The sequence below is a fragment of the Gopherus flavomarginatus genome, chromosome 1 (genome assembly GCF_025201925.1).
Source record: "Gopherus flavomarginatus isolate rGopFla2 chromosome 1, rGopFla2.mat.asm, whole genome shotgun sequence".
Taxonomy (NCBI): Eukaryota; Metazoa; Chordata; order Testudines; family Testudinidae; genus Gopherus; species Gopherus flavomarginatus.
Window position 1 is genome coordinate 202,024,692 of NC_066617.1, and position 59,821 is coordinate 202,084,512.

General features: G+C 43.7%; 1 protein-coding gene across 4 annotated transcripts; it reads left to right on the top strand.

The window, feature by feature from the left end:
- The first annotated feature begins 678 nt into the window (after positions 1 to 678).
- On the top strand, positions 679 to 39,371 carry IFNAR1 (interferon alpha and beta receptor subunit 1). Of its 4 annotated transcripts, none has more exons than XM_050929306.1 (11): positions 679 to 798; positions 9,404 to 9,527; positions 16,235 to 16,437; positions 17,601 to 17,758; positions 24,227 to 24,374; positions 26,644 to 26,761; positions 27,639 to 27,838; positions 31,676 to 31,830; positions 32,887 to 33,034; positions 34,131 to 34,285; positions 38,289 to 39,371. In XM_050929306.1, the coding sequence occupies exons 1-11, from the start codon at positions 744 to 746 to the stop codon at positions 38,514 to 38,516; spliced, it is 1,692 nt and encodes a 563-aa protein (XP_050785263.1). In that variant the 5' UTR covers positions 679 to 743; the 3' UTR covers positions 38,517 to 39,371. The 4 variants fall into 4 exon arrangements, with proteins under 4 accessions (XP_050785263.1, XP_050785271.1, XP_050785281.1 ...); XM_050929314.1 differs by having other exon boundaries at positions 16,238 to 16,437; XM_050929324.1 differs by lacking the exon at positions 9,404 to 9,527 and having other exon boundaries at positions 699 to 798.
- The last annotated feature ends 20,450 nt before the right edge of the window (positions 39,372 to 59,821 follow it).

Sequence of the window (59,821 nt, forward strand, 5' to 3'; positions counted from 1 at the left end):
GGTCTTCACCCACGAAAGCTCATGCTCCAATACGTCTGTTAGTCTATAAGGTGCCACAGGACTCTTTGCTGCTTTTACAGATCCAGACTAGCAGGCTACCCCTCTGATTTTTGTTTGGAGTTTGTCACAGACTGTGACTCACAGTAGGGCCATGAACCTCAGCTGGGGCCCCAAGGCGCTAGCAACAGAAACAACGATTGGTGCAAGGAAATGGGGGGCAGCTTCTCCTTCTTCCCCCGAGAAATTATACTCTTACAGATTAATTACTGTGATGGGTTTGCAATAAAACACCTAGCTGCCGCGGCTGGGCCATCTGCCCCACGTTATTTGCATTGCAGCTGCCCTCCGAGGCCCTGACCAGGCTGGGGTGGGGGCAGTCTGCTGGAAACTGCGCAGACCTAGAAATGAGCCCTGCCAGGCCTGTTTTCACGCTGTCCGTGGGCAGGAACCACACATACAAACCCAGCTGCTGGCTGGGAGGGTGACGTCACTCCCCACACCACCCTCGCGCGAGCGCTGGCCGGGTTTCTGGGAAGAGTCGCTGTTTCGCTGAAGCCTGGGAGGGGGAGGGGAGTGTCCGCGCAGCGCGAGACCGGCGCGTTCGGGCGCTGGCGCGAAGCAGCGGCTGGCGCCCGGGGTGGTTTCCGTTGCTGTCTGTTCTCGCGGGAGCGAGCGGGCGGGGGGTGCGTGAGGCGCGCAGCCGGCGGCAGCACAAGCCCGGTGGCTGGAGCCCCCGCGGGAGGATGGCGCCGCCGGAGCTGCTGCTGCTCTCGCTGCTGCTGGCGCCCCTCGCTGCAGGTGAGCGCGGCGGCTTCTCCGGGGGGCAGGTGGGGTCTGCGGCGCCCCCGCCCGGCCGATCTGTGCCTGCCGGGGGGAGGGGGCGTAGCCGCGCGTGCAGCCTGCGGCTCAGAGCGCCCCCGAGTCCAGCCCTCGGCGCCGGCGGCTCTGCCTGGCCGGGCTGGGTCTGCCGCGCCGCGGGCCGCCAGCGAGAGCAGCCCCGATAGAAACGGAGAGACAGGGCGGCCCTGCCCCCGGCCTCGCTTGTGCCGCTGTCAGCCGGCCCGGCGGCGGGGCTCGGCCGCGCCGCGAGCGATGGGCCGAACGGGCTGCTAAAGTGGGTTAGTTAAACTGCCCCGCAGCGCCTTTCATTTCGCGTGACAGGGGCCGTGCCGTTCGCTGGGGAGTGAATTAAACGGAACCGAATCGGGCTGTGTCTACACTACAGGGTTGGCCACCTCGCTTCTGTTGGTGTACAGCCAGCACAGTTATTAAATCGCGTCTGCGTGTGTGTATGCAGCCGTGGCACTTTGTGTGGGCGGTGAGGGTCTTCGCAGGGAGCCCGTGTATCGATTGTATTGTCAGCGGGGGGGGACTGCGGGGTAGCTCCTGAAAGCCTGTAAACATAGACGTGAGCAACCCTATGTCTACACTGATGATGCTCTGACAGTCAGCAGTGACCCCCTAACAGCTGGTAGCCTTATAATGGCTGGCAACCATTAAAAAAAAATTAACCCTCTCACAAACACAGTAGCCTAAACTTTTAAACTGTCTTCCTTTATCAGTCTTAAGGCAGTTAAAGCTGGTCCTAAGCCAGTTTTTGCTAAGCAAATTGCAAAGGTGCAGGGTTTGCTAACCGCCAATCAAATGCTAACACAACCAAAGCCCGTGTGTAAGTGTGTATAAAAACTTCTTGTTTTTTGTATGAAGTAGAGTTTTTTGTACCAAGGTACAAAACTCTCTGTTCTTATGCAAAATAAAGCAACCTTTCCTTATCCCCTGTCTGGCTGTCATTGGCTCTCAGCTAGGCAAACCCAACATTTCGGTAACGGTGCCTTGACCCTAATTACATCCTGAGGTGATGTGTTGGGGGAGGCGGCTCAAACAACCCCCAGATTTTTGCCAGGATAGGCGTTGGGCTGAGTGTGGCTGAAGTGAAGAGACTTGCTTAGGAGAGGCACCAGCACCTAGTGCTCCTGCTGAGCCCTGCTAGGAGGTGCGTGGTGTAGGGAGGAGAGTCTGGGCAGTAGGGGCAGCTCAAGGCCCCAGCACGCCAAGCATGTGCTTGGGGCGGCAAGTTGCGGGGGGCGCTCTGCCGGCACCGCGAGAGCGGCAGGCAGGCTGCCTTCAGCAGCTTGCCTGTGAAGAGTCCGCTGATCCTGCCTGCAGGAGGTCCGCTGAAGCCGCAGGACCAGTGGACCCTCCGCAGGCAAGCCGCCGAAGGCAGCCTTCCTGCCGTACTTGGGGCAGCAAAATGCCTAGAGCCGCCCCTGCTGGGCGGGCATCAAAGCTCTGCCAGAGGGAGTGCAGGGAAGCCCACTGCATCCCATCCCTTTCTCACCCACAGCTGCAATTACCGATGGTTGGCAGTAGGTGGTTGGAGCCTCTGACCACAGCAGGGAGGCAATGGGAGAAGTGAGGAAGGAGCTGTGATGGGAGTGGAGTCAAGTTGGTGCCAGCTTGGAGCAGTTGTGGGAGGCACAGGAGGAATGGGAAAGGGCCCAGAGGCGAGGCGTGAGGCGGACATGTGTCCCCACCAACCTTTAAATTATGCCCAGCCCATTATCAAGAGTTAAGTGTCGCCTCTGATTACATCGGCCGTGATGCCACATGCTCAGGGAGGTAGTGTTACTATATTGATGTAAAGAGGAACTTGCTTTGGCAGGAGCCAAATTTAAGTGAAAACACTTTCACAGCTAGGTCAACATAAAACAGCTTATGTTGACCTAGTCCTGTTGCGTAGGCGACGCTCTGCGACACAAGGTGAGTGGGGTAATATGTTTTATTGGACCAATTAATTTTGGTGAGATCTACCAGCTTTCAAGCTTACACAAAGCTCTTCTGGTCTGGGACAGGTACTCAGTGTCACACTTAATTACAAGATGGAGCAGTCGTGGTAGGGAAGGAAGGGAGGAAAGATGCTGGAGTGGTAAGGTTAGCAGGTTACTGATTGCAGTTAGCAGGTTAGCAGTTAGCAGGCTACTGTAATAAGCCATAAATCCAGAGGCCCTATACAGTCGATGATTTTTAATGTTTAGCGAAGTTGTAAATTTAAGCTCCCAGGCTTGTCTTTTGAAGGTGTTGTGTAGGTTTCCTTTGAGAATGAGGACGAAGAGGTCAGATATGGAGTGACCACTTTGTGAAAAGTGTGCACCCACAGGGTAATGTGGTATTTTTGTCTTATTTTCTGTGTGAGTTCATTCGAGAGCATACTGATTGTCTGGTTTCACCCACATAGTTGTTGTTTGGGTATTTAGTGCACTGGATGAGGTACATCACATGTGATAGGCATGTATGGGACCCATGGATCTTGAAAGGAGCGTGGTCGAGGTTGCTGGTCGTTGTACCAGTAGAGAGATGTCTGCAGGTTTTGCATCTGTTGTTCTGGCAGGGATTGATGCTGCTTTGAGTTGGTGTGTCCTGGTCTGCTGAGAACTTGCTTCTGATGAGGTGTGTGTGTGTGTGTTGGTGGGGAGAAAGTGTTTGAAGGTCAGAAGAGGAGGTTCAGGGAAGATTAAAGTATGAGTTGTAATTGTTTGATACCCTGTATAGGTTCCATTGTGGGATGATAGGTGACAACTTAGTTCCTTTTTCCCCTTAGGACTGGAGAGTTGTTAACAGGCCACTTCACGGTGAATGATCCCTTGAGATGTGTGGTGACTATCTATGCTGAACAATCTGTTTCCTCTTGTATTTTGCTGTGCCACTCTGAGGGCTTATCTACACCATGCAGCTTTTAGCAACAGGGCTGTGTCGACACAGCCTTGTCACTAAAATTTGGCTTGTATAAACACCCTTTTTTGGCACTTTGTCATCACCTTTGCCGTCAAAATACTTTCACCCTTGCAAGTGGCATTCAGTTTGTCTGCAGGAGAGCGCTCCTGCTGACAAAGCCGCGTTCACACTGCCACTTGCTGCGGCAAAACTTTTATCTTTTGGGAGGAGCTTTTTTTAAGCACCCGTGAAAGACAAAAGTTTTGTGGACATCTTGTCAGTGTAGTACCTTTCCCAGACCTGAATTAGAGCTCTGTGTAAGCTCAAAAGCTTGTGTCTCTCACCAACAGAAGTTGATCCAGTAAAAGATATTACCTCACCCATCTTGTAGACATGTTGGTGTCAGGATATTAGAGAGACAATACCAGTGCATAAACTGAATTAAGGCCACTTCAATTCTCGTTGAGGGCAACCACACTGGGGTTTAATGTGGTTTAACTTATGCACTTCAAATTCACACTTGAATTCAGATTGATTTTTCTTGAGTGTCCTTGTGTAGACAAGCCCTATGATTCTCTCTGTCCACTCTAAACCAGTAACACAAGCCCCATTGGAGACATCCTTGACTCCTCCATCCCCCTGTTCACTTTAGCCAGCTACATCAAGGCAAAGCTACAGATTGCTTGGTCTGCACTCATGTTTTATGACGTGTCAGCTATCGTGCTAGGTATCACCTTGTAAAAACAACTCCATTTTTGCTGGGGTAGATGTACTCTAGGAGGGCGTTTGAATTGTGTTCAGGCAAAGGCTTGTGTGCATGGCAGGGTAATGCACACTATAGTGTGCAATTTCTGAACCACACGAACATATTGCACACCAGCATCTTGGTCCGTGTCGACCCTGCTGGGGCTCTTTAAAGGTTTCCTAGTGCACTTTAACATAGGGCTGGCTATATTATTTTATCACAAGGGAATATTTGAATATAGATTGAGCAGATGAAGGGATTTAAAAAAAATCCATGCAACCGTGGATGGTTATGTAATGCAGAGTGATAATCATGTGATTGATCAATCTGTTTGAATTAGGACTGAGACTGACAGCTTTCCCCCTCCCCCCCTTTTAATGATTTGGCACTCCTATCTGTATACTTTGTTGGCTCTGGTGTGGAGAGCCTTCTTATTGTAAAATAACTCTCAGCTAGTGTTCATATAGGGACACTGAGCACTTTCATGTTCTTCCACTTGTTCACAATATTAATGTAAATGATATTAATAAAGACAGATACAACTCAGAGTTTGAAATAAAAAACAAAAAGCGGCTTGATCACACAAAATACTATTATTTTTTCTTACATTTATTTTAGTGTACAACTTTTGTTGGCATTTGTGAATGTATCTCTGTTGCAGTGGAGAAAAGAAATGGGAATTCTCAGGTCTTTACTGAAAGAGTTGGAGTTTATGAGAAAGGATGTGTGTTTCATTGGGTAAGAGGGGGAAAGAGGCATATGGAAAGGGATGTACAAGGGTGGTCTGCCTATCTAGGAAGCTGGCCACCAGTGACATCCCTTAGAGATTACTGCTACACTTGTGTTTGGTGACACAATCTTGTGTGTGTCATCTTTTACAAAGATAAACTCTTTAGTTGTCATATGAATAGATGAAATAACCTTAAAAACTAGGGCTGAGACTGAATAAAAACACAAGATAACTTTAGATGTGAAAATCGTTTCTTGTGGTTGTCTGAAGTTTCTTTTCCATGATGTGTTAATATCTGACTAATATTTTCTAGTGAAATAAACTATTTGTGTGGGAGAACAAAAGGGAACCCTCAAATAAATGTTTGTTATGAAAGTGCTTTGAGGATTTCTCTGAAGTGAACTTAAGGGCGCATGATTTGGGCAGGGCTGCCCGGGGGGGTGGGCAAGTGGAGCAATTTGCCCCATGCCCCGCGGGGGCCCCCACGAGAGTATTTCGGGGGCTCTGGAGCAGGGTTCTTCACTCCGGGGGCCCAGAAAACTCTTGCAGGGCCTGTGCCCCCAAGCTTCTTCCACTCCGGGTCTTCAGCGGCAATTTGGCGGCGAGGGGGTACTTCTGCTCCGGGATCCGCCGCCGAAGTGCCTGGTCTTTGGCAATTCGGCAGCGGTGGCCCTCTGCTGCCGAAGACCCCAGGCCCCCTGAATTCTCTGAGTGGCCTTGGGTTTGGGGACATTTTATGTGTACATATGTACAAATGGAGTGAGATAAGTGGCACTTACTTTGAAGTCAAAAGGACATGGCCAACTTTAAAATCACACTTCTCTCTGGAGTTTTGTACCACCTACCGTTATAGTAATCTTAGGGAGTAACTTGTAAGTAAAAAGTCGAAACATTTTTTCTGTTTAGTTTTGCATTTGACAGCACTGTGTATAGTTAGTTTTACTGATTCCCTTGGATAGCCAGCTAGCTTCTACTCCTGCAAACATTCACATTTATGCTTAACTTCACACCATGAGTATCCAGTTGAGTTACTTGTGAATTCAGTGGAACTGCTCATGTTTATGAGGCTAAATGTGTATAAGTGTTTACATAATTTGGGGGTTTGGTCATTTTCACCTTAGCTGAAAAAAACATAAACGTTAAGAGGAGAATAATTTTGAAAAATAAAATCAGGACACGCTCTTTAAAGAGTGCTCTATCAGAAACTGGATTTTTTTTGAAGTAATCATTTAAAAACATTGAAGTTGACAATGTCCCTTTAAAGATCACATGAGCCGCTTTAATCTGCTTGTGTTAAAATAGACAATGCTTTTATTTTTTTTTAAAGTAAAACCTTTTATAGTGTTAGAACGTGAATGTTTTGTTGAAGAAAACAATATGCTAAATTTCATGTTGTTCATTTCACCCAAATCATAAATAGCTCTCCCTTTTTACAGCTCTGCTCTCTGGCCCTGGAAATATCAGTCACTCTTTAGCTACCGTTTTTCCTCTTCCACTTTTACTAGTCTTTGCCATAACATGGTGTCTAGCTAAAGTAAGAGCATATATTTGTGGCTGGAGCTGCTCTGCTAGACAGATGTTTGATTAGTAAGAACGTTATTTCCTCCTTTCTTTCCTTCCTGATCATCATAACCATCTACAGTATGCTAAGAAGCTTATGTTGTAACTGAAAAGAGTGGTGAGTTTGAATGTGTTGCAGAATTTCTTAGATATAGTCCAGGGATTCTCAGACTCGGGGTCACGAGGGTATTACATGGGCGGTTGTGAGCTGTCAGCCTCCACCCCAAACCCTGCTTTGCCTCCAGCATTTATAATGGTGTTAAATATATAAAAAAAGTGTTTTTAATCTAAAAGGGGGGTCGCTCTCAGAGGCTTGCTGTGTGAAAGGGATCACCAGTACAAAACTTTGAGAACCACTGATACAGTCCATGAAGGTTCACTGAACTTCTTTCTCTCCAGTTCCTGTGATCTCATGAATTATGGCCCCAGGAGCTAATACTTTTCTGCTGATAGCACTTGACACCTTTAGCAGCCTCCCCCCTTTAAAAAAAAAAAAAGAATTTGGCAGATTTTTCTTGTGGGATACTTGGTTGAACTTATGACTGTTACATTGGACAAGCATGTTTTCTAAAATAGAGTTTAAAAATTGTTATAACAAAGTAAAAGGGATACAATCAATATTTGTATATTAAACTAAGCTTTATTTCTGATATCCCATTAGAAACTTAAAGTGTATTTCTGTTCTGAAAAGTGTCTGAGAATTTTTTTGAGATTCCTGATTTACTGCTTCAGTGAATTCCAGCTCAGAATTGCTCAGTTTGTGTCTCCCCCTACCTATTCCCTGCGCTTTCTGTCAACCCCTGCAGTCTAAGCTTGGAAGCCAAGCCAAAAGTCAAGACTACCTTCTTTTTGGCTCACATTACCAGTAATAAATATTCAGTTCAACTGCTGCCCTCTATTACACCTGTTACTCCATTGTCTTCAATTAATGCCCATAGTTAAACCTCTGCTACCCTATTCCTTTCACTGAGGATTGCATAATTCAAAGACAATGATGTTGCAAATGTGGTCTTGCAAATGGAATTTATTTAATCACTGTAATGTTACATGAGTAAGAAAATAATCTTTCATTCTCTGTTATGTTACTTTTTCAGAGCAGACAGTAGTAAAAAATGTGATCTTTTTTCACAAAATTGTGCTCATATGATCTTGCATACATACAGACTACAGATCTGCTGAGGAAGAAGGAGCCATTTTTACACACTCACCATCAAAGTAGAAATACTTATGTTTTGATCTGAAAACAGATTATATTTTTATCTCATCAACTATGCAACTTCTTTTTTCTGACATCTGAAAATGGAGGCAGCTTTCTGGAAATCCTCTACTTCCTGTGTACTGGCAGGGTGGTATGGTCTTGTGCCATGCATGCTCTGCACCAGAGATCGGCAACCTGTGGCACGCCAGGGTAAGCTCCCTGGTGGGCCGGGCCGTTTTGTTTACCTCCTGCGTCTGCAGGTTTGGCTGATTGCTGATCCCACTGGCTGCGGTTCGTCACTCCAGGCCAATGGGGGCTGTGGGAAGAGGCGAGGGCCGAGGGATGTGCTGGCCGCCACTTCCCGCAGGCCCCATTGGCCTGGAGCGGCGAACCGCGGCCAGTGGGAGCTGCGATTGGCTGAACCTAAGGATGCGGCAGATAAACAAACCGGCCCAGCCAGCCAGCCAGGGGTTTTACCCTGGCGGGCTGCGTACCAAAGGTTGCCGATCCCTGCATTGCACTATAGAATTAGGTAACATTCCTTTAAGAAATGGAAGGAAAACTATTTTATTAAAAAGTGGGACAGTTGCTGTCTGAAGAGTTACCATGTATTATGTATAAAACAAATAAAATAGAAAGCCTGCAAGTTTCATTTTGTTTATCTCCACTCTTACGCATACACAATAACTGTGTCTTCCCTTTGCCTGCCACTATTTTCATGTCTTCAAAATAACAAAAAATCAGTTAAAGACTGATTCCCATTTCCTCACCATCTCCAACCTCCTGAAATAAAAAGATGCAGAGTATTGGTCTCTCTTCAGTCTCTGCTCATTCTTGTTTGTGTCTTGATGCATTTTTACCCTTTACCCTCCAAGCTTATTATGGAGGAAACTAACCTGCACTACTCTTGCTCAAGAGGAAATGTTGCATTGCTGCAAAGGAATCCCAGGGTCATACTATGTGGAGAAGTCTTTGTGGTGATTGCATCTCAAAGTATATTGTAGCAGGGAGAAAGGTCATAGATCTTCTGGGTCCATTTTACAACTGTGGAATGGTAGAAAGCAGCAGAGGCACATCTAGTAGAGCTTCTGCCCAGAGATCCAAGTGTTGAAAGCTGGCACTGCTTGCTTTTTAAATGCTTTGGCTGACATGCATTCAGAACCAATGAATTCTTCCATGCACTAAGTCTTGAAACTCTGTATAAACAGAGAAAAAAATGAATCCCAATTAATAGAGATTTCTCCTCTGTAACAGGCTAAGAAGCCATGAATTATCTTGCTATTTCAATAGGCTTGAGTACTTTTTAACTATACTAAACTTGGTATTCTATTTTAATTTTTAATATGTAAAGATTTCTGTTGTGGAACTGATGTCACACATCCTTAAACTTTGTGTACAATAACATTTTCCCCAACCTCTTCCTGTCTCTCCCTCTCTCCCTGCCCCAACATTTTTGTAGGCCAAATGAATCTGACGAGCCCTCAGAATGTTCAAGTCAATGTTGTAAACACAAATTTCACTCTAAGATGGAGCTGGGGTAGTGAGAGTGACTTCAATGTGACATTTTCAGCTCAATACCAACGGTAAGCTTACTGTTTTACTGTGAGCCAAAATTATTTGAAATCCATGTCTACAGAAGGTAAAAAGAGGAAAAAACAAAACAAAAACCCACCACTGCGGTTTGTTTGTTTATTGATATAAAAATTGTTAAAAATAAGCTGAAGAGCACACTGGTGATCCAAGAAAAGTGATGCTTTTATAGTGGTTTGTGCGCTTCTTTTCATCACTGTGTATAGTTTGAACATGTAGCCACATTTTTAACATTGTAACTGTTTTTGGTTACAAGAGTTTCAAAACATTGATGTTAGTGTTTGAAGTGGTACTAATCTTCTTTAATTCACAGAGCTTTGGGAATCCTGGCCTTCTAGCAGTGCATCCTTACACCCAGGCTGTCCCAAAGTGTGAACTGCTAAATCTGGGAATCTACAAGCATTTCAGGGGCATATCAAGGGTTGTCCCTTAGACACAGTGGGCTTTAGATTGGTTAAAAGTTGCAGTCCAGTCTACTGATTAAAACCTAGTTCCAGCTAGGTTAGGGGATAATTCTGAAACTCTCCCACCGACATAGCGCTGTGCACACTGCCATTTATATTTTTCACATCTCTGAGCAACATAAGAGCAAAATTTTCATTTGTATCATTGGATGCTGGATCAGGCCCAGAATGATTTCTTAAATCAACGTGAATGCCAAAATATGTACTTGCCGAATCGTCCAAATGGAATAGAGGCATATCTGAATCTTACAAAATTGGAATTTGTTTCTTTCAGATCTTTGGATAAGATCAGATCAGATGTGTGCAGAGGGAACATCTTTAGGGGAATTATCAAACTAGGAGAAGCTGCACTGGTGGTCTTGCTTGTACCAATCTAGGATTAATTTTCCTCACTGCTGTGCATTTAAATTATCAGTCTTTGTATAAAAACAACGAGGAGTCCGCTGGCACCTTAAAGACTAACAGATTTACTTGGACATAAGTTTTTTATGCACAAAAGCTTATGGCCAAATAAATCTGTTAGTCTTTAGGATGCCAACGGACTCCTCGTTGTTTTTGTGGATACAGACTAACACGGCTACCCCTCTGATACTCGAGTCTTTGTATAGAAATTCTGTAACTTTCTTTGTAAGAAACCATCACGAAGAAACTTCTAAAATGCAGCGCAAAGGGAGAACACAATCCTGTGCTCAGTGTGAGAGCCTGGAGACATAACACAGATTTATCTAAAGTAAGGCTATCCCTGAGTATATCAAATTGAACAGTAGACAGACTAATATTAAAAATTCAGTACCAGATGCACACACAGTTTATTTAAATATGTATATCCTGTATTTGTGAAGCTGTGTTCAATGTGTTTTGGTCATGCCACCAGTATGGACAAGAACACCCCAGCACACCATGTGCTCTCACTGTCATGCACTGCTAACTGGTGCCCCAGACTGCCCCCGAGATTTGTCGATATGCAGAATTGAGTTAGTTCTGGGAATTTCACTACACAGTGCCTAGTCAACATCATCAACTGTTGTGATTCTGGCTCGTGCAGTAGTCCTCAGTAGACTATGCCTGTTTGTTGCAACACTTCTTTGGGGTATCCAGAACCATAAGCCACTGTTACCTGCAAGGCAAGGTTAAGACTAGCAGAGTCTCAAGGTGTGTGCTGGTGAAGCTGATAGACTGAGGTGGCAGGGAGCTGACACACAGTTTAAGCTCCAGCAAAACTCTCACTTGCTGAGGGGTAAAATGCAGAGAATCCCAGTTCCTGAACCCCCTAGAAAACCATTCCCTTGCAGCATCCAGACCCTGTCACTTGGTGCCCACAGAAATACCAAGTGTGCTGTCTCAAAAAAGACAGACAGCTGAACCAACAGACTGGTGCGTAGAGATTGCACACCTCACTTGAATATAACAGCACTGATGTGATTACGTAAAACGAAAATTGAATTTATTAATGAACAGAGATTTAAGTGACGCTAAACAGATAATATAAACAGAAAAGGATACAAGTAAAACAAATAAAACACGCTTCCTAGTGTCTATAATTTAACAAATTGCAATCCTGGTCTCAGGCAATTACTCACCTACAGTCCATTTTCAGCATCCTCAACCCATGTTGTTGGGGGACCTACCTTTCACAGATTCCAAATGTGTATGGCCCCTTTTTGTCTCTTAAGTGATGAATGCACAAGGAGTCCCCTTTCTTTCCTTTTATAATCTAGAAAACCTTTGAAACGTATTTGAAAAATAAACCTAGGAAAAGTTCCTCTCTCCTGTTTCTTGTTCTTCACGGTGAAGGTGCAAGCCCCTTCATTCTCTGGCGAACCTGCTTATTCAATTGACTTGATCATTTTGTTTACCTTAGATGCAAATGTACTTTTACTGTCCTTTTCTTGTAATCAAGCCATACTGTTTTTCTCATCTGCCCGTTAGCTTGATCCATGGAGACAGGCAAATCCACATTCCTTTATCTAGGGCAGGGATCGGCAACCTTTGGCATGCGGCTTGCCAATCCCTGATCTAGGGCAAGCTTGTTTATCAACTGCCTCCACTACATTTTTAACATAAGAATGGCCATACTGGGTCAGACCAGTGGTCCATCTGGCACAGGATCCTATCTTCTGACAGTAGCTGGTGCCAGATGCTTGGGAGGGAATGAACAGAACAGGAAAGATATCAAGTGATCCAGGCCCTGTCCTCCATTCCCAACTTTTGGCATTTTGATGATTAGGGACACTGTGATTGGGTGTAAAGGCTGCAGACGGATGAGGAAGGGGCCAGAGAGGACCTGGCAGCAGGGCTAACCCCACCCCTCTGGCCCTGTCAATCATGCATGATAGGGAGGAGGTCTTTAAAAAGGAGGAAGCTGCAATTAGCAATGGGGGAAAGAGCAGGATCACACTAAGCAGCAAACTGCAGGAGTGACTCCTGAAGCTGTGGAGGGAGCTTCTGGGCAGGAAACTTTCAAACCAACCCTGAGGAGAGTGCAGTGGACTCCCAGGGCAAGACAGACAAGCTGAGGCCATCCCAGAAACCAAGCCAGAGCGATTTCCCCAAACCCATTGCACAGGGGCTGGATTGTTGGCAGCGCTATAGACTTGCCGCTTCCCCCACCTCCATTTTCTGGGATCACAAGGAAAGAGTATTCCTGAATGTGGGGGAGTTCTTGACTTTCATTTTGATCTTCCAGTCAGAGAGAATTAAGGAGCTCTACAAAGGGATAGAACCCCCTTGGTAATAGTGGGGAAGTGGGGCATGGGTTGTGACCACCTAGTGTAGGTCACTGGATGTGGTCAGGTTCCCCCACTGCCTGAGCGAGGAACCATCAAGGGTTGCATTATAGACACTCGGAGCATGGGGTTGTGTCCCTGACCACCTTGGCTAATAGCCACTGACAGACCTGTCCTCTGCAAGAGCATATTAAGAACATATTTCCAGCATATATTTATAACTCCTTATACACAACTCATACGTACATCACACAATGATATTCATGGCAAGTGTCACCAGTTTTCATATGATACATTACAAGATATTGTTGGGCTAATTATTCTGACTCTGTGTTGGTTGTAGTGAGTTGACCAGACCTGTTGGGATTTATTGTTACATAATCATGCGCCCTTTGCCAGTTGCCATAAAGGAGCTCTTAGGGTCACAGTTGGATGATGTGATGACTTATGTGTGGGGTCCTCACAGCCATGAAGTCTGCTCTCCTCTGTGAAATCTGCTAGGGAGAGGCAGGGCTTGGGGCACACCAGCCTGGGCTCCTATCATGCACCAGACTCTGGCTGCTAATCCTGGTGGGGCTGAGGGCTTGCTTGCTTTTCTCTTTCAGGGTGCTCCTGGGGCCGGTGAGACCCATCTCTGGGAACCTCCCCCAGCTGCAGGAAGCCCCACACCTCCACTGTGTCCTTCCCCCATTGCTCCCCAGCGGTGGGCAGAGGAGTCATTGTACGTGGAGCAGCAGCAGAGCTTCTTGCAGATTGCGGGGGGAGGGTGAGTCCTGGAGGTGGATCTGACCCGGCCCTGGGGGCAGCCCCTGCAGGAGAATAAGAAGTTCTATCCCTCTCCAGCCTGGCCAAGACTAGTAGTTGGAGCCTAATGGATAGTAGGACCCCCCACAGCTGAGGTGTCCCCAGCCAACAGCATCAGAACTGGGATGGATAGGGGGTCATGCCCCTCCACTATTTAATGTGGGCGTAGCTTGGGGGGCAGAGGGCAGCATTGCCCCCACAGACTGCAAGACTTACATAGTTATCAGCTCCCCTGCTGCTTGCAGTGTGCAGTTGCTGTCCCCTGCTCCCAGACTATGCCCTTGTTAAAAAGTGGGGGGACAAGGCTCCCACTCCTGCAGTTCCAGCGCTGGTGCCCCCCCTACTTCTAAAAAGGTTCTGGCACTTCTGTCCCCAGCCCTGCCCCTTCCCATCTCCAGGCCCAGTGCTCATGAGTTAAAGGCCCACAGGGCTCTGGGCAGTTACCCACCCATAATGCTGGCCCTGCCACCACCCCCCCCAAAGTGATGGCCCCCACCATACCATACAACCTTCACATCAGCGCTGCCCCCTGTTCTCCAGCTTCCCAGCTCTGAGGGCAGCATCTCCATCAGCAACAACTCAGATGTAAGGGTGGCAATGCTGCGATCCCCCTACAATAGCTTTGTGACACCCCTCCCCCACAATCATCTTATTGGTTGGAACCTCCATGCTTATAACACCCTGAAATTTCAGATGCAAGTATCTGAAATCATGAAATTGACTACTTTTAAAATCCTAGGACTGTGAAATTGACCAAAATGGACACTGAATTTGGTAGGGCCCTAATTATGTATCCCTATGTATATCTTTAGGTCTGTACCTGTGATAATTTGAATGTTCTCAACATATTGAAAAAGTGCAAAATAGCGAATGCTAGAAATTTGAGAATTTCATTATGAAAACACAAAATTATAGTTCCCATTGCAGCCAGGACACTGGCTCGTGGTACTTTGTGTTTGGAAAACACAGTAGAATTAAAATTCATTCCTAAACTGATGCATGCCTATGAAGCAACCATGGCATAGTTCCTGCAAATCATATATTTCCTGTGTAGATGTTCCTCAGTATTGGTATGCATATCATTTGTAAAAACACATTCAGTAGTAACAGTACATACAGAAAGAGAAACATTGGCTGGTTGATCTTAATTTACAAACTTTGGTCATCAGATTAAACTGTTTGTATATCCTTATTTTCAGTTAGCGCCTCTTTTTTTTTAGTTTGTGCTTCTTGCTTCTTTCTAATGTGACTACTATTTCTCATTACCCTTTCCCAACAAATAAATACACAAACTTGTCTGGCTTAATAGCAACTCCGTAATTAAGATGTCAGGGAAAGAATCATATTATATATTTGAACATGAAGATTTGGTGTGCTTCTCTTTATTTTTTGGATGGGAGAAAGGTGGCTTCAAAAATACAGGTTTACCTCAGAAACATGCAACTGTTGAAGACAAAATATAGTGGTTATACAAGTTTACTCTCAGTTTTCCAGTTTTTTCCTCTTTTAATTATGAGTCTCATCTTTACCCTATTGTTTCTGCCACTTCCTGATGTCTGAATTGTCTTTTGGAGACAGGTGGTTTTTGATGAGAAGCCCAGTTCTGATAGGATAGAATAGTTCACTCTCCTGTGTTTTTCATTTTATTCGGTTTTCTTTTTCCCAGTTGTTGATTCTGATTTCCTATTCTGTCTCCTTTCCTTCATTTCTCTCCTTCACTCCTCCAGTCTACTCGCTCTCAGCTGTACTCTTTACTATTCAGAACTCTCACTCGTTGTTCCCCCATCCCTTTCCTTGGCCACTTAGGTCTCCTCCAAGCACTTTTTGCACCCCCTATTCTGTGAGTGTACCTGAGGGGTAATAAAATACACCCCAGTTTGGTAGTGCACTCAGGGTTTAATCCCAGAAATGATAATCCTGAAATGATCTTTTTTTTTTTTCTCAAAAAGAACAGGAGTACTTGTGGCACCTTAAAGATTAACACATTTATTTGAGCATAAGTGTTTGTGAGCTACAGCCCACTTCATCGGATGCATAGAGTGGAACATATAGTGAGGATATATATATATATGTATATATGTGTGTGTATATATATACACATACAGAGAACATGAAAAGGTGGGAGTTGCCCTACCAACTCTAAGAGGCTAATTAATTAAAATGAGCAAACAGTCCTGTGGCACCTTATAGACTAACAGACGTATTGGAGCATGAGCTTTCATGCGTGAAAACCCATACATGCATCTGATGAAGTGGGTATTCACCCACGAAAGCTCATGCTCCAATATGTCTGTTAGTCTATAAGGTGCCACAGGACTCTTTGCTGCTTTTACAGATCCAGACTAACATGGCTACCCCTCTGATACTTAATTAAAATGAGCTGTTGTGTTTAAGTGTTGGACTAGAAAAGCAAATTGCCAGCATGTCTTGGGGATTCCTTATTCAATAGTTAACCCAGACTAGCATTCATAAAGTAACCTAAATTAGACAGGTTTCAGAGTGGTAGCCATGTTAGTCTGTATCAGCAAAAACAACTAGGAGTCCTGGTGGCACCTTAGAGACTAACAAATAAATTAGGTATTCTAGAATTCTGAGACCAGTTGAATATCTTTTTGACCACCAGATGGTTCTGATCAAAATACAAAATGAATGTTTACATTTTCTTTTATCACCAATAGAAACCTAATTTTATTTTTTTACTTGAAGAAGATTTGAGAATTATGAGGAAGAAGAAGAAGAAACAGATTGGAAAGAGATATCTGGCTGTCAGAATGTCACTGTCCTAGAATGCGACTTCTCCTCAGCAATGACAGCTTATTTAGATTCCTATAATGTGCGTATAAGAGCTGAAAAAGGGGAAGAAAAATCTCTGTGGTCTACTACTTTATCATTCGTACCATATTCAATTGGTATGTACTACATATGTACTTCGTTATTAAACAGGTTAATTTTTCAACTTAATGGTGTTACAGCACAATATAAAATACAGTGTAGATATTTGTATTCCCTATTATTATTATCAGCTCTGCTGTTTTATAGATCAACTTCCTTTTTATGCTTTTAATAGTAGTATTTATATACTAACTTTCCTGAGATCCTGTCCAAACACAAGTTGTGCTGTTTTAAATAACTTGACTAAAGCAGTACAAACCCCTTCCATAAGGATGGCTAAATCTCATTTGTGCCTTTGAAAATCACACCCATAATTGCTAATTGCCCAACCTTTACTAAATTATAGCACTGTATGAAATATGCAGTGAATAGCCTTTTAAATTGCTTGGACCATGTAAGTTAAGATTATTTTGAGACCCTTAGCTCTGACTATTCTGACTTGCATGCTTAAAGTTATAAGTTTAACATTGCTAGAACGTATCTAATGTTATAAGCAGCTTTAAGTGATTGTCATGGAAAATTTATGACCGATGAGTCCACCATACATAATGTATGTCAGTTATTCTTCCCAACTTTTGAGCTATGCAGCACTCCCATGGTAAAGTGTAATGTAGGGCCCTTTATTTTTGCAGGTCATGGTTTTCTATGGTGGCCATCTCTATGCTGTACCCATTTCATTCCTAACATTAGGGAAGAGGCAGGATGGTCCAGATTAGGGACGAGCCGATTCCCTGAGTACCATATGTGTCATTGCCCCTGTGCTGATATTGGCAAATGTATTTGAGAAGCTAGCGTTCCAGCAGTCCTACCTTCTACCTTTCATTTACCACAAATGATAACTTATATACAGCTGAATCCTTCCATTAATATTGGGTTGGTTCTTGGGGAATGAGCTTTTTTTAAAGTAAGTTTTTCTTGTAACCTCATTCCACAAATTTATGACTCTTCGTTTCAGAATCAGGCAGTTACTGTGATATTGTTACAGCCAGTAAGTATTATTTTAACTATCTTCAGTCCCAGATAACACTTGGAGTTTATTCAGTTAAACTACGGTTAGATTCTACCTGAAGAACTTAAAATTAAGTACTGTACGCAATTCCTTGTAGTTTACTTGTTCAAACATGTAACTTCTGATTTTTCAATAGTTGTTGTGCTTCATGATAATGTTTAATTTTTGCAGCTAAAATTGGTCCTCCAGGAGTGCAGTTAGAATCCATAGATGGAGTGGTGAAAATCAACATTTCCCCTCCAGAAGACAATCAGAACAGAAAAATGTGGACAAATGATATAAGTTTTACCTACAATGCGGTGTTCTGGGAAAACTCATCAAATGCAGAGGTATGATAGGGATTAAAATTAAGTTTAAAATATTGTTTTATTTACTTCAGTTGTTGAGTCACTTCCTAGAATTAAATTCTACTTTTTATTATTTTATACATATGATATGTCCTAATTTCTGCCTGTAGCTTGATACATTCACTGTTAAAAAATAAAGTGCATTGATTTGCTAGACTGTATTACATCTTGCTCAAAGTTTTGGTTCGGTTGCTAATGTCATTAAGCTGGTCCATGCTTAGTTGCTTAAGAACATAACAGCCATACTTGGTCAGACCAACGGTCACTCTAGCCCAGTATCCTGTCTTGCAACGGTGGCCAATGCCAGGCGCTTCAGAGGGAATGAACAGAACAGGCAGTCATTTAATGATCCATCTCCTGTTGCACATTCCCAACTTCTGGCAGCAGAGGCTAGGACACTCAGATCATAGTGTTCTATCCCTGACTGTCCTGGCTAATAGCCATTGATGGGCCTATCCTCCATGAACTTACATAGTCCTTTTTTGAATCCTGTTACAGTTTTGGCCTTCATGACATCCACTGGCAACGTGTTTCATAGGTTGACACTGCATTGTGTGAAGAAGTATTTCCTTTTTTGTTTGTTTTAAACCTGCTGCCTATTATTTCATTGGGTGACCCTTAGTTCTTCTGTTATATGAAGAGGTGAATAAGGAAGTGTTATACACTATCTCCACACCAGTCAAGATTTTTATAGACCTCTATCGTATCCCCCCTTAGACGTCACTTTTCCAAGCTGAAAAGTCCCAGTCTTTTAACCTCTCCTTCATATGGAAACTGTTCCATACCCCTAGTCATTTTTGTTGCCATTCTCTGTACCTTTTCCAATTCTAATACATCTTCTTTGAGATGAGGTGACCAAATCTGCACACAGTATTCAAGATGTGGACTTGCCATGGATTTATATAGCGGGATTGATACTTTCTGTTTTATCCTTTTCCTAATGGTTCCTATCATTCTGTTAGCTTTTTTGACTGCCGCTGTACATTGAGCAGTTGTTTTCAGAGAACTATCCATGATGACTCCAAGATAATTCTTCGGAGGTAATAGCTAATTTAGATCCCATAATTTTGTATGTGTAATTGGAAAACATTATCTCAATGTGCTTTGCTTTGCATTTATCAACATTGAACTTCATCTGCCATTTTGTTTCCCAGTCACCCAGTTTTGTGAGATTCCTTTGTAACTCTTCGCAGACTGCTTTGGATTTAACTATCTTGAGGAGTTTTATATCATCTGCAAATTTAGCCACCTCAATGTTTACTCCTTTTTCTAGATAATTTATGAATTTGTTGAACAGCACTCCTCCCAGTACAGACCGCTGGGGAACCCCACTATTTACTTCTCTCCATTCTGTAAACTGACCATTTATTCCTGCCTTTTGTTTCCTATCTTTTAGCCAGTTATTGATCCATGAGAGAACCTTTCCTCTTATCCCATGACTGCTTGCTTTGCTTAAGAGCCTTTGGTGAGGGACTTTATCAAAGGCTTTCTGAAAATCTAAATACCACTTTACCCACTGGATCACCCTTATCCCTGTTTGTTGACCACCCTCAAAGACTTCTAATAGATTGACAGCAAGATTAGTAGGGCAACTCCCACCTTTTTTATGTTCTCTGTGTATATATATATCTCCTCACTATATGTTTCATTCTGTGCATCCGATGGAGTGGGCTGTAGCCCACGAAAGCTTGTGCTCAGACAAATTTGTTAGTCTAAGGTGCCACAAGTACTCCTGTTCTTTTTGCAGTCTAAGACAGTTCCTCAGATTTGTCACCTAAAAAGAATGGCGCAAGTGTGGAAATCTCCCTCACATTGTTTACAGTAAAGATGCAAAGAATTCATTTAGCTTCTCCACAATGACTTTATCTTCCTTGAATGCTCCTTTAGCACCTCAGTTGTCCAGTGGCCCCACTGATTGTTCAGTAGGCTTCCTGCTTCTAGTATACAAAAAATTTTACTGCTAGTTTTTCAGTCTTTGGCTAATTGCTCTTCAAATTCTTTTTTGTCCTGCCTAATTATACTTTTACACTTGATTTGCTGAGATTTATGGGCCTTTCTATTTTCCTCAATAGAATTTAATTTCCAATTTTTCACAGATGCCTTTTTGCCTCTAACTGCTTCTTTAACTTTGTTTAGCCATGGTAGCATTTTTTTGGTCATCTTACTATGTTTTTTAATTTGGGGTAGACACTTAATTTAAGCCTCTATTATGGTGTTTTTAAAACATTTCCATGTAGCTTGCAGGCATTTTACTTTGGGAACTGAACCTTTCAATTTCTGTTTAACTAGCTTCTTCATTTTTGTGTAGTTCCCCTCTCTGAAACTAATGCTACTGTGGTGGACTCACAGCTCTTAGCAGGCTTTTAGAGCTCTTTGTGAGGCTTAAGAAGGGAATTTGAAAACTTTGCCCAGTTTCCCTGCATGTCCGAAGCAAGTGATCATTAATGTATTCTTTAGAATCAATATACACAATACTTATCTCCCAACTCCACACAACAGTACCAGAATGAGTGCCGGTCAGATTAGATACATACTGAGAAGATGTGTATGTCCATTTGGGAGACCTACTGTGGTTGGGCATTTTTAAAGGAAAAAATCCCAAGGCCCTCCCAGTACATTCTTGCGTTCAAAAAAAGGTGAGTGACAAATCTGTCAGTCCAGTTAGCTGAACTTTTACTAAAAAGGTTAGTGACACAAGTGCAGTAAATCTTGTCCTCAGCATGGAGCCTATAATTTCTATAGAAGAGTGGATTTTGTGTTACTCTAAATAGTTAATGAACTAGAACAGGGATCGGCAACCTTTGGCACACGGTCTGCCAGGGTAAGCACCCTGACAGGCTGGGCCAGTTTATTTACCTGCCGCATCCGCAGGTTTGGCCGATCGCGGCTCCCACTGGCCACAGTTCACCGCTCCAGGCCAGTGGGGGCTGTGGGAAACAGCGTGGGCCAAGGGATGTGCTGGCTGCTGCTTCCTGCCGCCCAAAGGTTGCCGATCCCTGAACTAGAAACTAGAGCCAGTCTTAGTGTGAAAACACTTCAGTGAACAATATTTTAAGGATGATATATCTGCAAAGTTGAAGACTCAGATCTTCCTCAGACCCTGCCCAGAAATGTCATCTGGACTTTTTGTAGTGGACTCTTCTTGACTTTAATTATTCTTTGGCTAGAAGTGGTAAATGGGGATTGAGCAGTCTTGACCAGTTAGTCCGTCAGTGGTGTGTTGGTGATGATCAACGTACTTAGCATTAGAGGGACAGAGAAGGTGATCAGTTTCAACTTTAATCAACAGGAGCTGTATCGATAAGAGAGACATAGGGCTTGTCTACACTGGCAATTTACAGCGCTGCAACTTTCTCACTCGGGTGTGGAAAAAAACAACCCTGAGCACAGCAAGTTCCAGCGCTATAAAGTACCAGTGTAAACAGTGCTCCAGGGCTGTGAGACACGCATCTTGTAGGGGTGGGTTTTTTAAGTGACTCTCTGCCGCGACCACGCAAGCCATGTTAAAGTGCTGCCACAGCAGTGCTTTAGTGTTGCCAGTGTAGACTTAACCCATGCTTTCAAGCTTGCACAGATTTCTTCTTCCCATCTGGGAAGGGTACTTAAAGTGTCACAGCTAAATAAAAGGTGGAACAAATTGTTTAGTATAAGTAGTTAACGCATGTTTCAAGGGACTATTCAAGGTGATGTGGCCTGTTAACAGGCCTCCAGAAATGGGGGAAAGGAAGTGTGTGTGGGGGGCCAGCTTGGAGGATTTGTTAGTGGGTTATAGATGGTTGTAATAAGCTATAAAGTGTCTACTGAGTCCTTAATTTTTAGTGTCTAGCAAAGTTATGAATTTAAGTCCCAGCCTCATCATTTGAAGGTATTGTGCAGGTTTTCTTTGACCTTTCAGTCCTCATTCTCAGATATAGAGTGATCACTTCTTGAAGTGTTCACCCCAGACAGTGGGGTATTTTTTGTCTTTTATCACTTTCTTGTGAGAGTTCATTCAAGAGTATAGTGATCGTCTGGTTTCACCCACATAGTTCTTGTTGGGGTATTTAGTGCACTGGATGAGGTATACCATATGTTGTGGTAGGCATGTTTAGGATCCATGGATCTTGAAAGGTGTGTTGATCATCATAGCAGTGCAGATATGTCTGCAGATTTTGCATCTGTTCTGGCAGGGTCTGGCACCACCTGAGTTGGTGTCCAGGTTTGTGGGGAGCTTGCTTCTGATGATGAGCTTGGAGACGATGGGGTGGGGGGGTTGTTTGAAGGCCAGAAGAGGGGTTTCAGGAAAGGATTTATTTCAAGCTAGGGGTCCCCACTGAGTATGGGTGGTTGTTGTTTGATACCCCATATGTGTTCCAACAGGGGGTGGCAAGTGACAGCTAGGGGTTTCTATATAAAACTTCATCTGACTGCACACCTCTAGTTGTCAGCTACCACCCCACACTGGAACCCAACTCAAATGCCCCAATAACAACTATGTGGGTGAAGCCAGACAATCCCTACACTCTCTCAAATAAGATGACGCAGGGAGCTTAAATTCATAGCTTTGCTAGACACTAAAAATCAAGGACTGAACAGAGATTTTATGGCTTATTACAACAATCTATAATTCAGTAACGCCCCCCAGCTGCCTTCCCCCCTATGACTGGAGTGGTGTTAACTGGAGTGGTGTTTCATTTCCCCCCATGACTGGAGTGGTGTTAACGGCCAACTTTGCCTTGAATGGTCCCTTAAAATGTATGTTAACTGCTTATGCTGAACAATCTGTTCCACCTTGTGTTTAGCTGTGACACTGAGTACATTTCCCAGACCTGAAGAAGAGCTCTGTGTAAGCTCGAAAGTTGGTCTCTCTCACCAACAGAAGTTGGTTCAATAAAAGAGATTACTTCACCCACCTTGTCTCTCTGGCCATGTCTACACTACCACTTATGCCAGCAAAACGTATTTCAGGGGAGTCAAAAAACACACCCCTGAGTGACATAAGTTTTGCTGGCATAAGCGGTAGTGTGCACAGCGCTATGTTGATGGGAGAGCTCTCTCCCATCAGCATAGAGCGGCTAAATGAGTGATACACAGCAGCAAAGCTGCATTGGTACCTCGGTAAGCTCACTAGAGTAGATATGGCCTCTGATTTCCTGGGACCGACATGGCTACAACACTACTCTTCAGCTGTGTCTACACTACACACCTTTCAGTGACACAACTGTGTTGCTACAGCCATGCCACTAAAAGGCACACAGTGTAGCTGCTGTATGCCGGCAGGATCCCAATGAGCGGCAGTAACTTTGTCAGCAGGAGAGTTCTCCTGCTAACAAAGCGCTGTGCACACTGGCACTTTTTGTTGACAAAACTTGTGTTGTTTTGGGGTGGGGGAGGGGAGTTTCACACACATGAATGACAAAAGTTCTGTTGTTCAGGTTCCAGTGTAGACAAAGCCTTTCTCAGTAGAGCTTAAAGGACTCTGCAGAGGAGAATAAGTATCATTATCCTCATTTTACACACTGGAAAACTGGAGCACAGATCCTCTATAGCTAGCATGCTATAACATTCAGGGTGAAAGGTTGCAAGATCTTACCACTTCTGAAAGGAAAATCCCATTTCTTATCTTTAGAAGAGAGGTATATGAACTGGGTGTATGGAAAGTCTATACATTTTAAGGTCATTTGTTACCTTATCCCTAATGTCTGAATGTATCCAAATGTCATATGTGCGGGTGGTGTCAAGGTATATGACGTCATAGGAGGTATATGAACTGGGTGTATGGAAAGTCTATACATTTTAAGGTCATTTGTTACCATTATTTCGCTGAACTGTACAGGCTGACCTTTTCCTGCTTTTTTTATTTTCTCTTCTGTCTTCTTGCTTTGTGGCAGAGAAAGGATTTATACATTTGTCTGACTGGTATAGGAAAGTTGGGAAAATCTCAATCAGATAAGAAATTACTTTTCAGAATGTTAAGAGTAGAGAGAAATTTTGTATCGTTTGACATGCAAAACTTACTACAGCATAAGAAAAATATAAATCTATTTCTGGGATTACTTTCTATAGCAAACTGTTATCAAATAGGGAACTATTTAAATTCACTTCAACATTGCAGAAAGCTTTACAAAAACATGGAGTCAATTTATTTTGTTCAGACATTTAAAGCTTTTTTCTTTCCATTCTGTACTTCTTGTAAGTTTCAGGTAAGTTTTGAGTATACTGTAACTTAAGATGGTTCACAATTATTTCCCACAAATTAAACATGCAAAATTACATTAGCATGCCAATAATATAGTATAAATGAAATATTACCTTATCCCTAATGTCTGAATGTATCCAAATGTCATATGTGTGGGTGACGTCAAGTGATTCTTCAGGACAGTAAGACTTTTTGTCACAAGTTGAGGCTGTTTGGGAAAGAACAATTTCCTCAATATGTTGTTTAAAACTGTTTTTCTGTATGTATTGCAGCCAAAAAGCAAAACTATTAATCGCAGAGACACAATTTATGATCTTGCACCAGAGACTACTTACTGTCTGAAGGTTCAAGCACGCATAACTTCTGAAAGAAAAATAGGTTCCTTCAGTCCAGTGTACTGCATTAAAACTACAGATAAAGGTAAGGAATAAAAATCCTTTAAACTCTCTAGTAATCAAATCCTACAACTAGCTTGATGGGTTGCAAAATCCATTGCTCCAAAGTAGAAGAACTGTGCAAAATTACCAACATTTCTACTGATTTCCATGTAACCTTGATAATTTGAATATCAGTTATCCAAACTCCCTGTTATGGACAGCTTAATGTCTTTCAGCATATACTGAGGCTTTTGATAGTGAAAGGAATTTTCAGTTACCCAAACATATTCAGTGTCCACCATTACATTTAGATTATCGTGGTTCTATTGTGCTCCTAGATGCAGAAACAAATATTCCCGTATTTGTGAATTTTGGTTTAGGATAAAACTTTGTTCAATTCCTGTAAGATATTGTTGTGCATATGTGGAAAAACTGAATTCATGTAGTTGAAATGTATGATTTTGCCAAGTTAACATGCCATTTTTGTGCAAACCCTGACTTTTTTTTGTTCTGAAGCCCCAAAAAGTGATTTAGAATGTATTTGCTTGCAGCTCATGAATTGTCTTGCAAAGTGCATTTATCATCTGTCCAAGTGACTTATTTTTTTAAAATAGACATTGAAAGGATTCTACACTCTTCATATTGCGTATGTAGGAATATAGGACTTTTAGTACTGAATGAGACAAGTGGCACACCTGGTCCAGAATCCAGTCAGAGTGTGATTGGTCCCAGATGATTCAGGAGAGGTAGAAGAAATCCTTTTGGAGACAGTTTTGGGATAACTTTTTTCCCAGGGAAGGTTTCCTCCTTTTTTTCCAGAAGCTGGAGCTGGTTTATCCTTGAAACACTTATTTTAAAAGTTTCAAGTAACTGATGAAACCCAAATAAATGATTTTTTTTTCATGCATTACAAAAATAAACAGTTAAAGCAGTAGAAGAACAGTAACTAAATCTGCTACCTCAAAGCAGAAACAAGTATGAGTTTAAAAAAAGAATTATCTTCTTAGTGCCAATGCCCTAGTTCAGTGGAACTTGCAGGAAACATGGTAGATCTGAGTTAGGGCTTACTGAACAAATAAAACTAACATATATTGATAAATGCTGCTTTCATTCTGATAAGAGAGAAAAGACTAGGAAATAATATTTATTTAGTTAGCTGTCTTCACAAGAAGAATTTCTAATGCAGTTATCTAATTTGGAATTTTAATAGGGTTAACATCCCTCTTCTTGCAGAAAACGTCATGGTAATGTTCAGCTGTGTAAGGCTTACGTTTTTCAGCTTGTAAACTTTGGTTAAATTATCAGCATTACTGTGTTGTACATATAGTAGACTTCTTTAAAACCAGTAAACAGCATCATTCAAAAAAGTGACATGAGACCTTTAATGACCACAAAGGTCTGGACATGGTTTTATGTACCTCCACCAGAGTGCCCTGCCTCATAATACCGCTGTTAAATATTTGGTTCAATACTATCTCCCAAGGGGTGGGGCAGGGAAAGGCAGGCGTGTTCATCACCAACACACTTTCATGTAGCACCATGATTTTCCTTGCTGGTATCCTATCCAAGTGCAGACCAAGTTCTATCTTGCTTAATTTGTGACATCTTTAGAAAAAGTCCACTAGCTATGCTGTCTTTTATTGGTTTGCTGTGGAGTTTCTTACTCTGGTCCATTAATTGACAATGGAATTCATGTTTAAAGTATGCCATTGCTATGGTTTGTCACAGACGGCAACCAAGGAATTGGAATCTGAAACTACTTTTTATATGGTAATATAGAATATATTTATTGCTAACCTCAGTTTCAGTTTACATTTTGCTTGAAGTGAATTGTCTGTTGTTCCAGATTCCTTACTTTTATATAGCTAAATTTTGCACTGTGTAAAATCCCCCAGATCTGAAATAATGTTACGACGAGAACATCATCATTGCATCATAGCGTTCTTTATTTGCAGATCTTCCAGAATATGTAATTTGTAAATTTGTATTTATGTACATTTTTCCAGCCAGATTCTCACTGAAACTGACTTCTCATCATATTTCCATTTTCTAATGTTTTTGTGCTGTCTAATATTCTCTGTTGATTTAAAAATTGATGCTTTCCTAGAGAACCCTTTGAGAGCTACATACCACTATGACTTAACCAGCTGTGTGCGCCCACTGCTATGATGGCAAATCACCGAATATTTTAAAGTTCTATTCACACAGTTATTTAAAATATAGCATGCAGATTTTCTTACTGTGAGGAAAAATAAGTGTACATGACTTAAGACTTCTTGACGATGGTGAGTTTTGTTTTCTTTGCATTTTAGCATGGAATGTACTACCTTATCCAATGAATGTGGAAGTTCATGCTTTGAACATGAAGTTTCTTCTGTCCTGGGATAATCAGTATGATCAAAATGTGAGCTTTACTGTACAATATCTCAGGTAAGTTAAATAGTTTTTAAAGCCTTGCTGCTTAAGTAGACTTTAAACGTGACGATTCTAAATTGCCCTCGATTAGGCCTATGAAGCTAAGTATTCCTAGAAATTCAAGTATGATATTCAGAAAAGTATCCTGATGTACTCATTGAGGTAATGGATACTTCATCCAGTCACCCATGTGGTGTGCTTACAAGAATAATACCAATGTTTGATCACTGAAGTTCACAGCACTCAGATTCTCTCTGAAGTTTTGAACACCTGCAGGCTAGGCTTCTAAATGTGTACCAGATACTATTTCGATAAGATGAACACTTTGCTAATCTGCCTTAACACCAAGGAAATCGGTGAGTTGAAGTTGAGAACTTAAACATGTGAAAGTCAGAAAATGCAAATGTTAAAGTCCTCAAAGAAATTTTAACGTACCCACATTACATATACTCTGGGATTTTCAAACACTATTAATGGTTAGGCTGCAAATGTGTAACTTAATATATTTGGGGTATGTGCAGTGCGTGTACAAATGTTGCTGTCCTCATCTAAATTTAAATGTCCTGATTGATTCAGTTTTTCACTGAAATGTTGCATTTAATATATTTTTCCCACTCTTCATTATAATTAAGAATGAACATTCCATAGAAAAGATTGAGTTCTTATGGAATGCTTTGAACATGTCAGCAAAATAGTTGACAGAGAACTGCATGATACAGCTTTGGACTTTGAAGAAGTCTTTGACATAAATTTACACAGTCATTACATGTGTTTGCCTAGAAACAGTGAACAGAAATGGACATATTCATTCAACTGTAATTTAAATGAAAACTATTGTTAGTTTGATTAGACTAGGGAGTTCATATTGACCACAAAATGTCATTTATTCTAGTGGATATTTAAAGAGTCTTTCTGAAGACTATTCAGATAAATGGATCTCTATTTCTGGATGTGAAAACATCACTGCTACACAGTGTGACTTCTCATCTGACATAGCCATTAGTGGAATTTACTTTCTCCGTGTACAAGCTATGAACGGATATAATAAATCACGTTGGTCTAATGAAATAAAAGTGGATCCTTGTGTAGTAAGTAAGTGGATATATTTTTCTTTTCTCAGTTGATTTGTACATCGTTAGTATCTGCATTCAGTCTACTCATTTTCATCTTTAATAGCTTTCTTATTTTTATAGTTCCCCTGTAGAAACACTGGGTGAAAAACTGGCACCACTGAAGCCAGTGGGAACTTTGTCCATTGATTCCAGTGGAGCTGGGATTTCACTCCTGGCTTGAAAATAGCAAATTACTTACTATAATTGAGATGCACAGCATCTTCTGCACTTTTTGCATACTTTAACTTTCCTCATTTATTAACTATATTACATTAATCATTTTGTTATGTAAATCTTAGCATACCAGATCATTGCTGGAGTCCCTCTAATCTGGCATTTGCTTTGGATGAGTTCCTGATGTCAGAGAAGGGGGAAACTAGAAAACCAGTTAATTGTGGTGTGCTGTAAATGTGGGAGGAGGGATTTCTTACAGATCTGGTCCTTATATGTATTCTAGTTTATGCTCTAAAGTAGGCACAGTTGGGAAAGTAACTCTCATACTTTCCTGGTGGACTTTGTTTTTCTCTAAATGGACAACCTATCCTAAATTCTCAATGATATATTTTACTTTTCACCACCAACTCTCTGTATAATGTTTTTCATAAGTAATGTACCTGAATGCATGGATGCTAAATATCTAAACTGTATTCTTAAATTCATTCACCAAAATTTGGGTTATTGCTGACTATGCACTATATGTATCTTATGACTACCCACAAATACAAAGTTTGTTTTTAAAATCTTAGCACTATACCCAGATATATAGACACTCTTTTCTCAGCCTATGTTTTATATAATTTTTTTTAACATTAGCTTTAATAAAAATTTTATTTCTAACTAGTGGTTTGCAACTCCCAGGGAAGTTATAAAAATGACGACTGGAGAGAGGGTTGCAAGGCACTGAAAACTTTACTACAATCTAAAACGGGTTCTCAAACTTCATTGCACCACGACCCCCTTCTGACAACAGAAATTACTGCATGACTCCAGGAGGGAGGACTGAAGTTTGAGTCTGCCCAAACCCCACTGCCCTGGGTGTGGAAGCCCAAAATCCCAGGCCTTCAGCCCCAGGAGGTTGGGCTCAGGCTTTGGCTCTGGCAACCCCATAAAAATGGGGTTACAATCCACTTCGAGGTCCTGAACCCACAGTTTGAAAACTGCTGATCTAAAATAAAGATCTTACTCTGGCACTCCTTGCACACCTTACTTTTCAGTGTCCTCTATTTTGTCAACCTTTCAATGCACAAACAAATTATATAGGCTTATCGGTTTTATCATTTGTTAATTTTTTTCAACACCTTTACATTTACTATAAAAGTGTTTTATACTTGGAATTAAGGAGTTTCAACCTGAAAAGGCTGAGAAAACATTACCTTATAACAGTGGTTACCAACCGGTTGGCCGTGATCACCGGCAGTGCAGTGTGGTTGCTGCTAAGGCACTCCCTCTGCCTACTGTAGCCCCAGCCTGTTCCCAGAAGCGGCCAGTGCAGACCTGCTGACCCAGGGGTGGGAAGGTAGAGGTCTCCTACTGCGCGCTGCTCCTGCCTGCAAGCACCTCCCCTGCAGCTCCCATTGGCTGGAAAAGCTGTGGGGGTGGTGCTCACAGAGAGGGGCAGCATGCAGAGCCACGTCCCCCACAGGGGTGCATTGGCCTCTTCCGGGAGTGGTGTGAGACTGGAGTAGGCAGCTGCCACCAACTGGGAGCCACCAGAGGTAAGTGCTGCCTGGCAGGAGGCCACACCCCAACCCCCAGCCTTGAACCCCCTTCCGGAGCCAGCACCCCATGCCCCATCATGCACCCTGAACCCCCAGCCGTGAGCCCTCTGCTGCACCCCAGCCCCCTGCCCCAGCCCACTGAAAGTGAGGGTGGGGGAGAGTGAGCAATGGAGAGGGGGGAATGGAGTGAGCGGGGCAGGGCTTTGGGGAAGGGGCGGGGTAGATCCTGGGTTGCCTTCAGATTCAAAAAGTGATCTTGGACATAAAAAGGTTGGAGATCACTACCTTGTAAGATTTGGCTTTTCTTACTCTTTTACTGAAGGCTGAAAATCAATAATGCTTCTCGCCTGGCTTATACCTCTGGGGGTAAAAGAGGAACTGCTTCCTAATCCAGTTGATCAGTTTAAGAAGCACAAAGACTGTCATAAGGTTTGGCTGCACTTGCAGGTGTGCAGCGCTGGGAGTTAAAGCTGTCTTCGTACAGCTGTGTAGGGAAAGCGCTGCAGTGTGGCCACGCTGACAGCTACCAGCACTGCAGTGTGGCCACATTTGCAGCATTTGCAGCGGTGTTGGGAGTGGTGCATTATGGGCAGCTATCCCAGCATTCAAGTGGCTGCAATGTGCTTTTCAAAAGAGGGGATTGGGGTGGACTGTGACAGGGAGAGTAGGGGAAACAGAGTGGATTTTTGGAGCTGACACTGTGTCAGCTCCCTGCCTTGCAAGTTCTAAGAACTTGAAGATACACAGCACCAACCTTCAATCATTTTAAAAGTTTCAACCCCGTCTGCCACCCCTCTCTCATTCACTAAATGCAAATAGCCTTCAGACCAGATAAGCAGCTGCTCCAAAACGGCCCCCCCGGCCCTCCCTCCAGGCTGCTTCTCTCCTCAAGCAAACACTAGCTGTGGACATTCATCCATCTCTGCTCGAGCAAACAGTAGCTGTGTTTGTTTTTTAGATAAGCAGCTCCGGGATCCCGAGTTCACAACAAAAGAGAGAGTCTTATCTTTACTTAAAAAGCATTATGGGAAGGTTCTGGAGGTCAGTTACAGCGTAGTAAGATTAATCACTGTTTACCCTGGCGCCCCAGTGCTGCAAGAGCAGCGCTGTTCTCTTTATTCCTCTCGTCGAGGTGAAGTACATGCAGCGCTGTAGCCAGGGAGATGCGGCGCTGTATGTGCCTTGTCAGTGTGGATGGGGAGTAAGTTACAGCGCTGTAAAGCCACCACCAGCACTGTAACTCTCAAGTGTAGCCAAGCCCATAGTCCTTGTAATTGTTGCTGGGTGGTAGATTTGAGGGCCTTGCATGCTGGCTTCCCATTGGGGAAGAAAGTGGTGGTTTGGAGTCTGGGTATATTAGTTCAACTTGTTTGTGTTATGCTATATACACCAATCTTTTGAACACAGGTGATCACAAATAGCATGCATGTAATCCCCTTTCAGAAATCGCGATCTATAGATCAGTGTCTGGTTCTCAGGAAGAAGCTCTGCCCCAAGAATTGACTTTAGACAGAGGAAATGAGACAGAGCGCAAACTCTCCTGCTGTTTGCAACAGCTCCCCCAACAGAACACATACTTTACCTCAAAAATTAACAGCAATACAGCAGTTCTTCAAAGAATGGATAGTGTTTGCACATTAAGGAAAAAATAACTAAGTCTAACAGTGCCATCTGGTGACTCGTACTTGTTTTTATCCTGCTAGTATAAATAAAAATATTTTCATGTTTTCATTAGCTCTCCGTATTAAATTAAACTATTAAGTAGATATTGCAACGCATGTTTTAAAATTTCAGTAGCTCTATTTTGACTGATATATATCACAACTTCAAAATATCTTTCATAGTGTGACCGAAAGCTCAAAAATAACAAATACAATATTAATGCTGAAACATTAGGGTTAAACATTTACATCATTGTGCCTGCTTTCCCATCTCCCCCTATTTGTTTTTGTAAAGATGCTAGTAAAAGCCAGATTTCTAGCCATAAATCTGAAAATCTTTGCTGTTAATGGGTTTAATCACAGCTGTAACATTTTTTACTTACATGTTGTAGCTAACAGATTTGTAACTTTTTGTGTGTGTGTGTGAAATCTTTTAAGATGAAATTGGCCCTCCAAGCGTAACAGTAAGCTCCAGTAAGGATTCACTTCGTATCCAACTCACTCCTCCAGGAGAGTCTGAAAATAAGTCCATGAGTGAATTTTATGACTTATCTTACCGGGTTCTGTACTGGAAAAATTCTTCAGATACTAAGGTAAAAAAACTTTTTCAAACTTCTTTAATTAAAAAGGTGTAATAATAAGTAGCATGATTTTAATGTTACACTAAGACCTTCCCCCTTAAAAAGTTTAATTAAAAAAAGAGTCTGGTATATGATTTTCTTCTTGCAGAGCTCACATAAAATGTAAAATCTTGCTGGGATGTATACATCATAAAGTAGGCAAAGAGATGGTAATATTGGTTGGTTGATGACAGTTATCCTTTATGATCCTACATTGTGTCTGTACAGTCATTTTAGGAATCTTGCACGAATGGCTGCTGATGGATCATTTTTGAGTAGTTGACTGCATGGCTCTCTGGAAACAGTTTATTTAGGATCTGACCCTGTGCACATTGAAGTAATTTATAATGCTCTCATTGACTTCACTGGTGCAGGATCGGGCTTTTAGAGAAAAAAATTGCTTCAGTAAGTAACTTCTTTCTGAAGTTCTGTATAGGTAATTTTAGGGCCACTCAGTTCAAAAAACAGTAATTCTTATATCAGTCCAAGACAGAACAAAAAAGCTGGCATAATACTAGTTGAACTATTTCCCTATTGATCTAAAAATATTCTCTTTTTTTAAATTCTCAGCACTGAAGTTTGTATAGCATTTCTAGTTAATTCAGAGCTACGGTTAGACTGAATTTCTCTGCATTTATAAATTTACACATTTTTAGTTGACATTTTGATGTGATTTTCCATTTTTAAACTTGTATAATAAACTCCTTAACTTTGTTTTACAAGACTACAATAAGAATGCACATGTGAAAAGAGAGCAGAACACTTTAAACATACCAGAAAGTTTGATGTCTATACAACACAAACTTTGAAGTGTACTTTTGCAAGTACCTTTGCAAAATAGTGAAAATGGTTAGTTTGTGGATTAATACTTTCTAAATGTGGTTTTGAAATTGAAAATTTTGATTTGAGAGTGAAATATAATTAACATTATACAAAAATTATTTTTCAGTATTGCATTGCTTACAATTTTTAATACAGTTGAATCATTCTTGTACTGTTTTTTACTTGCATTTCTTATTTTTCTTTCAGGAGAAAATCAAAGAAGAACAACAGTTATTATTCACAATCTCTGACTTGACACCCTTGGTTTTGTACTGTTTGAAAGTGCAAGCATTTTCACCAGCATATAAAAAAGATGGTCATTTTAGTGATGTGGAATGTATTAAAACGCTTAATGGTATGAAAAGTTTAAATATATGTTTGGGATATATTGAAACTCAGTTCAGAAATTTTTATATAGAATGAGTGAAACACGTTAGTAAATCCCAGGTTCCTCAAAAGAAAGCTTATTCTCTGATGCTTACAATTCTCTGGAATTAAGAGCTGGATTCTACCACCCTTACTCATGTTAAAACACTTAGTTTCTTACTCCACAAATCTACTTGATGCCAGTGGAAAATCCACTTGATCCTGCAAGGTGCTGAGAATTCTGGCCCTGATTATTTCAATGGCCTACATACCTGCTTAAAGTTAAGCACACACTGCAGTGCTTTGCTGATTGAGGCACCTGATGAGATGAAGCCTTAAATAGAGAAAATAATATCCTGATTAAAGGCAGCAGAATATGGTCCTGTGACAAGCTGCTGGGGATACCTGGCGCTGTGAAACACTGTGCTACCCCGTTCCATCTGAGCTTAAACTTAATTTTTTTAAGTGTTTGTATTTCTTCAGTAGGTGAATTTCTTAAAATATGTTTGTCCCATTAATGCTTAAACTAAATTATTGTGGAATTTGTTGCCACAAGAAGTCATTGAAGCCAAGAATTTAACAAGTTTTCAAAAGGGATTAGATATCAAGAATATCCAGAATTATTGTTGTTGACAAATTTTGGAAGGGGTATTAAACTTCATGCTTCAAAGTTTAGGGCAATCTCAACTATTAATCAGGAAGACACCTATGTGAGAGGCAAATTGTCCCACATCTGCCTACTGTGTGGTTCTTATATTTTGCTCTGGGGCATCTGTACTGGCCACTGTCAGACAGGGAACTGGACTAGATGGACCTTGGCTTTGATTCAAAATGGCAGTTTCTATGTATTTATATTTGGTGCTGAAAACCTTTTGCTTTGTTTCAGTAGACTGCTCTGAGCTATTGGGATGGTGTGAAGATTTATTCATGTTCATGTAATACTTTCAAGAAGTAAAACACTGTGTAAATGTGAAGTTTTATGGTGTAGCCTTTACATTGTATATGATCTTTAAATATAAAGATCTTGGTGATAGGGCACTTCATGAATATCTAAATAAATTAATGATTATTTCCTTATTTTTTAGATAAAACTTCACCTCTGACTATTTTGAAAACCTTTGTAATCGCCATGATTGCCTTCTTCTTTTTTGCATCATTTTTGATTTTTGGTGTATATTATATATCTAAACGGATCAGATATGCATTCTTTCCATCATGCAAACCTCCTTCAAACATAGAGGTAAGGTGTTGACTATCTTTCCAAGAATGTAACTTTTCAAGGATCAAAGAACACTAGAATGTCATCACATAATATTTCTGATTCATTATTCGAAAGAATAGTGTCAGGGAGACTTGCCAGATTAGATACCAAGAGTTTAATGATAAAATATGTGAATTAGTCTGATATTTTGTGATTATTACTGATTGCTCTAAATCTGTAATAAGCAGATATTTCAATTTGTATGGAAAAAAGGGGAAAGCCTATTGAAAGCCGTTACAAAATAACATTTTAGGATTTCTACCTTGTCAAATTGACCCAAAGAAGGGGACAAGCCTGTATCAAATTTTAGTTTTAAATAAAGGAATACCTTTGTGCAAATGTTTTTCTTCCAAGCTTCAGGTTTTGCTTTAAAAAACCTACTTTTTATAGGTCATTACATCCTCTATTAGCTGATGGATAAAGAATAAGTGGAGTAGATGAGAATGAAGAAAGTTCATGAGGAGTGCTCCTTTCCCATGAGTTCCTCTGAGTCTCCAACTCATGTTCCATTCTCCTCTGCCCCCAAATACTCCTAATTGCACTGTGGTTGATGGATGAGGAGCTTAATTTCTGTAGCTGTTGTAGACGGTTCCGTTTTTAGTCTTTAGCTCCTTTATTCATCTTAGTTCCATTTTTACCTGTTTACTCAGATGAGGGATTGGTTAATGTTAACTTTTTCACTACCTTCAGCATTAGCAGGAAGGGGGAAAAAGTATACAAGACTCGGCCAAAATGATACCAGTCGCTCTAGTGTGGCCAAGACAGCAATAGTACATGAACCTCCTACTCATGCAGAGGGAAATACAAACCTGTACCAGTAATGATGGGCTTGCTGTCCCAGCAGAGGGAGGGTTTTTCATCCAGATCCAAAATCACTATATCTAGTGTCATGGATGATAGGACTTAAAACAGATTTTAAGAAACCTTGTTCTGTAGGTGTGCAACATGTATTAATCGATTCTAGAAAAGTAGACTAAAAAAATTTTATGATTTTAAATGGAGAAAAAAATTTTATGGCTGACTGACTAGGATAGGGATCCTGTATCCATTCCTATTCAATATATTTTAGAATATTTATTACACTTAAAATCTATGGGTTAATCTGTTTCCTCACTTAGTCCACTTGGCAGCAGTAGCAATTTTTCATTTACCTATTAATGATAAATATTTTTTTCATATTACCGTTAAAAGGTTTTGCAAGGTTTATTGAACTTGTAGCTGCCAGTAGGAAATCCAGTTCCTCCATGGGATCTAAACTTTGTATTAACACAATTATCTCCACCCTTCAAACATCTCTCCATAAAAATAATTTTATAATAATTTTATAATTGCAGTTCCATAATTCTTGTAGATAGACTGTATGTTTTGATGGTAGACTCTTTCTACTGTTTTTCATAAGGACAAGGTTGTACCTAGACCTCACCCCAAGTTTATCCCAAAGTAATTTCAGATTTTCATGTTTAATCAATATACTGGTTTTCTTTCCTGGATCTCATGCTCATAAGGGTGAGTGTAGATTAGCATTCAGACATAGTTTTGTTATCTGGCTAGAACTAGGGAGTTTAGACCTTTCCCAAATTGTTCATTTCCTGTGCTGGAAACTTTAGAGGCTGAACTGTTTCTGCACGGCCCTTGTCTAGATGGTTTAGACAGCATATAGAGTAGAGTTAAGATCTCTTCTCTCTCCTCCTGCTGGTCTCAGAACTCTCTCAACTAAAGTGGTTGGTAACCTCTGTAGCATGTTAGGCATGTTCCTCTTTTTGAAATATGTAAGCTGCCATTTGGGGTTCATGTCTCACTTTCATTAAACATTATAGTTTAGATTTGGTATCTAGATCTGATGCTCAGTTTGATAGAGTAGTGTTTCAATCTTTATTTAATTAGGACGCTATGTGCCTCCATCCTTAGTTTGGCAAGCAGTATTTAACAATCTCATGAGAGGGAATGCTCAGTGGAAAATCAAAAAAAAAAAAAAAAAAAAAAAAAGTTGGTTACTTGTAACCAAAGTTCTTTTGATATGGATTCTGTATACTCACACTCCCTGCCCGCCTTCCCCCTTTTGTGAAGTCCTAATTAATTCCTTGCTCTATGGGGGACAGGTGGGACTGTGTCCCTTTTTATAGCCTCATTCTCAGAACATAAATGCTGATGGGAGGCTTAGGAGGGGCACACAAGCACTCTAGCACTGCCACGAGAAGGTCCGCTGTCCAAGTTGCACCAGTCAGTGCATCCCAAGAGTGTGAATATGCAGAATCCATCTCGAACTCCAGTTACAATTACTTAATTTTCATTTTCCCCTTCAGGGTTGATGAGATGGAGTTCTTTGACTTCACCCATCTGTCCAGTTCTGGAACAGTATGATGAAAGGAATGTGGTTACATCCCCTCACTATCCACTAGTAACATCAGAAATGATAGAGTACAAATATCTTGTAAGGGAGGGATGCCACTGGCACTTTCTCCCACCCAAACCATAACCCTGTGGTCATTTAAGCTGCAGTGACTGAAACCAGGAGTAGGTCAGGCTCAGAGGTAACTACGTTGAGAACTGTATGCAAGTAATCATGGAACAAAAGGAAGCCTTTTTCTTCCTTCCAAATCATAAGCTCCACTTTTACCTCAAAATAGTTCCCACCGTCATGGGGTACTTCCTATAAACTGTCTTCAGTCTGTACATATTCAAGTAGCGTTTGTATGGAAAAATACTTTTTGAAGTGGACTTGTTATTCACATAAAACTTGGGTTTGCTTGAGAGCGCCCTTTTCCTCCACATGCACCTTCACAAGATGCACATGTTATGGCTCACAGCATTCAAATGCTGAAGTGTTGCAAGAATCAGCTTTCACAGTACTCTCTAGTTGCCTCTGAGAATGTTATGCTGTTGACAAGGCAGCATGTCACTTGAACAGTGAACCTTGTTCCCAGCGCACTTCTGCCTCAATGAAGCCCTTAACACGTACGGTACATAGTGCTTTACAAACATTAGTATCAGTCAAGTTGTGAATTAAACAATATATCTACTATCAAATTATCTGTAAATTGCATTGTAAGGCAAAATTTCAACTGTTTGTGTCAATTGTAGACTGGCAACACAGTTCACGTAATGCTTTTTTATTTATAAGTGTCCCCTTCATAGGAAGCGATTTTAAATATTTTAGTCTAGGGTTGAGTTAACAGTTCACTATTTGTAAAGTACTGAGGGGCATAAGACTGGATGGAACTTCTTCCCTTATCTAAGTGCCCCAGCACCCACTGTCTATTTCAAATTTTTCCTCAGAACCTTTTCTCCCCTTACAAAGCATGCAAATGTTATCCACATCAATTTAAAACAAAAAACGTACCTACTTATTACCAACACGTCCCTGTCCCCAAATGCACTAAGTTATTTCTCTGTCTCAAAGTGTGTACTTTTGTGGTGTAGTAGCTCCCTGCTCCAAAGGGCTAGAGTCTGTATAGTCTTTTGTGTTTTGCTGAGCACACTGTTAATACTTATTAGCAAAGTAAAAAAATGAGAAAAATTAATTATGGCCATATAGATTGATAGACTGTAAGGCTAGAAGGAACCACCATGATCATCTAGTCTGACCTGCACATTGCAGGCCACAGAACCTCACCCACCCACTCCTGTAATACACCCATAACCTCTGGCTGAGTTACGAAAGTCCTCAAATCATGATTTAAAGACTTCAAATTACCAAGAATCCACCATTTACACCATTTACACTAGTTTAGAAACATATCTAAAGACATTTTGTAATACTTGTCTGTATTTACATACCAAAGCAACCTTTATAGCTAAGTTACTAATTCCTAAAAAAAAAAAAAAAAAAGGTGCCATACTATCATTATAAGTAGGGACATCATTGTACTACAGAATCTAATGGGAACAAGATTGCAAAGCAGCTGCATTAACCAACGCCATATTTAAGCTTATAACTAATAATTATCTTTTTCCTCTTTCCTTCCATTCTCCCCATCTGCAGTGCCTTGGTGGACAACCATTCAACAGTCCATATCTGTCAACTTCAGAGGAGCCAACAGAAAATTGTTGTATAATGGAGAATATTGTTATAGAGGAAACAGATCAAACTGATTTTAAAGACTACAAACACTCAAAACAGAGCACTCGAGATTCAGGAAATTATTCTAATGATGATGATACTTCTGGAATTAAAGTGTTAGAAGAAACACTAGAACAGGAAACAGCATAACTAAAAATAACCTCAAACTTGAGACTGGCAGCTTAACTAGCATTTTGCTGTTCTCATTACATATGAAAGAGTCATTGCCTGACCAAGACAGGCTGATGTCAGACTGTTGGTCCTAAAGTTTCCAGTTTTGCTTTTCAGTAATGCAAAATGACTTAAATGTGAGGAACAAATATTACTACTGCTCCTCCAGGAAAAGGATATTCTTCTGGTCATTTTGGTTGGTATTTGGTGCTAGTCTTTCTGTTTACCATGTGGATCCTGTAACATCAGCAAAAGTCCTGTGATGTCTCCACAGAAAAGACAATCTTTGCCCATCTATGTTGCTGGTAGTAGATGCCAACACATGTACTCTTCCTTAAGCCTGCTCTTGGAAATCCTGGTGCCAGTAGTGCATTGTATGTGCTGGTGTCAATTCTGTTAACTTTAAACTTATTACTATCAATATGCCCTCTTCCTAGACAATTCAGCTACCTTAGCTAACACGCAGAGGTAGAGGCAGAAAAGGGATTTTTCTCAGGTAAATATTAGCTGGAGGAGTTAAAGGAAAATAGTGGATGCTTGTTGTAAGAATAGTTTTGGGCAACTTTGTCTTGATCATTCTAGCCTAACAAGCACTACATCCAGAATAAAACAGTGATCTTCCAAATCAGATGTGCATAAAAGTAAATTCTCAGCCTTGTAAGAACAGAGCAAATTCTATTATGCACTTTAATGCCAAAGCAAGTTAGGGAGCTTATACTTGTGTCTATTTAGAAACCAGATACCCATAAGCTGTAATATTTTTACCCACAACTGAGATGTACTTAAATGTGAAATTTTTTCCTACATTTGAAAATAACAAACTTTTTTTTTTAACTTGTTGTTGAATTCCTGCTGATCATAAATGAAGGGCAAACCCACAACCATGAAATGGAAATAGCTTTGGAGAATTGGATCCTTTAAATCCCCCAATAAAACCAAATGATCACTAAAATTTATAAACCTGAATCCAACTGATTTTAATGTTGTGCTGCCACATATACATCTCTAGAGACTGGTATGGTTGAATCATCTTTGCTTTAAATAATTCCTCCGTGTGTATTCTTCAATGATTTTTGTATATTGCTGGGGTAAATTAGTTTTCTCATTGTGATTGCGCTGCAATTACTAGTTTGATTTATGATTCCTCTTGACTGACAGAATGGCAAGAATAGTCACCATTTACAAACTTTTCCAGCTCAGATCTTACTTTATCAGTGGGCTCTTGTTTATACAAAACATGATACATGCTGCACTGACACTTAAAGAAAATTTACTCCAGTCTTGTGGATAATTTTTCCACTCTTATTCTTGTAATGTGGGATTTTAAAAATAGTTTCCTGTTTTATGGGGAAAGTTGACTTGGAGTAAGAACCAGGACACACACTTCCAGCTTTCATGTAAATTTATAACTTGCTATAGGTAATTGTTGGTTTCTTTCAAAATGTGAATATTTTTAATCTCTAAGATGTGAGTGTTCCCAGATCAATCCTCAATACTTACTGGACAGGATAGTATGTTTTATAGGAAAGTATCAGAGGGGTAGCTGTGTTAATCTGGATCTGTAAAAGCAGCAAAGAGTCCTGTGGCACCTTATAGACTAACAGACGTTTTGGAGCATGAGCTTTCGTGGGTGAATACCCACTTCGTCGGATGCATGCATGCATGTATTCACCCACGAAAGCTCATGCTCCAAAACATCTGTTAGTCTATAAGGTGCCACAGGACTCTTTGCTGCTTTTATAGGATAGTTTCTTTTTCCCCCAGCATAATTCTGCTTAGTCCTGTGAAAGTGGCTGGAATTGCTTAGAATAATAACCTGTAATTAGAAAGGAAAATACAGCATTTGGACATGACATGAATTTTCCTCTAACTAGTTCTAGGTTTGGGGAATGTTCATTATTTTACCCTTTGGCACTTTGAGCAGAGTAGAAATGTTTTTTCTTGTCTCCCTCTCCTCTACCATTCCCTCCTTCCCCTTCTCCTCCCCCTGCCCCCCCCAAAAATCAGTTTTGTTTTTAATGCCCTTATGAAAGTTTGGCAAATTTGTTTCCTAACATTGTAGGAATTTGAATTGTTTGGTTTTTCACTATAGTAGTCTAGGAGGATACATGTGTAAGCCATGCCCACCTCATGTGGCACTGTCACTGGTGGTGGCTAGATCACAGAAATTAGTTTGTAGCTTCCAAGAGATGCATTGGAATAGCCCAGTTTTAGCCCCATTCATTGGCCCAGCCTCAAGTGTCTGATGGTGGTCAGTGCCCAATGTTTTAGAAGTAGACATAAAACATCCCTAATTCACCTAATTGTTGTAATAGAGCCAAACTCTTTGGCTTTAGATCAAAAAAATTGGGGGAGGAGGAGGGAGAGGAACACCTTTAACTTTTGCAGATAACTGTGACCTTGGAGAAGGCAGTGTTCTCTCCTTTTTGGAACAGGGAACTTGAACTTGGAGTCAGAATTGCCTGGGTTCAGCATACAGTTTTATCAATTAGTCTGGTCTTGGGCATATCACTTAATAACTGTACCTCAGTTTGTGACGGTGCTGGGCAATCCTTAATTAAAGGAGCTATAAAACTGTATCGTACATACAAATTGTAATTGGATATAGTTTTGCATCTGCTCTTCTTGTTTATGCAGCTGTTAGTGCTTTGTGCTGCAGATATACCTCCTGGGACTACTTTTCCCCAAAAATTATTTTGAAAATCGCATTTCTTAATCATAGCCTGTTTCTTCAGCAGTATTTAAGTTTGGAACACATTCTTCCTTTTTTTTTGTAGATAGTCTTCCTTTGTTTTGTTTTTCTCTTCTAAGGAGAACACTTCAGTTGATATTTAAGTGGTTAACGGTGAAGTATTACTTTCAGAAATGATCATTTAGTAGTGACATAGATTTGGTTGCCTCCATGTGTTTATGGCTGTTTTCCAAAGATTATTATGTTTAATATGAGGGATTTCACTGTAAATAATCAAACTGTTGATGGCTGAAAAATCTCTGAAAGTTACAGGTGTAAGGCTAGCTTAGGCAGCTTCCTCTGACTTCAGTGGGAATTGCACATGTGTACGTCAAACTTGTACTATAGTGTCATCTTACTGGATATTTGGTAGTACGTTCATTGTATTGCTGATCTGTTCACCACTTTAAATATCACAGAGGCAGGTGCTCTATAGCACCCCCTTGTGGTTGGCTTCAGTTTCTCCCTTCTCAAATCTCAGCAGGAGCTTCACAAGTCTCTTGCTGTTATTACACCGTTGCTGGGCTTGTTTATTGGCACAAGTGTAAATTTCCAGTTCTCCAACAGATTCACTAATCCCCAACTGCCCAGCCAGAATAATTTGGCCCTTGGGACATTTGTCCTCTGCAGCGTCCTCTTTCTAAGAAGAGTCCCAAGCCAAACCAATAATCCACAGATCCTCTTTAAATCTGCTTTTCCTAGGCTTCTTTTCCTCAGACGGTATTAAGTACAGTCCCCAGCAAAATTAATAAATTGCAGATCCAGCCACCTCTTCCCAAGCGGTGCCTCTCCAGGCTGTCCCAGAGGCAGACTTCTTTACTGATCCCAAGATTATTTATTTTCCCCACCATGCTGGCAGTGTCTGTTTCCTCTTTCTCTTCTGAATATCTGATTTTTTTATGATGCATGCCCCCGCATTAGGAGGCACTTAACTGATCACAGATGTGTGGGGCCTGTTCCCTCTTAAGGGACCAATCCCAGCTGTAACAATCAGTTTTTGATTTCTATGCAGACTTTCTGGAAGTGTATTGCCTCCACTTTTTCCACAGGAAGCCCCACTACTCCAAGACTGGTTCCCTGACTTCAGCATCTCTTTCTCACCATGACCTTCAAGTCCGAAGGCATTTGGACACTGGTTGGAGACTTAGCCATTTGGGAGCTATGCAAACAGCAGATGTTTGCATTGACGCAGGACAGCCTTTTCAAAACAGGAGATTTATTAGACAACAGGAATACAGTCTTTAGGTACATTGAGTTAAAATGGTAAAGCAAAATCTCAACGTGTAACTGTCCTTGCTTAGTTAGGCAGCTCTCTCTTTGCTCTGGCCTAGAAGGCAAATTGCACATTTGCAGCAAACCTCTCTCACTCTGTGGGCATGTTACATAGCAAAAGCAAAAAACCCACAACCGCCAGTCTCAGAGCCTGGGTCAACTGACTCTTGCTCCCAGGGCTCAGGCTCTGAGTCTAAAGTTAGCCATGTAGATGTTTGGGATCGAGCTGGAGCCCAGGCTCTGAGACCTTCCCCTCCCCCCCACCACTGGATCTCAGAACATGGGCTCTAGCCCAAGCCCAAATGTCTGTTTTTAGCCCCACAGTGTGAGCCAAGCAAGCCCAAGGAAGTTGACCTGGACTCTGAGACTTGCTGCTACAGGGTTTGTTTTGCTGTGTAGCTGTACCCTGTGTGTCTCAGTCAGTTGTCGTCTGTCCTCTTTTCACTGAGCCCCACCTCCTGACAATGTCCCCCAGCTAATACAACCCCCTCCCTTTTCTAGGATCTTTGAAGCTTTCTAATATTTTAGTGTTCCCTTTGGTCCCGCTCCTCTCAGCTTTGGCCAAACAGCTATGTCACCAGGGCTGGATCCAAGGAGTTGCCTTTTCCCTGATATCCTGGCTTTTGTTTGATGTGTGGGATGTTCCTTTTCTTGGCTATTGTTTTACCTTTTCTACTTGGTTCCTCTAACACACCTTTTGAAGTAGCATAGCAAGTAATCCATAATGAACAAACACCCATAGCCATATACCTTATTCATAAATGACATCTTCTAGTTTGTCACAACCTGCAAAACTTTGTTGCAGTCTGGTGCATTATTGCTTTGTCATCTTCCAGCTGAAATTGGATAGTTAGCATGCAGTTCTAAACTATGCATTGGAGAGGGAGAGAAGATGCAACTTCAGAGAACTGGAAGAGCTCCTTTGAATGCCAAGGACTTCATACAGAGTGGCACATTAGATTTGAATGGTGAAGAAATTTCATGCTGTCTCAAAGGTTTGCCAACATTTTTCTCAGGTTATCATCTTCTCTAGCTGAGGCATAGCAAGGTGTGTTGTTGCCTTAGCCTGACTTAGAACTTTCTTACATGGATGGCCCAATACAAGCCCCTTGATGCCTGTGCTGGCTTCATTGCTTTTCTTAACATGCTGGTGTGTGCAGATGTTCTGATGCCTTCTCAGCTCAGTAAATATCAGAATGTCTAAATGTAGTTCAGTGGATTTTTCTTGCAGTAGCACTGACACCACTTTACTCTACCCACTTTCTATGCTCAGGGTACACTTATGGGTTTTGGAATCAAAAGGCTGACACTTCCTGGCACACTGTGAACTACCTGTGCTTTCCATGGCTTGTGTGGTGAAATAATAGGTTGCAATAAGGCTTTTTTTTTTTTTAACTTGGCATCATGATCACCTAGGGAGTTGTCACAACCAAGTCTTCAATTTCTAGGAGCAGCATTTCCTTTGAAATAGTTATGTGCAATAGGCATGTAAGGCTATGTCTGCACTACAAAATTAGGTCAAATTTATAGAAGTCATTTTTTTAGAAATCGTTTTTATACAGTCGGTAGTGTGTGTCCCCATACAAAATGCTCTAAGTGCATTAAGTTGGTGGACTGCATCCACAGTACCGAGGCTAATGTCAACTTCTGGAGTATTGCGCTGTGGGTAGCTATCCCACAGTTCCTGCAGTCTCCGCTGCCCATTGGAATTCTGGGTTGAGATCCCAATGCCTAATGGGGCAAAAACTGTCGCGGGTGGTTCTAGGTACATGTCATCAGGCCTCCCTTCCCTCTATGAAAGCAATGGCAGACAATCATTTTGCGCCTTTTTTCCTGGGTTACCTGTGCAGACACCATACCACGGCAAGCATGGAGCCCACTCAGCTCATCACCATACGTCTCCTGGATGGTGGCAGATGTGGGACTGTGTTGCTACACAGCAGCAGCTCATTGCCTTTTGGCAGCAGACGGTGCATTATGACTGGTATCCATCGTCATCATACTCCTGGATGCTCTTTTAGCCAACCTCAGTGAGGTCGGTCGGGGCACCTGGGCAGACATGGGAGTGACTCAGCCAGGTCATTCCCATCTTTTGCCGAGCACCCAGGAGATGACGATGGCTAGCAGTCATACTGCATGGTCTGCTGCCAGCCTAAGATGTAAAAGATAGATGGAGTGGATCAAAACAAGAAATGGACCCAATTTGTTTTGTATTCATTTGCTCTCCCTGCCCTCCCTCCATGAAGTCAACGGCCTGCTAAACCCAGGGTTTTGAGTTCAACCTTTAGGGAGGTATTCTGTGTGACAGTTGATTGTGTTTCTCCTTGATGCAAAGCTACCCCTTTGTTGATTTTAATTCCCTGTAAGCCATGTTGTCAGTCGCCCTTCCCTCTTTCAGAGCAGCGGCAGACAATCATCTCGTGCCTTTTTTCAGCGTAGAAGTCATAGCACTGGGAACATGGAGCCTGCTCAAATCATGGCAATTATGAGCACTGTAAACACCACGCGCATTATCCTGTAGGATATGCAGAACCTGCAAAAGCAAAACCAGATGAGGAGGCAATGGCAGCATGGTGACGAGAGTGATGAGGACAAGACATGGACATAGACTTCTCACAAAGTATAGGCCCCAGCAGTGTGCACATCATGGTGTTAATGGAGCGGTTTCATGCTGAGTAACCCCAATTCTGGGCCCGGGAAACAAGTACAGACTGGTGGGACCGCATAGTATTGCAGGTCTGGGACAATTCTCAGTGGCTGCAAAACTTTGGCATGCGTAAGGGCACTTTCATGGAACTTTGTGACTTGCTTTCCTCTGCCCTGAAGCACCAGAATACCGAGATGAGCGCAGCCCTCACAGTTGAGAAGCAAGTGGTGATAGCCCTCTGGAAGCTTGCAACGCCAGACAGCTACCAGTCAATTGGGCATCAATTTGGAGTGGGCAAATCTACTGTGGGGGCTACTGTTATCCAAGTAGCCAACGCAATCAAAGAGCTGCTGATATTAAGGATAGTGACTCTGGGAAATGTGCAGGCCATAGTGGATGGCTTTGCTGCAATGGGATTTCCCTAACTCTGTGGGGCAATAGACGGAACCCATATCCTATCTTGGCACCGGAGCACCAAGCCAGCGAGTACATAAACAGAAAGAGGTACTTTTCAATGGTGCTGAAAGCACTGGTGGATCTCAAGGGATGTTTCACCAACATCAATGTGAGATGGCCGGGAAAGGTACATGACGCTTGCATCTTCAGGAACTCTGGTCTGTTTCAAAAGCTGCAGGAAGGGACTTTCTTCCCAGACCAGAAAATAAGCATTGGGGATGTTGAAATGCCTATAGTTCTTCTTCGAGTGATTGCTCATATCCATTCCAGTTAGGTGTGTGCGCCGCGCGTGCACATTCGTCGGAAAACTTTTACCCTAGCAACTCAGTGGGCCGGCAGGTCGCCCCCTAGAGTGGCGCCGTCATGGTGCTCGATATATACCCCTGCCGGCCCACCCGCTCCTCAGTTCCTTCTTACCGCCCGTGTCGGTCGTTGGAACAGTGGAGCGCGGCTTAGCTGACCTCCACTTCCCTAGCTACTCGTAGTTCTCGTATATAGTTATGCAGTTATAATCCTTTTTTTGTATATATATTTGTATAGTTATACGTTTTTTCTTTGCTAACATAGTTAGTTTAGTAATAGTTAGCGGGGTTCAGGAAGTAGCCCCTTCCATGAACCCGGCACCGGAGCCCATGCATGGCTCACCGGGTTTTAAAATGGGCTCGGTCTGCCAGAAGCCGATGCCGAAGAGCCACACGACTCCTGTTTGAAGTGCCTCAGGGAATCACACTTGACAGCTAAGTGCCCCATTTGCAAGGCTTTTAAGCCGAGAACAAAAAGGAGCGGGACTTTCACTTACCCCTTCACCTTTGGCGCCGAGCGATGATCAAGCGGCTGGCAGAAGCGCCTCCTCGGCACCGGACCCCGCCGGTACCGCCAAGGCCTTTCGGCACCGGCCGTCGCCGGCACTGAAGTCGACTCGGCACCGCTCCCTTCCTCCGAGGTCGAGAAAGCCTACGATTCCTGCTGGTGCCGGACGGCTCCCCAGCACGCGCCGTGGTTGAGCCCCCTGCTCCTGCTGCTTCCGTGTCACCTGCATCGCAGCCAGAGAGCTCGTCTGAGTCGGATTGCCCGGCACCGACACCTGCAGAGGCACCGATGACATCGGCACCGTCGATTCCAGTCCCCCAGGGCCATTGAATCCAGTGCCTGACAGCTCCCCGGCACGCGCCGTGGTAGAGCTTCTTGCTCCCGCTGCTTCTGTGTCAACTGCACCGCAGCCAGAGAGCTCGTCTAAGTCGGATCGCCCGGCACCGACACCTGCTGAGGCACCGACGACGTCGGCACCGTCGATCCCGGTCCTACAAGGGCCGTAGAATCCGGTGCCTGACGGCTCTCCGGCGCGCACCGTGGTTGAGCTTACTGCTCCTGCTGCTTCCGTGCCAACTGCACCGCAGCCAGAGAGCTCGTCTAAGTCGGATCGCCCGACACCGACACCTGCTGAGGCACCGACGACGTCAGCACCATCAATCCCGGCCCCACAAGAGCCGTCAAATCCGGTGCCTGACGGCTCCCCGGCACGTGCCGTGGTTGAGCTTACTGCTCCTGCTGCTTCCGTGCCAACTGCACCGCAGCCAGAGAGTTCGTCTAAGTCGGATCGCCCAGCACCGACGCCTCTGAGGCACCTACAACGTCGGCACCGTCGATTCCAGTCCCACAAGAGCCGTCAAATCCGGTGCCTGTCGGCTCCCCGGCACGCGCCGTGGTTGAGCTTATTGCTCCTGCTGCTTCCGTGCCGACGGCACCGCAGCCAGAGAGCTCGTCTAAGTCGGATCGCCCGGCACCGACATCTACCGAAGCTCTGACGACCTCGGTACCGTCGATCCCGGTCCCACGAGGGCCGTCGAATCCGGTGCCTGACAGCTCCCCAGTATGCACTGTGGTTGAGCCTGCTGTTCCCTCCACGCCGGAGACATTACCAACGGCGAGGGATCTCATTGCCATGACAGAGTCGATGCTGCCTGACCCCGGCACTGCCGGTGCGGGTAATACAGTCTTTTCATATGACCGTCCTCTGTCAGCACAGCAGAGCGGCACCGTTCATGATCACGGTCCCGCAGACACTCCAGGTTCCGTCGGCACACCCGACACCGCTTGCAGTCCTGGTGCCGTTTTCCTCATCGGTACTGGTCGCACTCACCGCACCGGTCGGTATCCCATTCGCCGACCCGCTATCGGCACCGTTCCGACTCCCGGCACCGCGACAGGTACCTTGACTCCTGTAGCCTCTCCCCGAGCCTCGAGATCTCGGTCGACCTCCCGGCACCGTTCTGGTTGCAGGTCTGGATCTCGTTCCAGGTACCGGTACGCCTCCCGGTGCCGGTCCCCGGTGCCGAGTTGGGCAAGGTCAACCTGAGGTGGAGGAGGTCCCAGAGGTAGAGGACCCGGTATGAGGCCCTCTAAGGGGTACGACTACTCGTCTGTCCGCTCTCCTCTCTGCTCACTTGTCTTTCAGTCTGTTAAGGAGAGGTATTGGCATGGCCAGCGGGCGCCAGCCCCGAAACCGAAGGAGGCTTGGCGAATGAACCTGCTGGGCCGCCAGGTGTACTCTGCAGAGGCCCTGCAGCTCTGGGTAGCAAAGCAACAAGCCTTGCTTGGCTGCTATAATTATAGCACCTGGGTGAAGGTAGTTTAGTTTATGGAGTTTCTCCCTCAAAACTCCCGCCAAGAGTTCGCTGCCGTCTTGGAGGACAGGGGAAAAAGGTACCCAGAGCGTCCCTCCAGGCCTCGTTGGACGCAGCAGACTCAGCAGCCAGGATTCTGGCCTTTGGTGTCTCCATGAGGTGCATCTCATGGCTTCAGGTTTCAAACCTCCGGCCGGAGCTGCAGTATGCCATTCAGGATTTACCCTTTGTTGGTAAAGGCCTCTTCGCGGCAAAGACAGCCCCAGGCTGCGAAGCCTGATGGACAATAGGGTCCTAATGCGCTCTCTCAGCATGCATATGCCAGCGACCAAACGCAGGCCTTTCTGTCCCCAGCCGCCATACTCTGTGCCTAGCCAGAGACAGGACTTTGGCAAACGGCGAGGCCAAGGTGGTCGCAGACGAACGTCAGGACCCCTAAAGAGCCAAGGTCAAGGTCCCTCGCAATTACCACTGGGACCAAAGACGAACCTTCCAAGGTGCGCCTGAGGGCGGTGTACCAGTCACAGGCCGGGATCCCAATCCCACTTTCTCCTGGCGTGGCCCCAGTTAATTTCAGATCGCTGGGTCCTGCTCACGGTGGAGCATAGGTACCACCTCTAATTTGTTCCAGCCCTGTCCCCCTTCAGGGACCCCTCTCACGAGCAATTCCTCGTACAAGAGGTGCAGACGCCGACTGACGAAAGGGGCAAGGGGGTTTACTCCCGTTATGCCCTAGTCCCCCACTCGAACGGAGGTCTCAGACCTTCCTAGTCCTGCACGGACTCAACCAGTTTAGGATAAGGTTGAAGTTCCGCATGGTATCCCTGGGAACCATTATTCCATCCTTGCCTCCTGGGGGCTACTATGCCGCCCTGGATATGAAGGACGCGTACTTTCGCAACGCCATCTTCCCTCCGCACAGGAGATACCTCCGCTTTCTAGCCAACCATCAGTACTTCTGGCTTACGGCCATAGTCGCCGCCTACCTTCGCTGATGTCGGATATGCGTTTTTTCCGTATCTGGACGATTCGCTTCTCCGAGGAGACTCCGAGACACAAGCCACTCAGCACGTGGGCATCGTCGCGGTCTTATTCACAGGTCTAGGCCTGATGATTACTATAGAGCAATCCACTCTGGTTCCCACGCAGAGGTTGGACTTCCTAGGGGCTATCCTGGTCTCCTACCTAGCCGGAGCCTGCTTATCACAACTGCAGTTTTAGGCGATGGCAACAATCATCCAAGGTCTGCAGGCTTTCCCAACGACCTCTGCTCGTACTTGTCTCAGTCTCCTGGGTCCATGGCTGCCCGCAAGTTTGTAACCAAACACGCCAAGCTCCGCCTCCGTCCTCTCCAAGTCCGGCTCACCTCGGCGTACCACCCGGACAGGGAGCCAATGGTCATGGTAGTCACCGTTCCCTCGAGCACCTTAGGCTCCCTAGAGTGGTGGCTAACTCCCTCCCTGGTGTGGGCAGGGATGCGGTTCCATCCGCCCCAGCCCTCACTGCCCCTGACGACGGACGCGTCATCTCTCTGCTCGAGTGCTCATGGTCACCTCCGAGCTTAAGGCCTTTGGTCTTCTCGGGAGCTGGCATTCCATATCAATGCCCCAAAAATGAGAGTAGTCCGCCTGGCGTGCCAGGGGTTCCAGCGGCAGCTGTGAGGCCGTGGTATCTCGGAGTTTACAGCCAACACAACGGCCATGTGCTTCATAAATAACCAGGGAGGGACATGGTCCTCCCCCCTTTTGTCAGGAGGCCATCCATTTCCGGGACTTTTGCATGGCCCACTCGATGGAGCTGGTGACGTCCTTTCTCCCAGGCGTTCGGAACATCTTGGCGCTTTGACTCAGCAGGTCTTTCCTGTCTTACGAGTGATCACTCTGCCCCATGTGAGGCGTTCTGCTTTCCAGAAGTGGAGATGTTTCCTCACATAGACCTGTTCGCTCACCGTGAGAGCAGAAAATGCCAGATGTTCTGCTCCTTCCAAGGTCTCTCCTCGGGATCGGTCTTGGACGCATTCCTGATGCCGTGGAAAGGCCAACTCCTTTATGCCTTCCCACTGTTCCCACTGGTTCATTAGGTCCTGCTCAAACTCCGCAGGGGCAGAGCACGCTTCATCATGATGCACTCCAGAGTGGTCCAGGCAGCACTGATATACCACGTTGCTCGGCCTGTCAATAACCAACCCAATTACCCTGCCACCCCACCCAGACCTCATCACTCAGGGCAACGACAAGCTTCGTCACCCGGACCTGCAGCCTCTTCGCCTCACGGTGTGGCCGCTGCGTAACTGAGCCAGGGTGACAGGAAGCCTTCCACCTGGTCAACGTACCAGGCCGAGTGGAAGCGTTTCTTCTACAGCTGTAATACCCTCGATCCTACTGAGGTCTCGATCCCCTCTATTTGGCCTGCCTCTGGCCTTCAGCGGCAGGACCTGGCGGTACCATCGCTGAGGGTACACTCAGCAGCCATCTCTACCTTCCAGCCAGGCTAAGGTGGACGTTCCGTGTTCTCACACTCTATGGGTTCGAGGTCCCTCAAGGGCTTGGAGCGCTTGCACCCTCGGGTGCGCCGCCCAGCCCCAACCTGGGACCTCAAGTCTAGTTAAAACTAGGTTATGTCTCCCCCATTCGAGCCGTTCGCGACCGGCCCTCTGCTATACCTGTCTTGGACGACAACTTTCCTCGTAGCTGTTACATCGGCCAGACGGGTCTCCGAGCTCAGACCTCTTACGGTGGTTCCGCCGTACACTAGGTTTCACAAAGACAAGGTGCAGTTATGACCGCACCCGGCTTTCCTCCCTAAGGTGGTTTCGGCCTTTCATGTTACCCACAGCTCAACGCAATGGGCGCAACCATTGCACTCCCTGGACATCTGTGGAGTGCTCGTATTTATATTGCGCTGACAGAACCATTTCGTAAGGTGCCCCAGCTCTGTCACGGTAGCAGACCAAAGGGAGGGCTTGCTTGTTTTCCTCTCAGAGGATCTCATCTTGGGTGATGGCGTACATCCGCACTTGTTATGATTTGGCTCATATTTCCCCAAGCCACATCACCGTGCATTCTACCAGGGCTCAGGCTTTATCTGCCGCCTTGCTGGCTCATGTTCCTACCCACGATATCTGTCGCGCAGCTCCATTGGTCCTTGGTCCATACCTTTGCTTCGCAGTATGCCCTGGTTCAACAGTCAAGAGATGCTGTAGCCTCTGGCTCAGCAGTTTTCATTCTGCCACATTTCACTCCGACTCCACCGCCTACGTAAGGCTTGGGATTCACCTAACTGGAATGGATATGAGCAATCACTCGAAGAAGAAAAGACGGTTACTCACCTTTGTAACTGTTGTTCTTCGAGATGTGTTGCTCATAACCATTCCACACCCGCCCTCCTTCCCCACTGTCGGAGTAGCCGGCAAGAAGGAACTGAGGAGCGGGTGGGCTGGCAGGGGTATATATCGAGCACCATGACGGCGCCGCTCTAGGGGTCGACCTGCCGGCCCACTGAGTTGCTAGGGTAAAAGTTTTCCGACGAATGTGCACGCGCGGCGCACACACCTAACTGGAATGGATATGAGCAACACATCTCGAAGAACAACAGTTACAAAGGTGAGTAACTGTCTTTTATCCTTGGGGACCCAGCCTACCCCTTAATGCCGTGGCTCATGAAGCCATAAAGAGGCAGCCTGGACTTTAATCAGGAGCTGTTCCACTATAGGCTGAGCAAGTGCAGAATGGTGGTAGAATGTGCATTTGGATGTTTAAAAGCCCGCTGGCACAGTTTACTGACTCAGACCTCAGCGAAACCAGTATTCCCATTGTTATTACTGCTTGCTATGCGCGCCACAATCTCTGTGAGAGTAAGGGAGAGATGTTTACGGCGGGGTGGGAGGTTGAGGCAAATCACCTGGCCGCTGATTATGCGCAGCCAGACACTAGGGTGATGAGAAGAGTACAGGAGGATGCAGTGCACACCAGAGAAGCTTTGAAAACAAGTTTCATGACTGGCCAGGCTACGGTGTGAAAGCTCTGTTTTTCTTCTTGATGACCGCCCCCGCCCCCCCTCGGCCTTGGTTCACTCTACTTCCTTATAAGCTAACCACCCTCCCCTCCCCCCTTCAATCACCACTTGCAGAGGCAATAAAGTCATTGTTGCTTCACATTCATGCATTCTTTATTAATTCATCACACAAATAGAGGGATAACTGTCAAGGTAGCCCGAGAGGGGTGGGGGAGGAGGGAAGGACAAGGCCACACTGCACTTTAAAACTTAAAAACTTATTTAATGCCATCCTTCTGTTCCTTGGGCAATCCTGGGGTGGAGTGGCTGGGTGGCCGGAGGCCCCACCACCACGTTCTTGGGCGTCTGGGTGAGGAGGCTGTGGAACTTGGGGAAGGAGGGCGGTTGGTTACACAGGGGCTGTAGCGGAGATCTGTGCTCCTGCTGCCTTTCCTGCAGCTCAGCCATACACTGGAGCATATGAGTTTGATCCTCCAGCAGGCTGAGCATTGACTCCTGCCTTCTGTCAGCAAGCTGACGCCACCTATCATCTTCAGCCCACCACCTCTCCTCGCGTTCATATTGTGCTTTCCTGCACTCTGACATTGTCTATGTCCACGCATTCTGCTGTGCTCTGTCAGTGTGGAAGGACAGCATGAGCTCAGAGAACATTTCATCCCCAGTGCATTTTTTTTTTTTGCCTTCTAATCTTTGCTAGCTTCTGGGAAGGAGAAACATATGCAGTTGTTGGAGTTTAAAAAAAAAAGAAAAAGGGAGAGTGGTAATTAAAAAGACATATTTTATAGAACAGTGGGTACATTCTTTCATGGTAAACCTTGCTGTTAACATTACATAGCACATGTGCTTTTGTTACAAGGTCGCATTTTGATGGCTTCACCCTTCCCCCTACTGCGTGGCTAACAGCAGGGAACATTTCTGTTCAGCCACAGGCAAACTGTCCAGCAGGAACGGGCACCTCTTAATGTCCACTAATAAAACCACCCTATTTCAACCAGGTGACCATGAATGATATCACTCTCCTGAGGATAACAGAGAAATAAAGAACGGATGTTGTTTGAATGCCAGCAAACACTGGGACCATACGCTGCAGTGCTTTGTTCTGCAATGATTCCTGACTACATGCTGCTGGCCTGGCGTGGTAAAATGGCCTACCATGGACTACGAAATAAAGCTGCCCTCCCCAGAAACCTTTTGCAAAGGCTTTGGGAGTACATCCAGGAGAGCTTTATGGAGATGTCCCTGGAGGATTTCCACTCCATCCCTAGACACATTAACAGACTTTTCCAGTAGCTGTACTGGCCGCAAATTCCAGGGCAAATTAATAATTAAACACGCTTGCTTTTAAACCATGTGTAATATTTACAAAGGTCCACTCACCAGAGGTCCATTCTCCACCTGGCAGGTCCAGGAGGCAGCCTTGGGTGGATTTGGGGGGTTACTGGCTCCAGGTCCAGGGTGAGAAACAGATCCTGGCTGTTGAGGAAACCGGTTTCTCCACTTCCTTGCTGTGAGTTATCTTCAACCTCATCATCATCATCCTCATCCCCAAAACCCGCTTCTGTGTTGCATCCTACTCCATTGACGGAGTCAAAGCACAGAGTTGGGGTACTGGTGGCTGCACCCCCTAGAATGGCATGCAGCTCGTCATAGAAGTGGCATGTTTCCGGCTGTGACCCGGAGCGGCCATTTGCCTCTCTGTTTTTTTTTGGTAGGCTTGCCTGAGCTCCTTAATTTTCACATGGCACTGCCGTGAGTCCTTGTTATAGCCTCTGTCCTTCATGCCCTTGGTGACTTTTTCAAATGTTTTGGCATTTTGTTTACTGGAAAGGAGTTCAGCTAGCACGGATTCATCTCCCCATACAGAAATCAAATCCTGTACTTCTCATTCGGTCCATGCTGGAGCTCTTTTGCGATTCTGGGACTCCATGGTCACCTGTGCTGATCAGCTCACCACACTGGCCAAACAGGAAATAAAATTCATAAGTTTGTGAGCCTTTTCCTGTCTACTTGGCCAGTGCATCTGAACTGAGAGCACTGTCCAGAGCGGTCACAATGGAGCACTCTGGGATAGCTCCCGGAGGCCAATACTGTCAAATTGCGTCCATATTATCCCAAATTTGATCCGGCAAGGCCAATTTCAGCGCTAATCACCTCGTCAGAGGTGGAGTAAATAAATCGCTTTTAAAAAGCCCTATAAGTCCAAAAAAAAAAAAGGGCTTCGTTGTGTGGACGGGTCCAGGGTTAAATCGAGGTAATGCTGCTAAATTCGACCTAAAATCATAGTGTAGACCAGGCCTAATACTCATATGGACATACTGGCATAACCAGATAAGAATGAGGCATATGCTAGTCACAGGAGACATCTTTTAATTTTGTGTGTCTATTTTTGACTCTGATCAGCACATAAGGCTTATGAAATGCCTTATGACCTGCTCAAAGACAATGGGAGTATTACACTTTGAATTTTTGGATTGAACCAGGACAACTCTATTCTACAGTACAGATGAAGGATGTCAGTGGTCACAACCATCTCAGACAGTTTGCTTCCACGTGATAGAATTCCCAACAGAGGCTTGATTTGGTGGGTTCAAGTAGATAATCTCAGCTGAGGCATATACTTTCATGTGCTGCCTGCCCAAATGAATATTCAGATGCATTCCATAAAGGTTGGAAAACCCATGTGCATGGATATTCTCTTTAGGAATTTAATATTACCAGGTTCCATATTGCTATCTTGGAAATGACGATGTGTGGGGATATTCCTGAGTTCTAGAAATCAGATGTTTTAAAGATTAGGAATTCAAACAGACTTCCAGACTCTGAATTTCATATCAATAGACTGGGAGCTACAGGGTTTTTATCTGTTGTGTTAAAAAGCCATAGAGATGTAGAGAAAAATGTCCCACAATTTATTCTCAAAATAATTTCTCAAGTTGCATCTCTCTGAAAACTAGTTTGCCACGTTACAATCACAATGTTCATGTATAGCATGGTGTACTTGGTGAACTTAATGCTTGTGCAAGATGCTGCATCAGAAGCATTAGAGTCTGCTATCCACAGAACAGGAACGCTGTGAATAACAGTACTATCTTCTTTGCCGCATTACTGCTAATGTTTCTACCCTTATTTGGAAGGAGCCACCCCCCAGGATGTGAGAAGGTAGTTGCATTCTGCCTCTTACCATTGTTCAGAGCTCCTACTGGAGTCATTCAGTACATCTGAGATTCAGACCACTCTGATTCAGGAGCCTTACTTTAGTCACCTAGGTTTGAAAAATTTGGGCATGTAATTATATCCATGTCCAGTGTGTCTCCAAACAGACGATACTAAGGGCTGCTCCATTGTTTTCCAGTTTTATTACTCTGTAGTGGATTGCTTTCTTTTTTTGTATTGCGTAAGTTTTTTTTTTAAATTCCAGTTGCATGAGAAAATGTCTTTTTTGGAAATGGGTTTATCATCACTTTTCTTTGCCAATTTCTGTTGAGAAATAATAATGTTTTCATTTAGCAAAGACATTTCAAATAGCTTACACCAGTGGTTCTCAAACTGTGGGCCAGGATCCCAAAGGTGGTTGCCACCCCATTTTAATGGCGTCACCAGGGTTGGTATTAGATTTGCTGGGGCTTGAGGCTAAAGCTGAAGTCTGAGGGCTTCAACCCTGGGTGACAGGTCTTACACCCCCCACATGGGGCTGAATCCTTGAACTTTGGCTTTGACTCCACCCCTACTTGGGACAGCAGAGCTCAGGTAGGCTCAGGCTTCAGTTCCTCCTTCTGGGGTCATGTAATTTTTGTTGTCAGAAGGGGGGCACAGTGCAATGAAGTTTGAGAACCCCTGCCAACATTCTAGGGAATGATTTTTCTAGTCTCCCTGGGAAATGGTTTTCTTGACTACTTTTTTTCATTTCTAAATATTTAGTAATATAAGGAGATCTCTCAATAAATGGTAGTCTGCAGGAGATTGGATTGGATTACTGTGCCTGAAATTCTTAATTTCAAAGTAATTATGCTAATCTAGAGTCTCCTCTTAGAAATTAAGAATTCTGTGCTGTAAAATGGGTTTGTGGGGGGAGGATTACTGTCATGGTCATTGGTTGAAAGAGAATTAACATCTGGTTCTGATCTAGCAAGACCCTCTGGTCACAGGAACTATGTTTTTTACCATGGGTTCTAATTTTTTGCTTGCTCTCCACTCAGAATCTCATGTCTGAGTTTGAAAGCTAAAGAAATACGTAGTTCTACAAGTATATCGACTATCAAGAATTGCATTAGTAACAAATCTTTCCACAATGCTGGAGTCTTATTTTAATGACACAATCTGTCTTTTTCAAGTGATTGCATATGTCCATTCAATTTCACGTGTGTGCATGCCCAATGCACTGAAGCTAGAGATTTTTACCTTGGCAGTGCCCACTCATGCGGCACCTGCATCCACTGCTGTACTATGACATAAAGGGCACAGCCACTCCCAGCCCTCCTTCATTCTTTCTTACCTCCTGTGATCAGTAGAGCTTGTTGGCTTGATTTGCAAGTGTTCTCCCTTTCAGGGAATTTTTCTCTTGTGTATATAGTTAGTGTACTTATCAGACAGTTAGTAGAGCTTTAGCATAAGTTTCTTTTGTTGTTTTACTTACTTTTACCTAGTTGGTTCCTGTTCGTTCTGGGTACTGGCTCACAGTACTGCCTTGGTCTTTGACTTTAAGCCTTGCAATGGCTGCAAAAAGTCGATGGTGGTGAATGACCATCATTCTAAGTTTCTGAAGTGCCTCAGTTAGGGTCACATCTGGGACAGGTATCAGATCTGTAGAAACTTCAAGCCCCGGACTAAGAAAGATAGAGAGGTCACCTTCTCATGGAAACAGTGTTATGTCCATCATCAGAGTCTACCTGCTTGGGGCGGGCGCCAAGGACCTCATTCAGAAGTGCCACTCTGGACATTGTGGAGATTCAGTATCAGGGGAGCAATAGACAGCAAGAAGTAAGAAGCATAGACAACATGCTTCAAAGGCACCAACCTCCTCCAGGAGATCAAGGTCCCTGGTACAGTTTATCAGCAAACAGGCTGGAAGGCAAATGCTTGAAGAATAGATGCTTTGTCTCACACAAGTTCCTCTGCTCCAGTGACAGTGCCTGTGCCATTGAGGTCGACCCCTTTAGTGCAAGATCAGCAATACCAGGTAACCTCTCAGCATCATCATCAGAGAATCTCCTATGCCTCTTGGTACCAGATTCCTCAACTGTATGAGACAAGTTGTCTTGTAACAAATGTTCCCCAGACTTCGGGCTTACTTGTGAGTAGCATTCAATACTGCAGCTGACTTCATATGTGCAGCATCTTTTCACCTAATGCCACCCACAGAAAAGTCCAGCATACTGTCATCAGCATTGATGTCTCCAAAGACACATGACTGGTCCTTGGTGCTGCAGGGTACCACAACCCCCTGCTCTGGCAACTTGGACTCTTGGTTACAATTGGAAATAGGCTGCTATGCCACTTGCTCCCAATCTAGAAAGTGCCTCTCCTGCATCAAGAGGATTCTGCCCTCGGTACTGGGCAAAGGTCCCCTCATGGTCTAGGGACCCAGATCCTTCCTCTGGTAGAGGTGGGATCCTATGTCCTACCACTGGCAGTACTGGAACACATGGGGATTTTCTCCCACCAGGTCCTCCCTGGTTCTTCCTCCTTCTAGGTCCCTAAGCATATGTGAGGATATTATCACCAAGAGACTTAGGATGTTAACACAGGGACTGAGATTGGTACCAAACAGAATCAACCTTGCCTACCAGAGCCTTCCGCAGATGAGGTACAAGAGGCTCCATTTCAGCCTCCTTTGTGCTCCTCCTCATCACCTGATGAGGCAATGGTGTCTGGGGTATCCTGCCCACTTCAGGACAACCTCAGAGCCTACCAAGACCTGCTAAAGAAGGTTGCTTCCTCTCTGGACATTCAGGTTAAGATAGTGAAAAGAGCTCCCATAGACTGGGGTCAGCAAGGACCTCCCCATGTGGCTCTGCCTATAAATGATGCCATACTGGAGCCCAGAAAAATATTGTGGCAAATGCCATCATCTCTACCATAAACAGCTGAGAAGACCAACAGGACATACCACATTCCTTCACAGGGATATGAACAAGTCTACACCTTCCCTTCTCTGGTTCGTTGGTTGTCTCAGCAGTAAATGAAGGGGAACATCAGCACAGCCTTCTATCACACAGGTGAAAGATGCAAATAGACATAGCCTTTTCAGTAGAAAGGTTTGTTCTATGGCTGACCTGCAGTTTCATATCTCAAACCAAAAAGCCTTTCTGTTCAGATAAAATTTTTCCCCCTGGGACAATGTTGTCAAGTTTGTGGACAAATTACGAGAGGATGCCAGGCAGGAGTTTCAGGCCATCTTGGAAGAGGGCAAGTTGGTGGCGAGGACCTCTCTCCCAGCTTCCTTGGATGGAGTGAATGTGGCAGCCAAGCCCATGACTTCCACAATAATGATGTGCAGATGTTTATGGCTTCAATCATCGAGTCTTCCACAGGATGTCCTGCAGACTATACAGGATCTCCCCTTTGAGGGTCTGACCCTTTTTTCACAGCAGACCGATAAGAAACTTCAATCTCAGACTTGAGGGCTATGTTGAAGTAATTTGGGATTTACACTCCATTTCCTAAAAAGAAATAATTCTGCTCTCAGTTGTTTCAGTGATACCTGCCTTTTACTCCTAGACAACCTGACCAGACCAGACCAGAAAGAAGTGGGAAAAATCATAAGAGATCTCTACCTCCTCATTCTTCTTCTTCAATGAGTTCTTCTATGCAGCCTGGGAATGCCAAACAGTCTGACTGACTGTCTGGTTGAGGGCAAGTGTACCAGTTTCTCTTACACCAGTTTCTCCTAGCCTGATTTTTTCCAACAGGTTATCCCACTTCCTATGTGGGCCCATATTAACACAGATCATTGGGTTCTAAGCAAGGGGAACTGGAGTTTTTCAGTCCCTCCCTCACAACCCCATCCCTCTTCAGGAACCACTTTCACGAGGCTGTCCTCCAGGCTCCTGTTCTCCACCAAAGGAAAGAGTTTTATTCATGCTACTTTCTGATTCCAAAGGTAAAAGTCTCAGACCCATCCTAGGCCTGCAAGAGCTAAACAGATATATAAAGAAAATACAGGTTATGATCACCCTAGCCTCCATTATCTCCTCCCTGGAACCCAGCGAGTGATACACTGCCCTCAACTTGAGGGATGCATATTTCCATGTGGCTATCCATCAAAGCCACAGGCAATTTCTAAAATTCCTCATCAATATACATTATTCATTTACAATCCTGCCCTTTTGGCCTTCCCAAAGCACCACAAGTATTTGTGTGGTGGTGGTGGACAAATTCCTAAGGAACACATGGTGCAAGTATTTCTCTCTCTATCTGGAGGACTGGCTGGTGTGAGGTTGGTCCAAGAGCCAGAGTGAATTCAGTATGTCCAAGATTCTGGTCTGTCTTCAGTGTTCTGGGGTCTGTCCATCAATGGGGACAAATGAGTCTTCTCCCAGTT

Excerpts from the sequence above, each read along its gene's own strand:
- IFNAR1 (XM_050929306.1), top strand. The coding sequence starts at position 744 with ATGGCGCCGCCGGAGCTGCTGCTGCTCTCGCTGCTGCTGGCGCCCCTC. Across the intron at positions 799-9,403 it reads GCTGGCGCCCCTCGCTGCAG|GCCAAATGAATCTGACGAGC; the intron begins GTGAGCGCGGCG and ends ACATTTTTGTAG. Across the intron at positions 17,759-24,226 it reads AAAACTCATCAAATGCAGAG|CCAAAAAGCAAAACTATTAA; the intron begins GTATGATAGGGA and ends TATGTATTGCAG.